At 32.1% G+C, this 69,756-nt stretch overlaps 10 protein-coding genes and 1 long non-coding RNA gene across 14 annotated transcripts; 4 read left to right on the forward strand and 7 right to left on the reverse strand.

The window, feature by feature from the left end:
- The first annotated feature begins 215 nt into the window (after window positions 1-215).
- LOC125601687 (inactive GDSL esterase/lipase-like protein 23) lies at window positions 216-4,510 on the forward strand. The gene is made up of 4 exons (XM_048773730.1): window positions 216-539; window positions 3,152-3,270; window positions 3,497-3,953; window positions 4,040-4,510. Exons 1-4 carry the CDS (start codon window positions 284-286, stop codon window positions 4,363-4,365), a joined length of 1,158 nt encoding a protein of 385 aa, XP_048629687.1. The 5' UTR covers window positions 216-283; the 3' UTR covers window positions 4,366-4,510.
- Window positions 4,511-5,339: 829 nt separating this feature from the next.
- On the reverse strand, window positions 5,340-15,529 carry LOC125601688 (GDSL esterase/lipase 3-like). Its single transcript, XM_048773732.1, has 5 exons — window positions 15,261-15,529; window positions 7,000-7,127; window positions 6,088-6,318; window positions 5,758-6,013; window positions 5,340-5,671 (listed from the first exon to the last, which is right to left on the reverse strand). The coding sequence occupies exons 1-5, from the start codon at window positions 15,523-15,525 to the stop codon at window positions 5,433-5,435; spliced, it is 1,119 nt and encodes a 372-aa protein (XP_048629689.1). The 5' UTR covers window positions 15,526-15,529; the 3' UTR covers window positions 5,340-5,432.
- An 8,674-nt stretch (window positions 15,530-24,203) lies between these two features.
- Window positions 24,204-27,453, forward strand: LOC125601684. The gene is made up of 2 exons (XM_048773727.1): window positions 24,204-26,921; window positions 27,021-27,453. The coding sequence occupies exons 1-2, from the start codon at window positions 24,941-24,943 to the stop codon at window positions 27,323-27,325; spliced, it is 2,286 nt and encodes a 761-aa protein (XP_048629684.1). The 5' UTR covers window positions 24,204-24,940; the 3' UTR covers window positions 27,326-27,453.
- Window positions 27,454-27,587: 134 nt separating this feature from the next.
- On the reverse strand, window positions 27,588-28,124 carry LOC125601686 (uncharacterized protein At4g04775-like). The gene is made up of 2 exons (XM_048773729.1): window positions 27,963-28,124; window positions 27,588-27,872 (listed from the first exon to the last, which is right to left on the reverse strand). Exons 1-2 carry the CDS (start codon window positions 28,122-28,124, stop codon window positions 27,588-27,590), a joined length of 447 nt encoding a protein of 148 aa, XP_048629686.1.
- A 758-nt stretch (window positions 28,125-28,882) lies between these two features.
- On the reverse strand, window positions 28,883-32,343 carry LOC125601685. Its single transcript, XM_048773728.1, has 4 exons — window positions 32,181-32,343; window positions 31,109-31,977; window positions 30,431-31,027; window positions 28,883-30,147 (listed from the first exon to the last, which is right to left on the reverse strand). The coding sequence occupies exons 2-4, from the start codon at window positions 31,973-31,975 to the stop codon at window positions 29,617-29,619; spliced, it is 1,995 nt and encodes a 664-aa protein (XP_048629685.1). The 5' UTR covers window positions 31,976-31,977; window positions 32,181-32,343; the 3' UTR covers window positions 28,883-29,616.
- A 5,655-nt stretch (window positions 32,344-37,998) lies between these two features.
- LOC125601689 lies at window positions 37,999-38,589 on the reverse strand. The gene is made up of 2 exons (XR_007334369.1): window positions 38,258-38,589; window positions 37,999-38,149 (listed from the first exon to the last, which is right to left on the reverse strand). It is a non-coding gene; the product is annotated as an uncharacterized LOC125601689 (long non-coding RNA).
- Window positions 38,590-43,257: 4,668 nt separating this feature from the next.
- Window positions 43,258-51,532, forward strand: LOC106357359. 4 transcript variants are annotated; one of them, XM_048773736.1, is made up of 8 exons: window positions 43,258-43,535; window positions 43,633-43,723; window positions 44,120-44,202; window positions 44,313-44,357; window positions 46,793-47,213; window positions 47,282-47,744; window positions 47,886-47,967; window positions 51,226-51,532. In XM_048773736.1, exons 3-8 carry the CDS (start codon window positions 44,164-44,166, stop codon window positions 51,448-51,450), a joined length of 1,275 nt encoding a protein of 424 aa, XP_048629693.1. In that variant the 5' UTR covers window positions 43,258-43,535; window positions 43,633-43,723; window positions 44,120-44,163; the 3' UTR covers window positions 51,451-51,532. The 4 variants fall into 4 exon arrangements, with proteins under 4 accessions (XP_048629693.1, XP_048629692.1, XP_048629691.1 ...); XM_048773735.1 differs by lacking the exons at window positions 43,258-43,535; window positions 43,633-43,723 and having other exon boundaries at window positions 43,961-44,202; window positions 46,793-47,198; XM_048773734.1 differs by lacking the exons at window positions 43,258-43,535; window positions 43,633-43,723 and having other exon boundaries at window positions 43,963-44,202.
- Window positions 51,533-59,919: 8,387 nt separating this feature from the next.
- Window positions 59,920-61,909, forward strand: LOC125601678 (proteasome subunit alpha type-5-A). The gene is made up of 9 exons (XM_048773718.1): window positions 59,920-60,181; window positions 60,291-60,372; window positions 60,526-60,606; window positions 60,714-60,827; window positions 60,919-61,020; window positions 61,138-61,196; window positions 61,283-61,385; window positions 61,473-61,538; window positions 61,624-61,909. The coding sequence occupies exons 1-9, from the start codon at window positions 60,168-60,170 to the stop codon at window positions 61,714-61,716; spliced, it is 714 nt and encodes a 237-aa protein (XP_048629675.1). The 5' UTR covers window positions 59,920-60,167; the 3' UTR covers window positions 61,717-61,909.
- A 182-nt stretch (window positions 61,910-62,091) lies between these two features.
- LOC125601677 (pectinesterase 1-like) lies at window positions 62,092-64,147 on the reverse strand. Its single transcript, XM_048773717.1, has 2 exons — window positions 63,024-64,147; window positions 62,092-62,936 (listed from the first exon to the last, which is right to left on the reverse strand). The coding sequence occupies exons 1-2, from the start codon at window positions 64,105-64,107 to the stop codon at window positions 62,260-62,262; spliced, it is 1,761 nt and encodes a 586-aa protein (XP_048629674.1). The 5' UTR covers window positions 64,108-64,147; the 3' UTR covers window positions 62,092-62,259.
- A 321-nt stretch (window positions 64,148-64,468) lies between these two features.
- On the reverse strand, window positions 64,469-65,728 carry LOC125601681 (protein ALP1-like). Its single transcript, XM_048773724.1, has one exon. It carries the CDS (start codon window positions 65,726-65,728, stop codon window positions 64,469-64,471), a length of 1,260 nt encoding a protein of 419 aa, XP_048629681.1.
- Window positions 65,729-66,168: 440 nt separating this feature from the next.
- Window positions 66,169-69,412, reverse strand: LOC111208291. Its single transcript, XM_048773719.1, has 2 exons — window positions 68,732-69,412; window positions 66,169-66,818 (listed from the first exon to the last, which is right to left on the reverse strand). Exons 1-2 carry the CDS (start codon window positions 68,927-68,929, stop codon window positions 66,570-66,572), a joined length of 447 nt encoding a protein of 148 aa, XP_048629676.1. The 5' UTR covers window positions 68,930-69,412; the 3' UTR covers window positions 66,169-66,569.
- Window positions 69,413-69,756: the final 344 nt, after the last annotated feature.

Here is a 69,756-nt window from a genome sequence, read left to right on the forward strand (position 1 = left end):
CGGGTGACAATAAATAGATTTTCTTACTAAAACAGTATTAAAGCCAAATACATCGTGAGAAGTTACTTTTGAATTATATGATTAATCAATAAACGGTTTACTCAATTCACTTTCATTAGTGCGTACGTAGTTGTATTAGAAAATTAACCTCGCGCGACACGCTAGGTTTAATAGTATATATATTGAAACTTGTTAAAAACTAAATTTGCAATATAAATACAGTGAACCGGTCCACGAACTTAAGCACAAAGCAATCTTCATCTCTCTCTATCTCTCTTCCTCCATGGCGAGCAACTGTAATTTAGTGAGTGTTCTAGGGCTACTTTTAGTACTGACACTGATGCACAACCCGGTCACTGTCGCCGGACAAAGAAACTCGGGTGCCGCCTTGTTCACGTTCGGTGACTCCAACTTTGACGCTGGGAACAAACAGACTCTCACCAAAACTAACGTTGCACAGAGTTTCTGGCCGTACGGAAAATCTCGAGATGATCCCAACGGCAAATTCTCCGACGGTTTCATCGCTCCAGACTTCTTAGGTACCATTTTTTTGAATGACTAAAAGTTTCTGGTACGAATACCCATACATCTTTCCATCTTTCTAGGTAACATTTTTTCGCCAGTTATCTTCGAAACTCGTACACAAAGAGTAGATGCACCATTTAATACGTTAACTAGATTTTGACCCGCGCTTCGAAAACGCGGGTTTTCTGTAGATTATAAACAAAGTTTGATATGAATTAATATTTTGAAAGTATTGTTAGTAAATTGTATTATAACAAAGTAGAGTATTTGTTTTAAATTATGCAATTTATGAATTAGATTATTTAATATTTTATAATTTATATGTATGTTTTTACGCAACTCTCTCTTAAATTTGGACATTTATCTGGATCCAAAAACCGACCAGGAAATACAGACTTGATTTGGATCCATAGATAAATACATGTTCGGTATTTATTGGATCCACGTTCTTGGTTCAAGTCCACATCCTACTCGAGACCCTATCAGATATTCTAAGTGCCCGAAATGTTATGTGCATATTAGGTATTTTTGGATATTTCAACTATGTTTTCGATATTACTATATCCTCTTAAGTTTCATGTTCTGGTTTTCGGTTATAATTTTAGTTTTTAGGTAAATTTTAAAATTTCTTAAAATATAATATTTTGGGTATCTGGATTAAACTTTGGGTATTTTCGGTTTTTCGGGTAAAATATTCGGGTCTTTTCGGCTATTTGAATATTATCGGGTATTTTTTATATTTTTCGAGTTTTGGATTTTTCTGGGATTTCGAGTACTTCGAGTCTTTTGGGTTCTAAACCAGAATCGACCCGGACCTGCTATGTACCCAAAATTTACATGTATTTTTGTAAGTATTTGAATTATGGACCCAAACCAACCCAACCTTGGAAGGAATTGACCCAAACTCAGATAGAAAATTTTCAGATATTTAGTTGAGTTATAATATTTAGGATTTAACGGACCCGACCAGAAAAAAACCCGACTCTTATCCGATCCGAAGACTCGAATGCCAATTCCTATTCTACTTATTTATTTTGTTCAATTAGTAAGACTTAAGACTTAATTGGCAGATTTTAAGCTAATTTAATAGTATATATTTTCAGGACTTTTTTTTAAAAAATTATATTGAATAACAATTTTTATTATAGATATTTTTTATAAAAAATAATTAAACGTAAATATAAATAATTTTATTTTAAAAAATAATTTGGTGAAGTGTTTTTATCAAATTTGATTTTGTAAATATTTAGAATTATATAATATTAGATGACATTTTATAATATGTTGTATGATATATGCTTTCGTTTTAATAATTGATATCTAAATATTATATATCCATCATTGAGCATAATATATTTATGTAAGGAGAAAAATTATTGGAAAAGAATGAGAAATAATAATAAGATTTATTTAAAATATTTAAATTATTTATAGTTATAGTAGTAAATGGTAGGATAAAAATATAAAGAGTTATATATAGTTGCAACAACTTTTTTATAATAGATTTTTAAAATGATTTTCTTTTCATAATATAAATTTTCAAAATCGCATCTATAATATTTTTTTAACAAAAATGTTCTAACAATATATTTAGAATATGATGTGTAAGCTTTGTAGATAAATATATTAGAAGTGTTAGTCAAGGAAAAGCTACGATGTATAAGGTTTGTAGATAAATATTTCAGAAAGGTCATCTTATTCAAAAAAAATGATAGAGTGAAGCCTTTGATAAAAAAAATGATTGAATGAAATGCTGTAAAGTTGGTGGCACCAAGGAACAATATAGTTTTGGTATTTAAATTCATCAGTCACTTTTTGCTTATAGATTCATGAGAATGATATTTTAGTTAAGTTGAGTAATAATTAAGAACATTGATTGTTTTATAGTTAAATAAATGTAAGATAATTGATTATTGTATAGTTAGAGAAATATAAGGTAAGACCAATAAAATAGTTAAGTTTAATAAAAGGGTCCAACAACTTTTCATAGGTAGATTTTTTTAGACTCCTTCCCTTTTAATAGTATAGATTAATACTTATTCCGTTCAAAATAATGTGTATTATAGCTAGAGTTTTCACGCTTATTAAAAAACACGTAAAATTTTGACAAATGCATTATTTTCCTTGTTTACCTATTTGCTACTCTCTCCGTTCTTTAATGATAGATTTTTTTAGAAAAAAGTTTGTTTCAGAAAGATGTATTTTTGTGTTTTCTATGAAAAATTGTAAACTTCAAGAAATTAATTGAGTTTATTGAATTACTATTGGTTAAAAGTTATTGAAAATTGATAATTACAAAAAACGATACATTTATTATGGTAGTTTAATGTATTTTTTTAATATGTGTGAAAATACTAAAAAGTCTATTTTTGTGAAACGGATGAAGTATAATTTTTAATCAATCAAAGATCAGTAAATACAATTAATGTCTTTGAAATTTATAATTTACCATTATTACATATAATGAAAAGGTAAAATATCAATCTGTTAGAATTTTTATCTTTTTCTAAAACATCAATCATTCTGGAACTGAGGAAGTAATTATTAATCAAATAGTGTTGCTATATTAGTTACTCAACCAAAAAATAATTAACCAGAAATATATGAAAAATCTTTAAAAACACAGCAAAATTCATGGGGATTCCGATCGAGATCCCACCAGCACTTGTACCGAACGTCAATGTCTCACGTGGAGCTAGTTTTGCCGTCGCTGATGCTACTCTTCTTGGAGCTCCGGTGGAATCTGTAAGTCCATATAATATCTTACATATTATATGTCTATTAACTCACATTGAATTGATATCTTTTACAAGATCATTCGAGATATATTCTTACATCAGTCTTCTTACCCCCATTATTAAAAGCCGTCTTGTTTTATTCATCATCACATATAAAGACTTGCTTAAAATCAATAATCTTTTTTGTTTTAACAGCAATAATAATATAGATTTTTTTTTTCTTTCTGATTTAGTTGACTTTGAGTCAACAAGTGAGGAAATTCAATCAAATGAAAGCAAACTGGAATGATGACTTCATCAAAAAGTCCGCGTTTTTGATATACATTGGTGCAAATGATTACTTGAATTTCTCCAAGAACAACCCTAACGCCGATGCATCTGCCCAACAAGCTTTTGTAACTTCCGTGACCAACAAGTTAAAGAACGATATCAGCTTGCTGTATTCATCAGGAGCTAGTAAGTTCGTGATCCAAACCCTAGCACCATTGGGTTGCTTACCAATCGTCAGACAAGAATACAACACCGGGATGGAAAAATGCCATGAACCTCTCAACGATTTGGCTAAACAACATAATGAGAAAATCGGACCGATGTTGAACGAAATGGCTAGAACCACTCCTGGTTTCCAGTTCACCGTCTTCGATTTCTATGATGCCATTATTCGTAGGACGCAGAAACCCTCAAGCTACCGTGAGTTGGTTAATTACAACTTAATTTCAAGCTTTGATATTATGTGAATACTCATATATAAAACCGTTACAATTGGTTATTACTAGGGTTTTTCATGACGAACTCATCGTGCTGCGGAATTGGGACACACGATGCTTATGGTTGCGGTCTACCTAACGTGCATGTGAGGCTATGCGAGTACCAACGATCTTACTTATTCTTTGATGGGCGTCACAATACCGAGAAGGCACAAGAGATGTTTGCTCATCTTCTTATTGGAGCCGACAAAAATGTGATCCAGCCAATGAACGTCCGTGAGCTCGTAGTTTACCCAGTCGATGAACCTATGACTGAGGTTTGGGTGCCTACAACGTCAGCCACTGTCCAGGCCAGGGAGTCTAGGTCATCTAGCCATGGTTACGAGTCCTACTGAGTCAGTGCAAATCAAAATCTTGTGGTCAATCTGGTTTTCACAAGGGCCACGAGTTAATTTATATCCGTATCACAATCATATAATGATGTTTTAGTTTGCGATGTTTTCATTTCATCTATAATAAAAGATTGATCTTTGCAATTCATATTCTGTATTGGATTGATTCGAAAGTCTATCACGGTTTCAGCTGTTCCTGCTCTCATTTTCAAATCCTTTTTCACTAGTAATTGACATCAATGTTACTAAACTAAAATGTTACTTCCACTTTATAGTTTTAGCTACGAGACCAATCTTTAGAAACGTTGTAAAGCTAACACTTAATTTTAATGGTAACCAAGTGGTAGTATAGTGATAATCTCTTGGGATTTGGTGTATAAATATATCAGTCCACCCCTTGTATTAGTGAGAAGACATTCCGAATTCGGATCAGACAGTATTGTAGCCCGTCCACTATGTATCACAATATCAACAAAAAAAAATTTAATGGTATATACAATTTAGAAAAAAAATAAAAGTTGTGTGCCAATAAATCCGGCTCATTTAGTATTTGCGTAATAATATATATTCTCTCCGTATGATAGTGCACAAAAAAAATATTCTCTCGGTATGATAAATAGTGTTACTTTGGTATTTTTTACATATATTAAGAAAACATGTATATGCTATGTTCTTTATAATTATAGGTGTCTGCCCATGAATTCATAGATATAATATTGCGTGAAAATATATAATATGCAATACCATAAATTTTGAATAGTAATAAAATTAAAAAAGATAATTTTTAACTCAAAATAGTTTGACAATCTAAAATTTAAGTATTGTATTTTTAGAAACATTTGATTTTTAATGATAATTTAACAATATTAATCGAAGTCACTAAAAAAAGTATTTTACATGATTTTGATGAAATGATTAACAAACTCGTGATCAGTGAACCAAAAAATAGCTTCAGCCTTCATGCATGCACTATCTTCTAGCATTTCAATAGAAACCTTTTTATTTAAAAATAAAAAGCTTAGACAAGATATATAGTATTATCATCTTTATTTTCATATACATTGGTGATTCTAATTAAGTTCAAATAAAGCTTTGAGATTATAAGGCCCAGTAACATTAGGCGGACCACTCCAAATCAGCTCTGCGAATTGACGATGAGCCTTCTCTGTCAAGTGAGCTGAATCGAAAAACAAATAATTGGTAACGTCTTCGCATAGCTCGTAACTTAGTCCCGTTTGGTTGATTCCACAAGTAGGCATTCCTCTCAATGGTCCGCTTCCACAACATGCTTTGTTCCCTTCCTTAAACCCTTCAAAACAAACAAACAGAACTTTTACAATTCTACTAAAGATTTAATCTCTTACATATATGTAATAACCAGGTTGTTCTAGTTACCGTATTTAGAAGGATTGTTGATTCTATCCAATAAGGAAGTGCGATAGTCGTGAAGGGCATATTTGAATCCGGATAGTTCACGTTGTAGCCGCCTTAAACCATCTGGAAACTTCTTGTTGTGCAAATCTATCAGCTCAGTGACTGGTTTGTTACAAGATCCTATGTTTGCTGTGTCTAAGATCGATGCGGCTGGTGCACAATCGTAGGCTCCCACATTCAAGAATCCAAACTTCCTCCCTCCCATTTTATACACTTCCTGAGAACAATATATATCTCATTTTCTAGACCAAAAATAATAAACTTGAGATCAGTTTTCGATTTTAGGTTTACCTCAACCACGGATGTTGTATTACCTATAATCAAATCAACTAGTTTCTGTTTGGCATTGAGGTTCACAAGTGAAGAGGTTTGAAATAAGGCATAAAATAAGTCGTTGCCTCCGATATTAAAAAGATAAACAGCTCTTGAGAAAATCCTTTTGGTCTCAGCTTCTCCTAATGCAGATCGCACCCTCCTTTTAACGGTTTTGAAGCTTTTTAACTGCGTTCCCAAATCAATCACCTTTAAAAGAGAGAGAGTACATTAGCCAAACAACTATATCATTAGTTATCAAGTTACAAAAAAAACTAAATCAATAGTTATGTAATATTTTTTTTTTAAATATGTAGTATAACTAACTATCGGTTAGGGTGCCGATTTAACAGAGCCAAAAAATGTTTTGTTTTTGGTTCTTGTTCGGTTATAAGTTTTGAACCGATCGACACATTACTAAAATTAATTTCGTTATCAGTTGGTATGATTATCTTGTTTCCTATTTTTCTTATTTTTTTTGTTTCAGACTAAACCAATTTATATGAAAATTTTAATTTGAATTAACCGAACTAATATCAACTTATAATAATTAATATTATTAACCAAAATATCAAAAACTTTAGTTCAGTTTGGTAAAAATTGAAAAGGCAAATTAACTAAGACTACTTATCAAAAAAAATTTAAACTAAAACCTAACGTACCGACTTGGATTAACCGATATAACAGACCGACATCAGTTATGTAATAATATTGTTTTTATTACAAAAAAATAATATTGTTTTTCTGAAGAAAAAAAAAATAATATTGTTTTTTTGAAGAAAAATAATTTTGTTTTTTTGAAGAAAAATAATTTTGTTTTTTTGAAGAAAAATAATTTTGTTATAGATTGAAGAGATGGAAGAGTAAAAAAGAAATGATGATGAAATTTACCTGTCCGGAAAAGGATTCCACCAAAGCTCCGGCACCTGCAGAAGCAAAACTAACTCCATAGGTAAACTGACTGTTACTGTTTCTTGGTTGTAGATTTGGTGGGATCAACGGTAACCACGCCTTCTCAGCTGTCACGTTAGAGAGGAAAGTATTCTAATTTGACCTAGTTGAAAAAAATTCATTCTCATTACCCTACCAAAATTCTATCAACCCTACTTTTTTTTCCTATATTTCCCTTCTCCTTATTACCCTCAACTATTATATTATTATCCTTTTTCAGTGGTCCCCACATGCTTTATGTTTTTTTTTTAAATCGATCTGGCTTCCCTCCTCATAAAGCCAACCTTAAATCCAACAACCTAACAGCCGACCCCACATCAACCCACCTCTCTCCTTCCAACAGCTGTCCCTCGTGTCTCCTTTCTCCCATCATGTTTTTCTTTCCCCAACCACCATCGAACTTCTTCTCCCCTTCCACTTGAGATTGACGATTTTGAAGCTTTTTTGAGGTAAAATCATGCATTTTTATTTTACGAAATTTTCATAATAATATACTACTTATGTTCTATGTATTATGTGTAACGAAAAATGAAAGTTTTGCTGTAAAATTCGTGAGAGTTTTAAAGAAAAATGAAAATATTAGATTTTAAAAAAATATGTATTTTTCTCTATTTTTAACACGGTTTTGAAAGAAAAAAACATGAAAATTGTGTTAGACGATAATCTGAGTTATGTAACACGTTATGAGTTGATTAAAAAGACTTAAAAAGATGAAAAACTAAAGTTTTAGGTAAAAATAAAAGTTTTAGGTATTTTGTTATGAAAAAGAATGCTTAAGAACGATTTTGTATATTTCTTCTTTTTTACCACTGTTTTAAAGCAAAATAATGCATTACAGTAGTAGTATACGGTACTGTGGGTTGTATAACACCCTTTTGGTCAGTTAAAAGTGTTAAATAGACAAAAGCAAAAATTTATAAGAACTACTGGAACTACTGGTACTACTAAAGTGAAACGTGTATTACTTGTATTACTGGAACGACTCTGTACCAAAGATCTTGGACAACTTAGATTCTTTAAATGGTTAACTAATCATAATTTTATTTCTTTTCAGGGAATTATATGGCTTCTCCTATTACAATCATATGTTTTGACTATGGAGGAAGTTACATCAAGGATGGGGCTGAGATAAAGTGGATCTCGGGAGAAGATCAAATTCACACTCTAGTGATGAAAACATCTGTGGAAGAGGTTACATATTCTGAATTGGTCGAGTGTATATGCAGAAAGATTAAGGCAAATGGAGATGGGATGGTGAAGATTAGTTACTTTCCATTGGTATTGTATTCCAACAAGCCATCATATATTTGGTGTGATGAAGACGTTTTGGGTTATCTCATGCAAGTAAATCATGATAAATGTAGAAGTGTTTTACATGTGGAGATCAGCAGTGACATGGATGATACATATGGTGGTATGCCGCTTTCAGAAGATGATTATGGAACTGATGATGAAACTGATGATAGCTATGTTGGTCTTTCTGATGGTGTTGGAAGTGATACATACATAACTGAAGAAGATGGAACCGAGGAAGATGGGACCGAGGAAGATGGGACCGAGGAAGATGAGACCGAGATAGATGGAGCTGAGCAAGATGGAACAAAGCAGGATCATGAGATTGGGGGCATGATCACGCCTTACACAGCTGAACAACATGAATACTTTGAGATGCATGAGGATTTAGAGCATGGGTATGAAGGTACAGAAGTCGGTATGGGAGATGAAGCTGTAAGAGCGGGAGTTGAAGCCACAACAGTAGTAGAAGAAGAATGGGATGATGGTCTCGATTTGGTTAAGGGTCAAGAATTCAGAACTAAGACAACCATGCAAGTTCTAGTTCAGAGGGGTGCGCATAAGAATGGTTTTGAGTATGACACAATGAAGTCGGATACTGGGAGATTTGTGGCAAGATGTCGAGCAGCGAAAGAAGGTTGCAAGTGGTATTTGCGTGTAGCAAAGCTTAAGAATTCAGATCTTTGGACGGTAAGAACTTACATCAAGTCTCATACATGCTCAGTGGTAACTACAAGTACCCTTAGAAATAGAAGGAGAGGCACACCACAGGTTGTTGCATCTGTTTTGGGTGAAGAATATCCCGGTAGATATGACACACCAACACCAGCTGATCTGATCAGTATGGTTATACACAAGGTTGGTGTTGATGTATCATATGCCACAGCATGGAGAGGAAAAAGGATGGCTGCTAATGAAGTGCGAGGTACTCCGGAAGAGAGTTATTCTTTGATACACTCCTATATGCACATGCTTAAGTTGAAGAATCCTGGCTCGGTAAGTTATGTTGAAGTGGATGCGGCGAAAAGATTTAAGTATCTATTTTTCGCATTTGGAGCTTCCATAGAAGGGTTTGTAGCGATGAGGAAAGTTATCATTGTGGATGGAACACATCTTAAGCATGTTTATGGTGGAGTTCTGCTTGTTGCGACGGCTCAAGATCCTGATCGTCACCATTACCCTATTGCATTTGGTGTAGTTGATGGTGAGAAAGATGAAAGCTGGACGTGGTTTATGAATAATTTGAGGTCAGTGATATCAGATGTAGACGGATTGGTGTTTCTTTCGGATAGAAATATGAGCTTGATCAAGTCAATCCGTGAGGTGTTCCCAACGGCTTCACATGGGTATTGTATCTGGCATTTGGCTCAAAATGTCAAAGGACATGTATTCAACAACAGAGACGTTTGTGCAAGCAAGTTTAGAGAATGCGCATATGCTTATACAGTGGCTGAGTTCGATGTTCTCTATGCTGCTTTTTCCAGAAAGTATCCTTCTGCTGCCGAGTATCTAGAGAAGAGTGTTGAAGTGGGAAAATGGGCAAGATGTTACTTTGAAGGAGACAGATACAATGTTGACACGACCAATGCAGCAGAATCTATCAATGGTGTTCTTCGGGAAGCGAGGAAATACTTCATGCTACCGATGATTGATGTTATCATTAAGAAAATGGCTGAATGGTTTAACAAACACAGGAAGAAGGCAGCTCAAATACCAGCCACAAAGAAGCTTGTGCCTAAAGTGGAAACCATGTTGTCAAAAAGATGTTTGGAAGCGAGGTGTTTAGATGTGGTTGAGATAAACAGCTTTCTCCATGAGTACAATGTCGATGGTAAAGACGGAAAGATTTATACGGTTGATTTGCAAAGAAAAATGTGCAGCTGCAGGTGCTTTGATATAGACAAAATCCCGTGTGTTCATGCATGTGCTGCTGCAAAGTTCTTGAGTGTTGGAACGGACCTCCATCTACAAGAGTTTTGTTCGAAATACTATACGGTGGAGCTTTGGGCGTTGGCATATTGGAGGACAATTTATCCTGTGCCACATCAGTCTGAATGGGTTATACCAGATGAAATTCGAGCACTCAAAGTTCTTCCTCCATTATATGATAAAAAGAAAGGACCCACTCAGAAGCAAAGGTTTCCATCAGCCGGAGAATTTCGTGGACGAAGAAGAGGACGAGGAAGGGGAAGAGGAAGGGGAAGGGGAAGGGGAAGGGGAAGGAGCAGAGAAATGAGAGGCGGACGTTTGTATGAGTATTTTGAGTGTGGAAGTACTTCTGCAGCCGCGGAGTAGCATGAGACTCTTGTACTTTGAACTAGCAGGTAACTCTGAACTACTAGGAACTAATGGAACTACTATGTGTAACGTGAACTGCTAGTACTGCTAGAACTACTATGTGTAATATGGACTACTAGGAACTACTTTGTACTACCCTCAACTACCAAAAACTACTTCGTATTACTATTTGTTATGCATGTTTCTAAGAACCTTAATTTTCTTCTTATTATTTATTTTTAAAAAATGTATCTCGTATATTACGTGATTATATGTCCACACATGTGTTTATTTGTCAAACTAGACATAAAATACTCTTAAAATCTCAAGTTGGTAGAAAACTTCTCATTTCAATAGAAAACATCCTTATACTTCCTAGTTAATGTCTTAATGGGAAGGCCATCATGAGATGAATTTCAGAAAATACATATTTTCTGAAAATTTATTCTGCCAATGTGTTATATACAGTATAAAACTGTCTAAATATATTGGTATTACTAATTAATTTAATTTAATGACGTTGTATTACTAAAAAATGTTATAATTTGCAAAAATATTACTATGAAGAGTGAAATATTACTACTACCTTGAGTACTACTAAGAGTAAGATAAATATCACTTTAATATTCAAACACGTTTTAGACATGTGCCATATGTATTTTTTTTTACAAAGTGTTGATAATGTGTTACACGTTTTAGACATGTGTCTTAGGTTTATTTTTTTTTTCATGAAGTGTTGACAATGTTTTTGTCTTAGTAATACATAATAAACCTAGTAGTACAAATTTGCTTTCTTAGAACATGGATTGCCTTGTCTTCAATTAGACCAACCCTGCTTCAAGACAATCACACAACACAAAGCATCCTACATAATAGCATCTAAGTTTTACAGACCAACAACCAAAAAAAAACATAGCATCCTACATAAGTTCACAACAAAGCCGAGATAAATATTAAACATAACATCCTACATAAGTTCACTAAGCCTCTGTTCTAGGCTTCTTCTTGCGCCCTTCAATCTCGTCGGTGTCGGCTTCAGTGAAAGGAGAGGAAACCCACCGTGACCGTGCACGTGTCCTTGTTGTCTGTTCTGGCGTTGTGAACTTCTTTGGGTCAGTAGACTTTCTCGGTCTATTTCTCACCGCAATTGCCTTAGGCCTATGCTTCACCCCAATACGAGCAGGAGCTCCCTCATTCATCTCATCAACAGCAGGAGCTCCCTCATCTACAACAGGAACTCTCTCATCCGTCTCATTAACAGCAGCCGCTTCCTCACTCTCTGAAACTCTCTCAACCGGCTCATCTACAGCAGGAGCTTCCTCATCTACAACAAGAGCTCCCTCAGTCGTCTCATCAACAGCAGAAACTATCTCAGCCGGCTCATCTACAGCAGGAGCTCCCTCATCTACAGCAGGAGCTCCATCATTGCTCTTGCAAAGTGAAAGAATCCAGTGTTGTTGTTTCTCTTCCTCTGTGTATTTATCAGCCTCTTCATCCCACGAAAGAACAAATCTCTTACGTGGTATCCAATTCTCTGATGATCTCCTCGCGGCTGCCTTAGTCCTACCACGTGGTGGTGTAGGAGTTTCCTTGGGTTCCTTCGCAGCCTCCTTCTCTAGTTTCTCAGGAGAATTCTCTGTTTCAACCTCTTCTTCAATCTCATTGTCGTGGTTCAGCTGAGATTCTGTCTGTTCCTCCATAGTTGTTTCCTCACTCTTTTTCTCATCTTTCTCAGGCTCTTTCTCTTGCTCAGAACCTTTATCTTCCTCCATAGCCGCTTCCTCACTCTCTTTCTCATCTTTCTCAGGTTCTTTCTCTTGCTCATAACCTTTATCTTCCTCCATAGCCGCTTCCTCACTCTCTTTCCCATCTTCTCCTTTATCACTCTGCATCTGTTCCTCTTCATTTCTATCATAAGACCTCTCATAACCCATGTTTTGGTACATGAAATCCTCACGGTTCTCATTCCTCTTCATTTCTTTCTCAATGCCATCAAGCTTCTCCTCCATCGTCTTCTGCTTACTGGCCTTCTTTTTTAAATATCTCTGGCAATATTCAACGCCATCAAGCCTCTTCTCCATTGCCTTCATCCTCTTAGCCCTCCTCTTCAAAACAACTTGGCTCTTTTCCATGACACCAAGCCTCTTGTCCATTGTCTCCACCTTCAAATTCACTTCACTCAAACTAGTCATCAACCTCTCTTCAAACCCTTTCAGAAGGTCCTCCAAACCATGACTAGAGGAGGATACTTCTTCATTCACTTTCTTTTTGTCTTTCTTCTTAGTAAACTCCCTTGCAGCCACATCTAACTCATATAACTCTTGCCAAAAGATAGGCTTCTCCTTAACAGTAAGCCATGTGCTCCACGCATTGCTTACTCCTTCCTCATTTTCATAATCTGGCTCCCCTTCCACTATGCGCGCTAAGAGGGATTCTTCATCAACAGTGGGAATCAAAACACTTGTAATAACCTGAAAATAAAACCAACACAATCACTTAACAAACGCAATAGTATTCAACTCACTTAATAAAATCAGTAGGAACCAGAAAACTAAAAACATACCTTGGTTTCTCCAATGGCGCCATACAAATCCTCAAGTGGATAACCCTTCATGCTGTTATTTTGGAAACGCCTCTTGCACATCCTCGGACAGTTACTCAGACAACCATCTACTCTTTCTCTGAATTGTGCACTCAGAGCTGGAATACACTCAAATGCCAAGATCTACAAATAGAACTCGTCAAAACAGAATATTCATAAAAACAACAATTTGTCTAAAGAAAGCAATAATTTACCTCTAAAGGAACTATGAATCCGGGAAAGTTGACAGTGCTTTTAGGTTTCCCTTTGAGTTGCTTCATCACGTGATTGATGGACCGGATCGCATCATCGAACGTCAAGCGACCCCAAGGAAAGGTTTTGCAAATTTCCACATTGTTGACGACTCTTAAAATGAAAGAGTCAAATGGGGCATTATACCTTGCCTTCGCTCTGATAACTGTGCCTAGGAAGTAAAGCACCGCCATCCTGAGTCGATCCCCACATGCACTCATACTCAACAACTTCTTCTTCACAGATTCCATTGTTATCTCCTTATGCGAGTCAAAATGCCTATCTACAAAAGCAAAGCTCCCCAACTTCTCATACTTATCCGGGTAGTCACGGCAGTCCAAGCCCGAGATGAGTGCATGCTCTCTCATTGAATACCGGATGGGCACGCCATTAACCGCAAACCAAGCTGTGTCCTCTCCCTCGTATAAGGGAATCGTGCGCAGTAGCAGCGTCCACATACCCAACAACCTCAAGTTTGGTTCATCGGGCATGTGGAAAATGTGGCAGAACTGAGGGTGGTTTTCGAACCACTCCAACTCAGGCTTAAGCTCCTTCAAGAACTCCACCGTGGAGCTCACAGAGCACTTGCTCTGTATCTTACACGACTTGGTGAATTCCGTGTTCTTGAAGTATAGCTCATCAGGTGGCAATGGTTGGCATTCCTGCAAACCACATCAAATTATATTAGCACTTTATTTATTAATTTGTCTTAGTAAAACCAGTAATACTAGTAATGCACCAACAATACTAAAACCAAAAAAATATTGCAGAATGATGATCAGTGAATCTGAGATGTTGAGAAGGCATACCTGAGATGTTGCAGAATGATGATCAGTCTGAGTCTCATTCCCGCCTGAGAACTCTTCAGCTATTGGAGCAGGGTTGTGTTCTTGAACCTTTTCTCTTGTGGAATTGTTTTTTTTCTTATTCTGCCTTTTCCCTCCCCGCTTACCACGGCCTGTCATGATCTTAATCCCCTGAATATACATAAACAACATATATTCAACAACAACAGAAGCTAACAAACCCATTCAATATCCACAAAAAAATCTCAGAACAAAACAATTTACTACTAGGCTTTCAATTAAGTTACACAAAGATAAAACAATTTCTCCCAATAACAAATCGATTCAACAAAAGAATAACTTTAAAAAAATTCAGATTCGAAACAAAAATTGTTTCATTTCTTTAAGCAGAACAAGCACACATCATATAGGGAAACACACATCAAAGCCATTTGAAGATATGAAAAAGGCATTACCTTTTACACGCCGATTTCGAAAACAGAACAAGAGGATGAAAGGAATCTGACGCCGGAAAATATGGTGGTTCTGATGATGAATAGGAGAATACAAGGTGGTTTTCGGTGGGTTTCGGTGGATTTCGGGGGATTTCGGGTCGATTTTGGGAATGCTTCGAGTTCGTCGGGTTCTAGGGTTTTGAGGATTGATTTCCTTTCGATTTGGGGGAAATGAGAAACATAGGAGAGAAAGAGAGGGTTTGGTCCGAATTTGGGAGAGAGATACGCGGGTCACGCCCATGGATCCGGGTCGTGTGAATTGGGTCAAATAGAGAGAGGTTGGATCTGTAAATATTAGATTTCATTAAGGGTAGTTTCGTTTTTTACCACGTTTTTTATTAAAATATGATTAAAAATATAACATTTTTTATTAGTGGGGTAAGATAGAATAACGATAGGAGTGAGTGGGGCATCTTAGAGTAAAGTCCCGTTAGAGACCAGTTAGTTGAATAAAAAAGTGAGGTTTAATTAGTTTTTTATTAAAGATATGATTCTTACCGATGAAGTCGGGAATCAAACGTCCATCGGAGACTCTTCCGGTGGGAAACTTGAAAAAGGTTTGACCGTATGGAAAAAAATTGGCTCGGTTGGTAATATTGATGTAGTTGTTGTTTCCTGGATCGAACAGAGAATCTCCGAACACGAACAAAGCAGCTTGGTTTGTGACGAGTTTGCCATTATTCTCTGTGCAGTTGATTGAGCTTATCGATAAAATTATTGTGTGGACGAACAAGATGATGGAGACTAACCGACACTTCTCCATCCCTTATATATTAATTGAGGAACATTTGAAAAGATGTAACCTTAATTTTGTATTAATTAAAAAAGGCCCCAATGCATAGGTGTCACTCAATTAGGTAGTCAATTACATTCAATTGAAAAATAAGTAGGTCCACATTCGATTTTTATATGTTGTTAGATATATAAGTTGGTCAAACTATATGATATAATGATATGATATGATATTTTCTTTCCTTAAATAAAACCTACGGAATTACCATAAATGACTAATATATATATGACAATTAATGAGTTTAATAATAAAGATTTGATAGCAATGTATATCTCCTCCATCATTTTTTGTTTAATTTTATATTATTAAAATAAATTAAACAATCAAATTAGCTATAAAAAGAAAATTTAGATTTTTTCGTATATGTTATATTTTGAATTTTTAAAAACGATAATAAATGACTAAAACTATTAAAATTATTATGTTAAAAATTAATGATCAATGGTTTAACATTTTTATTATAAGAAGATACACATGATTTTAAAACCATATGAGTAAAAAATATCATTTAATAATAAAATAAATATATATATATATTAAACACTATATACCATAAGATTACATAAATATTTTAATATTAAAACTTTCAATGAATTTTCAAGAACATTTATAAATTATAAACTTATTAAAGATTTCAGATTGAAAATTTTGTTATCGATGATTTAAATATTTTGTTATAAAACGATATGAACGATCATAGAACCGTATGATTATAAATTCTTATTTAATAAATAACTATACAAAATATACTATTCCTAGAAAAATAGGTTGGTCTATCTTAACTTATATTACACTTTTTATTAAACTAACTATCGAATTGATAAATAACGTACCAAAAAATGTTTTGCACTTTCCTTAAATAAAAGCTACGAAATTACCTAACAATTTGATAACAATTTTTGTATCTTAGTTCTTTTTTTTAATTTTATATTATTAAAATATATTTAAAAATCACATTAAATATATAATAAAAACATTTATAATTTTTCTTATATGTTATATTTTGAATTTTTCAAAACGTCTATAAATTATTAGAAATTTGAAGATCCCCACTCTGAAAATTTTTTGATCAATAGATTTCTTTTTTGTCATAATAAGTTACAAATGATCATAAAATTGTATTAATATGAACTTTTATTTAATATTATAAGAAGATACACATTATTTTAAAACCATATGAGTAAAAAATATCATTTAATAATAAAACATATATATTTATATATATATAGATTATACTATATACCATAAGATTACATAAATATTTTAATATTAAAACTTTCAATGAATTTTCAAAAACATTTATAAATTATAAACTTATTAAAGATTTCACATTGAAAATTTTGTTATCGATGATTTAAATATTCAGTTATAAAATGATATGAATGATCATAGAACTGTATGATTATAAATTCTCATTTAATAAATGACTATATAAAATATACTATTCTTAGAAAAATAGGTTGGTCCATCTTGACTTACATTATATTTTTTATTAAACTAACTATCGAATTGATAAATAATCTACCAAAATTTTTTTTTCACTTTCCTTAATTAGAATCTACGAAATTACCTAATATGATTAACGTATATATAAAAATTAATTATTATGAATAATAAATATTTGATAACAATTTTGGTATCTTAGTTCTTTTTTTTTAATTTTATATTATTGAAAGATATTAAAAAATCACATTAAATATATAATAAAAACATTTATATTTTTTCTTATATGTTATATTTGAATTTTTCAAAACGTCTATATATTATTAGAAATTTGAATATTCCCACTCTGAAAATTTTGTGATCAATAAATTATTTTTTTTGTTATAATAAGTTACAAATGATCATAAAATATAACGCATATGAATTTTTATTTAATAAATATTCAAACTAAATAATATATATATATATATATATATAAACACTAATGATTTAAAGCAACAAGATTGGCTGATCAATTTAGTCGTCCAGTTGAAATCTTTCAAAAGTATGTGAAAGACTAAAAATCAAAGTACATATGGATTTATAATAGTAGTTATATTTTACTAACCAAATACCAAAAAAACCAAACCGAACCGAAACCAATCCGTTATCCGGATTGAACACCCGTAATCCAAATGAAGCCAAACTATTGTTTCATTCTCCAAAATATAATAAAAATAATAACTTAATCCCGCGCAAGGCGCGGGTCTTATCCTAGTAATTTGTTATTACAAAAGTGTTTGCTATGTATTCTGTATGTGATATAGCTTGGATTATATATGTCTTTGAAACGTGTATATTCTATCATTCTTTTATCTTTATAAGCGAATTTAAAAAGCCTTTTAAAAGCACAAGATTATTTTTGATTGACACAAAATTATTATCAAAATTATAATTGTTATTATCTTCTCTATTAAAAGAGAAGTACCATTTTTATCTACTATTTAAAAGTCTACTAGGACCATTTCATTAATCACATAATATGATATAATAATTAATAGGAATATTAATAATAAATTAATTTTAACTATAGATTTAAATTTTATTTTCAGTTATAACAAAATCTGTTGAGAAAAATCTAACAAAATCCTACTAAATTTTTATAAATTTTTATTAGATATTGCATTAATTAATTTCGTAATTAAGTAATATAATGCTTTCATTTAAATAAATTATCATCTACCACTAAAACGGGTTCAAATTTGTTAATCATGTCAGATTTTTTTTATACAAATGAAGTTATTAACATATGTTAAAATTTTATTTCTACAGCTATATATTTTCAAAAATCATATGTTGAAAAATATTTTTTATTTGATTATTTAAAATTATGAAAACTCGAAAACGTAATAAAAAAGGTAAAATGTATAAAACAAACTCCTATATTAATAGAGTAATAAGAAACCTAAACAATAAAATTAAAGAGATAAAATACATAATACTAAGATATAAATTGTATATTTAAATTTTTATAATAATATCAAAATTAAATATTTATAAAATGAAAATATACCCGCACGATGTGCGGGATAAACTCTAGTTATGTTTTAAGTTTTGTATATAACTTATGTTTAAATGTACATTAACTAAAATATATAATTAATATTAAATATTAAAATATAAAATATTTATTTAGGAATAAAAATATTATTATCTTTAAAATAGTTAGTTTTAGTATTATATTTTATTAAAAATATATTCATATAATAAAGTTGATGAGTTCATGTTTTCATAATTGTGTTATATTTTAAAATAGTTAAATTATTTATTTTAAATATACATTTGTATATAATACAAATATAGAATTATTACCTAAATTTAATATCATAATTTATAAATAATTGGTATATTAAATTAGTTAAATATATTAATTATTTGATGTAATTATTTAATTCATTTTATGAAATGTGTATATAAAAGTACTATAGAATTTTTAATTTTACTCATTGTACAAATTCAAGTGAAATAATACTCAACTATAATCATATTTCAAAAGTAAATATAAAATAAATAAATAAACTAAATTTTGAATAAATTTGTTTTGATAAAAATATACATTAAAATTTAATTTTTTTATTAAATTAATTATTCCTCTTGTTTATAGAAAATAAATAAATATTTACATATTTTTGGTGTAAAAATAAATGACGAAAATATCTTAATGAAATTTTAGACTATTAGATTATTTTAAAATTTCAACAGAATATTCCTAATATGCCACATACAATTAAAATTTATTTACAAAATATTTTTTAATTAATAGTATAGATAAATTCTTGTTCTTATTGGAAATATGTTACAATTTTCAAATTGTTTTTATCAAGCGTAAATAATTTTCAAAAGGGATGATGTTACTAATTGAAAATTGTTGAGATGATGTTACTAATTGGATAAATAAACAGATACTAATAACAATTTCCAATAAACAATTATCAAATTGTTGAGATGATGTTACTAATTGGATCGAATATTTAGATTTTAAATTTGGTTAAGTCGGATTAGCTTCGGATAACCGTCATAATTTTTTAGAAAAATCTTAAAAGATACCTTCCTAGTAAAAATTGAAAATAAAAATGGAAAAACATTCAAACCAAACATAACCAAAATTACATATATATGATTTTATGATGAATAAAATTTGCGCAAACAGTAAGAATGTCAATTGGCATATGACTTATTTCAACAATATGTATTTGAAAGATAAAGATGATTCACATCTTAACTAATTTTAAATACAATGATTTCAATGTAAAAAGAACACATGGCCTATTAAATTCAAAGTTGAGGGTTACAATGGAGTAAGAGTTACTCCTAATTTGCTTTCCACTACATATTCATGGACAAAGGTATGACTTAATTGTTTTTTTTTTTAAGTATTCTATCATTGTTTTTAACTTAAACTAGATCTTGATTCGTGCCTCCGCACGGGTATTTGTTTTTAATTTTTATAAACGTTCAAAAATTAAATACATATATTATTGTACTAATTAAATTAGAAAATGCTAATTAATTAAATATAACTGAGTTAGTTTTATTATTTTGAAAATTTTAAACGATTTTGATTAATTTAATTTTTAATAAACCAATAAATTAATCTGATCATTTAATCTATTTTATATTTTTTTATGGATTGCAAAATTGACTTTTTGATTTTTATTTTTTAAATAAATGAATGATTGCATATCTTTTAAATTTGTTAGGTAGCTAAATATTAGACAATTTCATAACAATTTTTATGAAAATTGCTATTTATAAAGTCAATGGCATTGGATGGTAATTATTGAGGGAAACTTAGGGTTAAGATTTATTTGTACTTCAGTTTTAATAGTTTAGATGTATTAGATCATTGTATTTTTAAGTTGATATATTGGATCATTGTTTTTGTTTTTAGATTCCAAGCATTGTATACTTTCAAGGTTCCAAGCATTGTATACTTGGACCATCACGTTGGTATTGGTGTCTTCAATGCAATAAACCCTTCTTAATATACTAGTGGTTGTTCCACGCTTCGCGCGGAAGAGTTTGTTTTAGTTAAATATTTATTTAACATTTGTTTTTATTTTAGAAAATATTTTTATATACTATTTATGAATTATTATTATGCACTTACTCTTAATTATTTTTCATACCTCTTTTTATTAATTATGGTCTAAAACAAACAAATAATAGTTTGTTAAAATAATTGAAATGAGCTAATTATATGAGTTGTGGATTTATAATAATTTGTAACAATATCTGTTATTAATTATGAATTATCCCTCGAAGACCTATATTTAGCATAAAAATTATTAATATTCCATGTTAGTTATTATATATATATAGTGTACTTCTAATAATAAATCATTTGATAGTACTGAATTTAAATTGTAGTAATCTTTATAACATAACAAATTTCAAAATGCACAACAATATAAGTTTAGGTTGATTTGTTGAGATGGTGATGTCTACATTCTTACGTAGGTTTAAGGATCATAGGTGATGAGGATCATAAATTCAATATACTGAGAATATTCTCGAACACAAAATATGGAAATACAATCTTTCTTGTTAAATAAGTTTAAGTATTTCTAAAAACATGGTATAGAAAATATATTTTCGGATTATTTTCAAACTAATAAAAAGTTCGCTATTTTCTTGTTTGAGAATTTTAAGTTTTTTCTATATGTTAAAATTTTCCAAAAATTTATATTTTATGGAATCATTAAGGAAATGTTTATATATTATACGACCTATTCCATACAAAATAGTTTAGATATTTTCTTAAAAGTATCAGATATATATACGTCTATATGTGTACCGGGTTTTTATTTGGAAAACTAAAAAGATAAATAGTGATGATGATATAGTTTTACATTGCTATAGAATTTTGTGTCATGACTGAAAACAAAACGATCATTTGGGCTGATTAATAGTAAATGTTGATATAAACGTCTAAGGATTTAGCAGTCAGAGTATATGAATTAATATTCTTCAAAAATAATCTTCTTTTTCTCATAAAGCATAATAATATTTTCACCCGGCTTGTATCTTTTAAATAGAATCAAATCTTCTTTTTATCATAATTTTTTTTTTTGGTAAATTCTTTTTCTTTTTTTCTTTGTTTTTCTCATAAACTATTAACATAATATATGAATTCAACATAAGACTTATTCTCATAAAAAAATTCACAAAAGACTTATTCTCATAAAGTAAATTTTTAAAATTTATTATATAACATGCGGGTTAAACTATTTAAATTGTCACGTAAGTTTTTTTTTCAACATAAAGTTATCACGTATTATTCATTAATCTGGGGTATTAATATATTTTTTTAGTAAATTATAATGGCATACTTGTAATATCTAAAACAGATTGTTATAAAAAAAAATCTAAAGCAAATTAATGGGATATCAAAAATGGTATCAAAATGTTAGTGATATTATATGTTGCTTAAATGTTATTTGCTAAAAAAGTAAGTGACTTTTGATTGGATGAAAATATGGCTGGCGAATTATTATTTTTTAAAAATTAAAAAGGCAATAGCATACCATTGTAACTAATTCTAAAAAGTAAGGCAAAATTCTATGAGGAATTCTGATTTAATAGTATAGATGTTGTTTTTTTTTTTATTAATTAGATATCTATATATTTTTTATGTGAGGTCATCTATTTTTATTTATATTCTTATGTGTTTCTTGTCAAATTATTTTATATTAAATTTCTTTTGTTTAGACTATGCAAATATATACTATTTTATTTTTGTATAAATACTAAATTTAGGCTTGTTTTTTATGGGATCAGTACATTATTTTCTGTAAAAAATCACAATTATTTTGAGTATAATAAATATATATTTTCTTTGTGTTTTATACTTACTATTTTATTTATTACATCATATTTGTTTTTCGCAACTTTTTTTTGAAATCTTTGTTCCCTTAATTTTTTTATTGTGGTTTTTATTTATTTTATTGTTGATTTTTTAAAAACTTGATGAAACTAAAAAGAAAATATCATAAATATATTTCACCCCTTTTATTTTTTATAGACGTTTTCTATTTATTATTGGAATTTTTATATTACTGGACTATATTATGTATGTTGACTAAATTATTATTTGTTGGCTAATTTTTTTTTAAAACTCTGTTGACTAATTTTTCATTAACATTTTGTTTTTTAAAGAAAAATCAACTCAATATATATCAATCAACCCTTTTTAACTTATATATTAAATTATAATTATAGTGCTCTCAATTTAATATAATTATTGTTGTATATATCGAGGACTTATTCTTGGGTTCACCCCCTAGGGTGAACCTCTAGGTTCACCAACCAATAAGATTGTGTTATTTCATATTCGATATCTTTTAAAAAAAAGAAATAAAATATTGTCAAATTATATTATGCTTTTAAAATTAAAAGATAAAAATAAAAAAATAAAAAATAGTAGTAATTACAAAAAAAATATTGTTAACGTCGTCAATAAAACATTAAACCTTAAATCATAAATCCTAAACCCTTGGATAAACATTAAACTCTAGGATAAATCCTAAACTCTAAATCAAAATCACTAAACACTAAAACACTCAAGGGCTTAGAGTTTAGAATTTAGGGTTTTAATGTTTTTTATTTAGAGTTTAGGATTTATCCAAGAGTTTACAGTTTATCCACGAGTTTACGGTTTACCCAAGGGTTTACGGTTTGCCCAAAGGTTTAGGGTTTACCCAAGGGTTTAGAGTTTATCCAAGGGTTTAGGGTTTATGATTTAGGGTATAGGGATTAGGATTTAGGGTTTATTTTTTTTCTGACGACGTTAAAAAATAATTTTTATGTCTTTTCTCGATAACTACTATCTTTTTTTTTTACTTTTTTATTATTTTAAAAACATAATATAGCTTGACAATAGTTTGTTTCCTTTTTAAAAGATATCGAATTTGAAATTGTGGCAAACGTGAACCCAAAAATAACTCTATATCGAGTTACTGGTTTGTCTATCCTCATGTCACATTTAATGTGGAAGATAATACTTTAGTTTAGTATAATATTTCTGAATAGAATATATAACTTTACGAAGGAAACACATGTATAAATGTAATGGATCTAATAAAAAATATTTAGTTTTTTTTGGCTAAAGGTTTTTTTTTTTTGTTAAAAAAAAATTATTTATGTAACTAAAAGCCAGAGTGTAGAAAAATTATTTCGTCATTACATAGCCATTATCATAATTCATAAGGCACATGAACTAAAACAAAATCTAGCCTAAAAATCAATCTTAAGCTCGCCAATTTCTTATCTACTCCCTCCGTTTCAATATACTTGATGTTTTAGAGAAGTTTTGTTGTTTCATTATAGATGAAGTTTGCACAAATCTAAGTAACTTTAACTTTGTTAAAAACTGTGTAACCAATTGGATTTTTTAGTTTTTATTTATAATTAAATAAACTAATTTTATATTATAATTTAGTGATGATTTTGATAAAAAGTAGTTTTTCTTAATATTTGTGCATTTGAGTAAAAAATCAAGTAATAAGAAACAGAGGGAGTATTAACTAACCTACCTAAAATGTGATTTAGCTTATCTATCGATGTGCATGTCATAGCTTACCCATCGATGTTCATGCCTTGTAATATATCCACATATTTGTATTATGCAGTTATATTATATTCGATTCTTGTATGCAAATTGGAAAAATGGGACACTTTGAACTTTTATTTGTCACAATAGGATTTCTGATATTTTGGACAATTCTGGACATATTTTACCCTTTTTTAATAGAAAAAATAGTAAACTGAATTTTAAAAATGTTAAAAAATATCAAAACTATTGGAAACATAAGTATGACAATATATATGTTTAAATTGTTTTTTTTTTTAAAATGAATCATATTTTATTTCATCTTCTAGCTACAGTTATAATACTCATTCTGGTCATCTACTTAGTCTAGAATTCGGCTACTAATGTTTATACATAGATATATCTTTGGTATACAACGTAACCTATCTTTTCTTATATATTCTAACCAAAGCTAGGTTACGTTACGTTATAATCAAGAAAGATGTCTTTCTTATACCTTTAGCTTGGTTACGACATGTAGCCACAATGCGTTGATATACCCTATCTATATTTGGAGCCATGATGTGGTCTGCCTTTTACCTTATGTGGCGCCTAGGGAAGAATATGTTTCACATCTACTCTACTGTGTTCTGACTTACATAGGTTATACATTCTACAGGAAATCCGAAAAATATGGAAACTTCCATAATCGGTTAAAGATGTTTCCTAAATCTAAACTAAATCTTCCCTAAATATCTCCAAGAATATTTTCTCCCACGTTTTTCTCCTTCTCCCACGATCTTTTGTCGTCGTTCTTTGTGTTTCTCTCTTCTTCATCGACATAATCATCTCTCTTTTCTCTATCAATACAACATGGTTCTAATCTATGTCAAATCGGGTGAATGGATGTGTAGTCGCGGTGATGACTGGAGTTTCGTGGTAGACAAAGAAAGGCGTGGTCGAATGGTAACATTAGCAACTACTACTACGTTGAAGCAGCTCAAGATAATGGTGTGTGAGGATTATGGGGTGGACCATAATGCCATTAATGCCGAGTTCAGTTATTCGTTGTTGAATCAAAAAGGGAATCCTCCTATTATTATCACCAATGATCGGCAAGCATCTAATTTTGTGGGCTATGCAAAGAGGGAATCGTCTACTACCTTGTGTGTGATGTTCTCTGTTTCCGGTGTAAATCAAAAGGAACGAGTCAATATCGATTTGAATAAGGAGCCTTGCGATTCAAGTAATGTTGAGGATGAAGAAGTTCCTGAGATAAATCGAGCAGAGTTTGTCAAGCCGTCAAAGGAGTCTTTTGTTAAAAGAACGAATCATGTCGCTGCAGATGGTTGCGGTCCTTTAAGGAGTGAAAACATTGAACTTTTTCAAAACAATGGAGACAGTGATAAGGATGGTCGAGCTTGGAGAGGAGACTTCGTGAAGAAGGATCAAATTTTCACAAGTAAAGGGGTTCTGAAGGCAACAATGGAAATTTTAGCGATGAAGAATAATTTCGATTACACTGTTATCAAATCCACGAGAAAATGGTGGTATATTCGATGTAAAGATGCATTGTGCAACTGGACTGTGCGTGCAGAAGGAATAGATGGGTCTACATATTTCATGATCAACCAATGTGATGGAAGACATTCATGTGCTCCTTCAAAGAAAAGGAAATTCGGAAAAACAGCATCAGCAAGAACAATTGGGACTCTGATACAACATCGATTTGATGATGCAAACGATGGCCCAAAACCGAATGACATCATTCAATTTATGAGAATGGAGCATAGTTGTGAGATTACTTATTGGCACGCTTGGGAAGCTCGTGAGTTTGCTATTGCAGCTGCTAGAGGTATACCAGATCGCAGTTACTCTAAAATACCAGCATATCTGCATATGATTAAAGAAGCAAATCCTGGTACGCATACTCACTATGAAACTAATGAGAAGGGAAGATTCATGTATCTATTTATGTCATTTGGGCAATCAGTTAGAGGATTCTACAATGCAATGCGAAGGGTGATTGTTGTTGACGGAACTTTTCTGAAAAATAAATACAAAGGGACACTTCTTGTTGCTACTGCTGTAGATGGTAACTCTAATTTGTATCCGATTGCATTTGGGGTTGTTGATTCAGAGAATGACGATTCTTGGGGGTGGTTCTTCAGACAGTTGAAAGTGGTTATTGCTGATTGTCAAGACCTAGCTTTTGTCTCAGATAGAAATGCGTCTATTTCTAAAGCTATTGGGACTGTCTACCCTCGATCAGCACATGGAATTTGCATTCATCACTTATTGACCAATGTGGTCTCATTTTTCAAGACAAAAGGATTGACTGCGTTGGTAGAAAAGGCTTCACGGGCATATAGATACACTGAATTTCAAGAACGTATCACCGAAATTTTTGATATGAGTCCTGAGCTTGGAAGATATCTACGGGAGGCTGATGTGCGCAAATGGGCTCGTTCTCTCTTCCCTGGTTCCAGGTATGACATTAGGACCACGAACCCTGCAGAGTCTATAAATTCAGTTCTTAGAATACCTAGAGAATATCCGGTTATTCCTTTGCTTGATAGTATAAGAGAACTGTTGACTCGATGGTTCTATGAGCGTCGCTTGTTAAGCTCAAAGCATCTAGATCCTTTAACCGCTAAGGTGGAGAGAAAGATTGATAGGAGAATTGTGAAGGCAAAAGGATTCCAGGTTTACAAGGTTGACAACTTCAGATCGGTTGTAAAAGGAGACATATATGATTGTCATGTTGATTTGGAAAGAAGAACATGCACATGTGGTAAGTATGATATAGGAAAAATTCCTTGCCGACACGCCATTCCTGCAATTTATTCACGAGGTATGGAAGTATAAACACATGAATACTTGAGAATTATTTATTTTCGGGATTTTCATCATATAGACTTCATATTGATCAAGTTTTTTTTGAGATTGACAGGTATGGAAGTGCACAGATTCACTGACGCCTTATACAGCACTGCAGCGTGGAGAACCGCCTATGCAGATTCCATTAATCCAATAGCAGTTGTAGAGTCAGAATGGAATGTCCCTGCTGAGGTTAAACTTGCAAAGGTTTTACCACCAAAGACAAGAAAGAGTGCTGGTCGACCAGTAAAGAGAAGGTATGAATCAGTAGAAGACAAGATCGCATCTTCTCAAGGATCAAAGAAGAATAAAAAGCATAAGTGTAGCCGTTGTGGAACTGAAGGACACAAGAGAGGAACATGCGATTTACCCATCTAGTTTGTTATGTGTCTGCATCTGTCTCTGTTTTTTTCTTTATTGCTTTTGAAACAATTTGATCTTCTGTTTAAGAACCTATTTGACAATTTGGTATTTGCTAAACTATAGAGACAAATCGATTTATTCTAGTAACAATCAAAGTAATTGCAAAATAATTCGTTTCAGTAGATGATGATCACCTCGAAATAACAAGAAACATGGTCTTAACTTCTTTGAAAATAAGAAACAACAAGTTGAGGAAGCACATAAAAGTAGTTGAACATCATGCATAGATATGGTACAAGAAGACCATCACCAAACAACACACAAACAAAGCTTTTATGCCCCTAAGTTCCCTAATGCATTCCAAGGTCTTCTCTTCGCAATGGCACATTGCATCTTCCATCTCTTGAATTCTACTCTCATGGCGTGTCATCATGGCCTCACCAGCTCTCACTGATTTCTGAAACTCGGAATTGTCAACGAGTAACACGTCAAACAGGTCTTGGAAGTCTTCAATCTCCTCAACAACTGACTTGTCAGTCCATTTGAACAAGTGGGTTTTGTCCTTCATCAGTAACATCCAATACACAATTAGATTGACTAATTCTACTCTCATCGGACAACAACGAGACAGTTATATGATAACATGACTAACCTTTTGAGATCCCAAAGGACAACAATGAAATAATCTTCCCGGATTTTGAATTGTTTTTGAAGTGAAACGATTCACTGCCTCACCGCAATTGCATCTTGTGGGAATTCCCCGTTGTTTCGCGAGGCGATCTCTTGTAGTGGATGAAGAATTTACTGAAGACATGAGGGAGTCGATCTCCAAATTTTCGCCGCTGCAATCTCTCTGTCGAGGAAGAATGAGGAAGAAAAGAGATTAGGTCAAAAAAATAACCAAAACTACGTCGTTTCATACTCCCAGAACGCGTATTCTAGCTAAGGCAGAGCAGAAAAAAATCATTTTGAATTTATCGATAACACCACAAGAACTTTGTCTTTGAACCCTCTAAATTAGTGTTTAAACATCTATCAAACATAGTGGACGGACGTACTTAGATAGTGACCAATGTACAAAAATAATCAATAAATAGGTGTGTGTTTGAGGCGTTGGATTAATTTGTATTTGGTTTTAGTTAAGGGTTTGGTTAGAGTATGTCTACGGTTATGGTTTTAGAGTTTATTTAGGGTTAAGGGTTTGACTATGAATTACAGATTTAGGGTTTGTTTAGGGTATGATTAAGAATCATGATTGTATTATGGTTTTAGGGTTTGGTTAGGGTATGTCTATGGTTATGGTTTAAGTTAAGGGTTTGGTTAGGGTATGTCTATGGTTATGGTTTTAGTTAAGGGTTTGTTTAGGGTTTGGGTCCTCAGTTTTTATGATTTTGTTCTTTATAGGGTTGTTTCATAATTTATACAAAATCAAAGCTAGAGTTGTTTCTTAATTCAAATCAAATACCAAAGCCAAAGTTGTTTTCTAATTCTAACAAACCAAACTACTAAAATCACAGTTAATCAATCATCCTCCAGGTCAAAGACCTCAGACCTCTCCCATGGTGAAGGCACATATCGTGTCATAACCTCAGCAAAGATGGGGTCGTGTGCAGCCTCCCATAAGTCCACTCCAATCTTCTGTCTACAACCCATAATGATTTCATCATCCACTAAACTGACGTCAAGACCAAGCAGCGAGCATTCCAAGTGCTTCAAAGCGTATGCACCGCAATCACAACAACTTTTATTCAATCTCAACTTCATAGGCACATCCACGATAGAATATGATGAGAGGAGTAGCTGCTTCTGTCTTTCTTGTGGTGCAACGGACTTCACAATCCTAGGAATGATAGCAGCAAACTTCTCAACGTACTGTCTGTTCTTTCCCCGACCGCAATCAAAGACTTCTACTTTTCTTTCAATGATGTTTACACAGACACCAACCCAGTGATTACCTGCGTTCGTGTCCACAAAAATTTGTAAACGAAGAAATGTATACTAGGATGTAAAAAGAACTGAATGGTTACCATTTACAAACAGAGGAAAGTAGAGTCGATCAACATCAACACCCCAAACTAGATCAGTCCGCCCATGAGATGGAAGCTCTCCTCTGCCGTACCCAAGAAGGAAATCAGGCAATTGATAGGCTTTTTTGTTTGGTAAAAACTTCTTGTATGCAGCGTCTACTTGGAGGCAAAACATAGCACTCATGAAAGCAACACGCCGAGGGGCCCAACGATTCAATGTAGTGTTCACACGCCATATAAACATAACCGCATCCATCTCCTAAAAATTTACAATGAAAGTTAAGTAATATAGCATATAAGAAGTGTTAGGAAGATAAATTCACTAAAGGTTAGTACAAGATTCATTACCTCGTTTCCAAGCCATTTTCCAGCACTTACTACTCTTGTAGCTACAGACAAATTAAAGCATGTAGGACCAATTGTTAAAGGTATAGGCTTTAATGCCCATTCCGTGAATCCTTTCCATGACTCTTCGGAGATATAATAAAGTGACGCCTGCGGAGAAGCATCTTCTGGCAATGGTGAATCGCTAAGCTGAAGTCCATGACCTTTTCTTTTGCACCATTTCTCCCACTGTGACGGCGGTGGAGCTGTATTCATCTCTGTCTTTTCTTTCTTTACTGGATTATCCACTGAACCTCGGACCGAAGTCATTGGAGTCCACCAGTCTTCTTCTTTTTTGTCCTGAGATGGATCAAAGCCTGGCACATACGACGTCTGAGAAAGCCCTTCAACCCCTTGTGTACCTATCCCGCGACCCAAATCATCTGCTTCACTATAATTCACATCGAATGTAGTCTCGGAACCATCCTGTTATTTCATGACAAATAAGCAATAATTGAGATACCAAAATACATTATCATTAATAATTATTTTACATAAAAGTTCCAGACCATTACATAAGTTCAAACAAGACACTTACAAACCAAGAACACTTACACACCAAGCACACATACAAACCGAGACCTTATAAAGTACAACAAAATTCAGGCCGATAACTTAGATGCCAATAAAACAAACAGACACGCAAACCACGAACTTAAACAAGACAAAATAACATTGAAGAGGATGGTGAAGACTAGTGTTTGTTTACCCCGCGTGTGGACCTCCTCAACGGTGCCTGGCTCGTCGATGGCTTTGTCGGTGAAGGCTCTCCAAGCTCAACTTCAACGCTGGCTTCCTTACGTGATTGTTTAAGCTCTGTCCGCATCTGCTCAAATGTCTCGGCCATCTGTTTCTGTATCCTTTGTTCCATTCCAGAGAAGTTGTGCTCAAACAACTGTGTCATAAAAGCCTTCATGTCTTCATTAAAAGGAGCTTGCTTTGCGCCACTTGCGAGAACCTTATGCTTTCTCTTCTCCATACCACGATCGGGAAGCCTCTTTTTACCCCTCTTTGATCTAGAACCAACGTTTTTTGATCCTTTCGGAGTCTGAAAGTCGTCATCACTCTCGGCTGCTTCAACATTCACGCTTGCTTCATCATTCACAGCTGATTCGTCATCGAGAGATAAAGAAATCACTTCATTTTCTTCAGTTTCCCAAACATGCTCACTAAAATCATGCCCCTTCTTTATCATCTCCATCAGAACCTTGATTCTGTCATCCTCCACATCATCATCTCTGCGAAACGCCTGAGCTTTGACAACATCATAATTTCCTGTCCATGAGATGTATGGGTAGATGTCATCCTACACAAGACAGGGAAATACAGTTAGATACTAACTACTCATTTCAAACCGGAAAGAGTCGTCATAAATAGATAAAATTACCTTGGGTGTAATAATCTCCTCCAAGCGAATGATCTCCTCATATGACACCTTCGCAGCTCCCATCCAGTTTATGCATCTAGGACCGTCCTTGAAACCCTTATCCAGCTTTTTTCCACAAAGCTTCCCGATTTTTGGCACCGCTTCCATTGCCCAAATCTGCAAGGCGTATGAGAAGCCATCCAAGACATAGCTAGTGGTCTTTTCCTTCAGTTGGGAACGATTTTTGGCTATGGATTTGCAGAGAAGGTCATAAGCAGCAACTCCCCAAGGATACCTTCGAACTCTGTCAAGATCCATGACCACCGCGATGTACTTCAGGGGGATATTAGCCTTCTCATCTCTCGCCAATACCACACAAAGAATGATCGCCAAGTAGATAAGACGTATGCGATCTGCATTCTTCCATTTCTTTACAGCTTCCTTGTCCTTAGTCCACAGGTTGAAGAGTGTAATTGTTCCATCTTTTCTCCTCAAAACCTTGCTCCAGAAACCACCATCATATTTCCACTCTTCAAACTCCTCAATCGAAATGTGAGTATCGCATTCAAACCCGGTTACGGCGTGGAACTCTTGCAATGAGAATCGAAGCGGTCTCCTCGCAAAGACAAACCATAGCTCGTGCTGTAAGAAAGTCACCAGCTCCCTACACAAGAAGCTGTGTATCACCCTCGCAGAGTATCCAAGACCATTCTCATGGAGCTTAAAAATCTGATGAAAAACCGGGTCTTTCTTCACGACATCCAACTCCTTTGGCAGCCACGCTTGGAACTTTCGGATTATGTAGTCGATCCTGCAGTTGTTGTTGATCTGAGTAACTCGGGGCTCCTCGCCCTCCTTAAAAAGCCTCTTCGGTAGCTCCTCAGACATAGCTACAAACCGTGACAAAATTATTAGTTCAACATGTAAAGGTTTCAATATCATCACACATGTAAAGGTTTCAATAATATCAACCAATCCGTGAAACAAAATTATTTTAAGAAACACGGCAAATCATTTTAAAAAAAAATCAAGCTTTAATGGAAGAACACTTCGATTTCGTTTAATATGAGAATCTATAGATGAAATCCAATACCTTCTGTGAAGAATTGTGAGATTGAGAGGCGAAATTGATGGAAGAACACTTCGAAAATCGATTTGACCCGACGAAGAGGAAGAACGATTCGCAGCCGTTGTGTCTTCAGTGAGATCGAAAAGGATGGTGACGGAGACGAGAGTAGAGACCACGGGCTGATGAAACACCGACGAAGAACAGAACTTCTCACCGTTGAACCCTAAATCGCCGTGGGAGAGCGACGAGTCTACGACGGAGAAGACAAAGAGAAAGGGGAATTAGGTTTGCGGCATCCCGCGTCTCCTTTTTTCCCATTTAGTGTTTTTTTTATTTTTTAATTTTTATAGATTTTAATTTTAACATTAAAATCTATTACGAAAATTATTATAATTTATAATTTAAATTCAACATAATTGGTAAATTAAGGGTACTTTGGTATTTTACAAGATCTAAAATCCTATTTTCCTAAAATATCTTCTAGAAATCCTAATGTGACAAATCCAAGTTCAAAGTGTCCTATTTATCCAATTTTCCCTATATTAAAAGCATTTGAGTCATATTTGTTATTATAATTTTTTTTTGCTAAACTGTAAATTTCATATTGATGAAAAATAGATTGTACAAGAGTTCAATCTAAAATACTGTTCTACCATGGCAAAAAGAAAGGAAAAAAAAGGCAGAACAAAATTTGGTTGGCACCCTAGAGATCAAATAATCCAAAGCAACATCAGAGATTTGAATTTCTTCCTGCCTCTCCTAGCAGTTTAGAAAAAGATAATTACTATCAAATAATTAAGTTTTTAGGATTTTAGAAAAGAAAATTAGTAGTAAATAAATTATTTTACAAATACTTTTTAACTATATTTACAAAAAAAACTTAGAAATAATATTTAAAATATTTTGTTTCAAAAACGATTTTTGTCATCTTATTATATATTTTTTTATTAATCATGATATATTTTAACACATGTCAAAATTTTAAAAGGAAAAATTACAATCACATAATATGTTACAATTATCTTTTCTTTAGGATTTTAGAAAAGGAAATTAGTATTAATCAATTATTTTAAAAATCATTTTTTATTTAAGATTTTTAAAAAGGAAAATTTAAATAGAAAATATTTTTAAATAATTTTAAAATTTTTATACTATTAAATAATTTATTAAACACTTTTTTAATTTTTCTTATGTTTAAAATTTTAGAAAAGGACAATTACTATCAAATAAGTATAATTACTTTTTAAATAAAATTTGATTTTGTTATTTTCTTAGTATATATATATATATATATTTATATTTGTTATAAAATAGTTTAACACATATCACAATCTTAAATAGATAATTGCCATGTGTCACAATCATATTAATCAATTATCTTTTGTTTAGAATTTTAAAAATGGAAAATTACTATTGATATATATATATATATATATATATATATATATAAATTTGCATTTTAATAAAATTTGTTTTGTTATTTTCTTAGTATATATATATATATATATAGATATATTTAATTATAAAATAGTTTAACACATGTCAACATTTTAAATTCTTAAGTGTCATGTGTCATAATCATGTTAATTAGCAACTTTGAAGAACTAAGTTTGACTAAGAAAAATAATGTTGTTTATGATTCGTTATAAATATAGAAAGCGAATTAATTATTAAAAAAATTCAAAATAAGCAATGGCATTTGTTTTGTAAATAATTCTAAAAACTAAGGGCATAATCATATCTGGAATTCTAATTTAATAGTATAAATTATGAGAATATACGTCGGCAAGAGACAAGTAGGCCTGGGACGGATCGGGTATTCCGGCAATTTTAAGGTATCCGGATCCGGGGTTCTCGGATATCCGGGCGTCGAATATCCTTCTAAAAACTGTAATACCCGGTGGATATCCGGATTCGGATCTAGATCCTTAAAATAAATAAAAATAATAATATTAATATATAAAATATTAACAATAATTTAAAAATGAAAAATATAAGGTTTTTAATTATTTCTTTGTATAATATTACCAAATTTACATAAAATTTATATATACTATTATAAAAATGAAAATATATTAAATAAAATTAGTTTTTATATATAGATATTACTATTTTTGAAATAGTTATAATAAAACTTACGGATCCGGATATCCAGACTAAAAACTCAAGATATCCAGATCCGGCTTTGACGGATCCAACATTTTAATATCCAGATCCGGATTCGGCTCCGCCGGATATCCGGATTTTTGGATCGGATCCAGATCGGATCTCATACTTAAATTGACAAAATTAACTGTTTATTTAATTTTAACTTGATCAAATCATTAAAATTATATATATTATTTCAAAATGTATTTTCTTTCAACTTCAAAATATGTTTAAAAAAATTATTTACTTAACAATTATTTTATTAAAAAACGTTCCGTGCAAGGTATGACTTATTGAGTGAATTGGGTAGAAATCCTAAAAAATATGATAAATAAGCAAAATACCCACGACAATAATTTTTTGGCCTGAACAGTAAAAAAGGAGAAGTAAAATTACATTTCAGCCCTTCTCTTACTGAAGAAACAATCTAGGTTAGGGATGTGTATAGGTAGGACCATAGGAGGCTAATTAATAGGATTTTAAAAATATTTGGTTAAGATTTATCTTAGATTTATTTTTCTCCTCGCAATAACGTGAAACAATGGAGTCCCGTGGAATTAATAAATCAAAGGCTGAGGAAGATTGACAAATTCGGATAGAATTAATGGTGAATCATAGAAAAAGATCTTCATCTACATACAAAATTATTATGTATAAAAGGAGAGAAACTGGGAATTTAGTTCCTCCGTAGAGAGCAAGAGGGAGGGTAGGTGTTGAATCTTTGAGCAGATGAAAGGCTTAGTATTCCTAGTGCAATATATTTTTCTTTTCGAAAATGTATGTATGCGGTGTTGTAGCATTTTGAATCGGTTACTGAAAAATTTAACTTGTGTAGGGAGGTTTATGGCTAAACTTTCTTGTAACTGTATATGAACTCTTTCAAGAATGTAAGATGTTTTCTGAAAACAGTTACGTAAAAGTTTAGCGAGGTGTCAGATTATTTTGGTTTGTCAAAAACTTTTGCAACCGTTAAGGTAATATATAACCTTCAATGAATTATGTAACCATTTTTCAAATTTGTCGGTTACAGAAAAGTTTAGCTTGTTTTGGGGAGGTTTTGTGGCTAAACTTTCTTGTAACCATATATGAACAATTTCAAGGATGTAATATGTTTCATAAAACGGTTACAGGTGAGTTTAGTGAGGTGTTGGATTATTTTGGTTTGTCAAACTTTCCTCTAACCATTAATGTAATATATGACCTTCATTGAATTATGTAACCACTTTGTAATTGCTCTGCTCAAAGACCAGTTTCCATTATGTAAGTGCTCGAACAAGGAGTCTGGGTTTTCGAAATAAGAAAAGTCAACGCTGAACATTTATGTTCACTGGACAAGCGAACATAAAAAGGGAGAGGTGGATTTATATATGCGCCGGAACATATTACCACCTACAAAGAATCAGTGAATTAAGACACAAATTGTGAAAAAGTGAAAATAAAATTGAAAGCAGAATTCAGACGGGAGAGGAGGCATGTCCTCCGGTGTCGATGATGATTTGGAGTTTGAACTTAAAGAAGATTTTGTAAGAATAAAAAATTGATTGGATCAGATGGAAAAGGAAACGAAGATAGGAAGTGGCACAGAGGAATGTGAGATGACGATGAGATGAATCGATGGTAGAGATAGTGGAGATTTCAGATTTGCAGAAAAATAAAGATTTTTGTAAAAAAAATTAGGAGACGAGAGGAGAGAGATGACAAGCAAAGAAGAGTAAGTAATAGAGTATTTGGATTCTCAACCAAAATACTTTAGTGTATTTTAGCTATGTACATAATGTAGGTCATAAGGACAGAAAAGTCATTATACCTTAGAAAAACGTGGGGGAAGGATTCAAATGTGTATATAGCTAAATACAATATGATGCTTGTGTTGAGAATGCAAATACTCTGACTTATTACCTAGTGTGCTATATATTTGATGAACATAAAGTGTTCTATCTTGTAAAACCGTTGATGATAAAATCTAAACCAAAATACAGAAGAATTTAGTGAAAATGGTTTTTGGCCCACTAGTCCAAGTAATTGAGGTTTCATTTCTATGGTTTTGGAATATACAATGTTAATATTAAAGGGTTTTTCAAAGGGTTTTCATATTAATTTTTGGGAATTTATAAAATCTAGAAGATAAAAAAATAACAGTTGTAAAGAAAAATCAAAGCCCACTAAATTTGGATCCGATTGACCATAGAGATTGAGCAGAAAAGCCCAAAAGCGGTTCAATAGTTGAAATGAAAACTCGAATGCCGCAGTCTCTGCCAAACGAATCTGGAGGTGCCACACCGATGAAGATATTGAACCACTGCGAAGCCACTACTTAACTCTAAACTGAAGACACGCCACTGAAACAGAGCCATGGAAACCACCGAACAGGCCCGTTCCTCTTAAGGCAACAAAAGCACAAGCTTTAGGCCACATAATTTTTTAAAAAAAATTTAGGCCACATCTTAAATTTTGTATACAAGCCTTTTTCATTTATTATATTAATACCAAAAATGCATGATCTTCATTCTTTTTTACGAGTTTCCATTTTTTAATTTATTATATTCAACAATTATGCGATTACGGAAGAAAGGCTTACAAGAGTTTCTCAACATGGTGCAAGTAAATCCGGTCAGGCGTGATCTTCATAGGACGGCTCAAATGATGTAGTTAGACGTAGATCCTCATAAGGTAGGTAGTATTGTCGGTTGATCGTCTTTGTAATCTTTTTCATAATTGTAATATCTAAATAAATCCTCGACAAAAAAAAGAAGGAAATTTAACTTATTTGACAAACAAAAAAAGCTCTTTCAGCCGTGACTTTAAAAAAACTTTGACCATCTCGATGGACATACATAATTTTGTCTTTGAGACACACATAATTTCTATGAAGACCACATTTTTTTCAAATGCTTTAAGCCACCTAATTGTTTGGGACGGCACTGCCACCGAAGAAGCACTACCGCCACTGACGCAGCCACCACCAGTCCTCTGTTCAAGTACAAGTATCCCTGCCGTCTTTCAAAATGGGGTTCTACTAGACAGAATCAGTGGGTCTAACAGACTCCACCCAAACCCAATAGTACCATGCCTAATATATATATATATATATATATATATATATATATATATATATATATATATATATATATATATATATTTTTTTTTTCATTTATAAAATGGAAAAATTCTATAATAACATAAATGGTTTTTTCAAACACAATGATCTTTGTCTAAAAACAATTTTTTCGTATATCAATCACACATAATTTCAATGTTGAAGCGTTTATTTAACAGTAACATAAATTAAACATGCTGAAAATTTATTTTCGTAAACCAATTGTAGTTTTATAAGTACTTTTTATCTTATTTGGCTGAGTTTAACTTAACACGAATTTTATTTATTTAAATCCGTTCAGAGACTTGGGTTAAATGAATCTTTTGGATACTTTTATTAATATTGACAAAAAAGATCTCGAACTTTTAAGATGATCTCATATATATACTATATTGTAAAATTTATTATAGAAATTTGTTGAGCAACCAAATTTTGATAAAACATGGCACAGTTTTATATAAACTCATAATTTTAAAGTCGGTAAAACCAATTATCTTTTTTGTGTTAGTAGTTTTGTTTTGTAATATATTATTTTTCCTTCTTTTTTGTCATTCAGTAGTTTTCTTTACTTTCTGGGACTTATATAACCCGCATAAGAAATTAGAAATAATTATATTATCAATATTTTTATTCGATTTTAACAAGAAATTAAAACTATAGAAATTATCGCAAACTTTCTATATAACTTCTTTTAATTACTTTTTTCTTCCACGAACTTCCACGTGTCCCATTTCATGTAAAGTTCTGTCTGTGAAAATAAACCATATACAATTTATAGGTAAAATTTATTGTGTGAAGCACTAATAATACATTACAATAGAATAGTATTAGATAGAAGGAGTAGAAACATTAGTACCTAGGGGGAGGAGGGGGTCCTCCTCGACCATGATGATGTCCTCCTGGACCATGATGAGGGTTTGTCTCACCACATTTAGCTTTACAATGTTTAAAACAATTACCGTGGTGAGGCTTACAAGGTTTAGAACATTTGTGAAAACATTCTTTTTTTTTATTTGCTTCTACTGTAACCGCAACAGCAATCACCACCATCATTATTAAAACTATTGCACTCCATTTTGCCATTCTTATATCTTAACAAGCTTGTTCTACCCTTTTCTCTCTTATTTTTATCTTATAATTATGATTGTTATATAATTTTCAATAAATCAAACTCTATATATAATACTTTTGTTTGTATCTTTTTTAATTTGAGTAGATTTTCTTACTAAAGTTTTCTTATATTTTAATTGGTTTTCTCTTTTCATTTCTTTCTATATTTAAAATATGGTATGTTTTATAGCATTAAATTTTATTTTACAGAAATAAATAGATGTGATTACATATAGATATTTCAATAATTATGATCTATTTAATTTTGATAATAAATAAATTTTAATGTGATTATATATATATATATATATATATATATATAAGTAGTTGTGTGTAATATAATTTTTAGTTGCCTTTAATTTAATTCAACTTCTTTTTCAACATTTTCAAATTAAATATTTATAATCTTAGATTTTATCTTTAATAGTAAATAATAATCAATTTAAGATGCAAAAATAAAGTTAATTAAATAAATAATAATCAATTTTATATATAATTTAATTCAATTTTATTTTTCAACATTTTCCAAATTGCCTTTTTGTAATTTGAAATTTTATCTTAAATAATAAATAATAATCAATTTTAGATGAAAATATTAATGTTAATTAAATAATTCTTTTTAATTCTAAGTTTTCCACTTTTGTTTTTTTTTTTTGTTCAGAAAAAGATCAGATATTCAACTTTTGATTTTGATTCAGTCTAATAGTTACTTTTTTGGTAAAAAATATTTATTTTAATTTCTTTTACATTAATATAGTTAATTAATACGTTAATATATTTGGGAATAAATTTCTAAACAATAAAACATGATTAAAGTTTAATAATAATGCATTTTATTTGTTAGTTAAGGTGGTTAGTAATATTTTAAACCATGTTTTATTTTTTATATAAATTTATTTAAACAATAGATTGTTTGGAGGGAAAATAATTGTTAAACATTATATCATTTCATTATATAGGTTGAATTTATAGAAAAACTATAGATAGATGGCATATTTTTACCAATTATAAACTCCATCCGGAATGTAGTTGGAAAATATGGGGAGATGAATGTAGGGAGAATTCTAGTTTTACCACAAATTTGATATTACTTTTCAATTTTTACCGTTAAATAATAGTCATTTTCATAAATATTCTAAATTTATGATGTAAAAGACTAAAATAAATCTTTTAAATCATTTTTAAGTTTTTATAAACTCAGACACATCCTATAAACAGCAATCATAAGCAATAATCACTAAAATTTAAACCCAAAATATAAAGTTGATTGTCCAAAGATATATTTTGTGAGTGTTTTAAAAGTGGAAAGAATCGAGAAATGAATGTAAAGTTGATTGTCCAAAGATATATTTTGTCAGTATTTTAAAAACTAAGATATGATTAAGACTCAATTTAGTGATTAATGATTTAAAAATTTGTTATCAAAGATAAGAAAATATTATAAAGCCATAAGAGTAAGAATTTTTATTTAATAAATAATAAAATTGTATATGTGTTTTCAAACCGTGAGATTACTTTTATTTACAAAATTTTATCCACTATAAATTATAGTTGCCTCTTTTATTTTTTTTTATAAATTTATAAATCACTAATTTTAGTTTGGTAAGAGTCAAATTTGTTTTAATTTATTTTTAACAAAATAAAATGAAAAAGAGTAATACATCGTTTAATATGTCTTGCATTGAAAATTATTTGTTTTTATTTCTTATTAATGAAAATGATTTATTGGGTTCATTTAAATATGATTAATCTATTGGATGATCGAGGAAATAACCCGTAGAGTTATATAATTGTAAAAAATATCAAATTTATCAGTTCCACTATATTATCAAATTTCCTTTTTAAACGAACTATTTCTCAAACAAAATAAAAATAATAATTGGATAACTTTTATTAAATATTTAATAATATCTTTTTGAATATGTACATTTTATTTTTCCCAAATTAGGAAATTTCTTTATAAGTCGGAAGACTTCTTGAATGTGATTTGTATCAATATTTAGAAAGCTTCTCATAAATATATATGATATCTTCCTGAATTTGATTTATATGCATATTTAGAAAATTATTATTCAATATATAACATCTTTCAAAAATTTACGTCGATGCTTTTAAATATATATATATATATATTATTTTTATAAAATTTAGATATCAAACTGAAGAAGTTCTTCCAAAAACTTAAGGAAGATAATATACATATTTAAGAATATCTTACTAAATATACATGTAACTTAAATCTAATAGGGTATTCATCAATATATATTCATGAATGTCTCCCTAACATATATTTAAGAATGTATTTTTAAAATACACATTTATGATTTTTTTTTCTAAATTTTATGAATATATTATTATAAATTTTTATCAATATTTTTCCCTAAAAACATATTTATCAATATCTTCCTTAATTTCAGGATTGTATTTTGCCTAAACTCAAATTCGAGAAGATATCATGAAGAATTTTCATGTTTACCATTTTTTATACCATTATCCATTAAGCATTTATTTATATATTTATTAGATACTTGTTTTTTATATATTTAATAAATAATTATTTAAATGAATAAAATAATAAAATATAAAATAATTTTTTATGTTTTCGAATTATACTTTTTCAAATTCAATTTTTTTATAAATTTTCTTTTTTGAATTTTTTTTTGGAAATTGTTTTTTCAAAATTTCTTTTTGTTTATGTAAAGTTTTGGGGGTTTTGGGATTCACAATTCTAGGTCTCATAGGTCTCATTTGAAGTTTATATACGTTGGATCGAGTTCAGTTAATAATACTTCAGATTTGAATATATTTTATGTATGTCAACTTAATATGGAACTAAATTCATTTCTAGTTTGATTAATTTTTTTCGAATTCATGTAAGTTTAGATATTATAAGCCTTCTACTCACTTTAGATATCCTAAGATCATGTACAATGGTTTCAACACCCTCTCCCCTTTCAATTAAAAACAAAAACAAATTTTGACCCAAAAAACAAAAGAAAACACAAAAAATTATGTCAAGATCTAATTAAAAAAAAATCTAAATGGAAACAAATAAAAAGAAAATAAATCCCCAAATCAATTTAATATACGAATTCTGTTTATTTTGTATTTTTATCTTTATAATTTTTTTTTTAATTTTATACAATTTGATTTAATATATCTTAACCCAAAGAAATAAATGAAAATATATCTAAGATTGTAATTTTAAATATCTACATATATATTCTTAAATATAATTTAAAATAAATCAAACTGTTTATTTTTATTTTTATTTTTGAAAATCTATTTGTAGAAAATAAATCGAAAATTAATATGAAAATTTATTTGTATTTTTTTGACAAGAAAAGTTTCTGAAACATGTTATAGGAAACTAAAACTATTTTCAAATATTTTCAGAATATTTTGTAACTAAACTTGCCATATTTCGGAAATATTGTTATTCTTATCCGTAGAATGTAGCTTTTACACTATGTAGAGAAATGACAACTACGAAGTAAGCAGATTCTACTGTATGTAGCCTTTTGAGTTATTTCTGAATTTCGTATTCTTAGAACTTTAAAATTGCTCATAAAAATAGAAGTTGCATTCAGAAAAAAATGTAACTACATTTACAGTGCGTAAATTTCGCATTTTTCATATTTAGAATTTTATCTAAAAGTAGAATATTGGTTCTAGAGAAAGTAGATTAAATTTTTTAATATGAAATTCAATTTCTACCAAGCTGTTTTTTTGTAGAAGATGAAATCTACTTTTCTTAGAACATAATTAAAATTTTTAATTTAACAAATTTCTCAACCCAAAAGAAATATCAGTTTGTGTATATGGATATTTAATCAATTATTTCTATTTTCATAATTTTTTATTCATAAAACTATTTATTTCTTTAAGTTTGAAAAATGGAATGAGTAAAAGAGAAAAAAACAATGACCAAAAAGGAATTATATCAAAGAGACAAAAAAAATTGTTTTCATTCTATTTTGGAAAATTTCCGAAGTTTTTATTTGGCTAGATATGAAATTTTAGCAATTATTTCACTTTTATTATTTAGGTTTGAATTAAAATTAAAATTTATTAACTAGACTTTATGCCAATTAATTTAGTTTCAAATCTTATTCATAAAATATTATTATATTTGCTTAAATATAAAAATATATACCTAATAAAGTATATTGATGTATTTGATGATCTTTATGGCTTTGATATGAAAAATATACGTGTGTGCCATGGTAATTAAAACTTTCATTCTTACAATTGAATGCAAATTGGTACGTTTTTTTTTACTCCATTATTACACAAGGTGACTCATTTTCAAGTTAAATAGGAACACACTTGTGGTAGCTCATTTGAGACAGAGGAAAACATATTCAACAATTCCTTAGAATATTTTTTGAGCAAATTAGCTCAATATTTTTCTCTCTACTTTGTTTCCTTAAAAGTAAACAAATATTCTTGGTTCGCTAGATTCTATCTTTTAGTGTTGCACAATAAAAAACACTAGAATTGTATCTTGAGAATATGATATCTACAAAATTGTTGCCCTACGGGCATTTAAAGATCCATGGAAAGAATTTGTCATATGTACTCTGTAACTATTTTTTTTTTATATTTTGATATTGTAATTTTTATTTATGTTCTTTTTTTATATAAATAAAAGTTGTCCTATCGTAATAAATTAAGGCTTTTACAGTTTTACGGTGTTAGGCCATCATTAACGCATTTTCTTAAATATGTTTCTTAAGGTAATTAGAATTTAAAAAAATGAAAAAAAAATAAATCCAAGACACGTCTCTTAATTAAGAGAAGGAAACTAAGTGACATGTGTCACAAGATCAGGAGGCAGAGGAGAGGAGTCATTTTTTGCGCTATCTCTCTGTCTCTCTCTACGCAGTAATGGAAGTGACGATTGGCGAAGAGGAGACGGCGGAGAGAAGAGATCACGAAAGAAACCTCTCCGGAATCTTTCGAACTTCCTCCAGAGATCATCAGGGAGATTCTCAACCGATTACCAGACAAATCAATTGGAGGTTTGATTAAGGAACTGAAAGTCCCTGTTTTGCGGATTAAGAAGCAAAGGTCAAGGCTTTTGATGGTTAATATGTCTCAGTCTCCCTGTGTTTATAGTCTCTCGAGGATGAAGGAATCAGCTGTTACAAAGTTCAAGACTTTCCAGATTCCTGTTGATTGGATGCTCGAAAACGGCATTACTAGTGAGGTCAGTAACACTTGTTTTGTTTTTTTTTTTGCTTAATGGTCTGATTACAAATCGGTAATGGTTTGATTTAGCTAGTTACTTGTGGTCACTACTTACTATTCGATTGGAGTAGTGTGATGAATAAAGAAGATAATAGAAACAACAATTGTTATGGTCCCCATTCTTTGATTAAAGTGAATTGTTGCTGGCTGGCACAGGCAGGACAATGTAAGAAGATTGGTTTGTCTTCACTCTATTATTGTGTTTTCTGTTTTGAGTGTTTACATGGTGAAAGTTTGTGCAAATAAAAAATTTGGAATATGGAAGTTTGTATTCAAGTGTGTAGCAAATGTGATTTTTAGATAAAATTGGCGTATGTAAAACTAGCAATGAAGTAAATGAAGAGAGTATCTGCAGAGCTTGAAGCCATTGGAGGCGGTGGCCCTGAAGAGGAAGAGCTTATGGTTCAAGGCGTCAGATTTGCGTTCCATGTTCATCAGGTAAAAGCAAAAGGCCTTGATCATCTTCTTCTGTTTTGGTTTGGTTCTGTTACAACATTTGTTTGTCCAAACTCTAAATAAATCTGTTTATTTGTTGTATGTTTTTTTAGTTCGCAGGAGGATTTGATGCAGAGACAAACTTGTATATATTCAAGGTAATTCACAAACTTGTATATATAGCTTTTGTTCTCCATTCTCCTTCGCATGTTCTTCCTTCTTCTTCTATCTTGTAAACAATCAAAAACAATTTCTCTATTGTAAACAATCAAAAACAATTTCTTAACTCTTAATTAAAAAACTAGCAATGGAGGACAAAAAGTAGGTGTTTCTTAACTTAAGGTTCTTAACTAACATTTATTACTAAAAAAAAAATCATTAAGAGATCCTAATGGGGTTCTAGGGATAATCATGCTCTTAGTTAACCGGTCTTCTCTACGTCTTACGTGGCTGTTTCATGTTTCCTACTCATGTCTCCTAAGTGATATGAAGTGGATTGGAGAAAAATAAAGAGCCAGGGCTTGAACATCCTTAATAATGTTCGAACCTTGGTGGTTTCTCTTTCTATCCTTCTTATCACGTTTAATCTTTACTTTTATCAGTGTATTGTGATATTGGATCTTAAATTGTTATCTGGAAAATTGTAGCTTTTAGTTATGTTTGTCTAGTTTCTGGGGATGTGGTTGATGTCCACCAGCTTATGGCTCCAGTGGTTGTTCTGTAACTAGCTGGCTTTGTTTCCGAAAGATTGGTGTCTCGCCGGATTTGAACAAAATCTTGATTCATGACCCAACCAACTGAAAACCAATGTGTTTTTTTTTTTTTTTTTTTTTTGTCAACAACAAACAGACTCATATAGACTCTGCGAACCAATCCGGAAGCTCTGCATCCATATGAACGACGAAAGACGATTGTTTTCTGGCACATCGTGCTAGACTATCCAATGTGTTTATAATAGCTTGATAATATCTAAAAATGTTCAAAATACTGAAAATATTTATTCGTTCTCCATCCTATTTAAATTGAACTAATTGTTACGTAAATTTAAATATTTAGTCTTGCATTATTCAAATTTTTATGTTTTATATTATTTTATTTCTTGATTTTGAGGATTTAAGTATATTTAGATTTTGGTTAAAAAAATACATAATTAATATGGGTACATGAACTCGAATCCGAACCGAGTCCGCAATGAGTCGAACCAAATCCAAACCAAAATTTGTAAATATCTGAATACGATTTAAAATTTTAACTCTAAAAATCTGAAATCTGAATAGATCAACTGAATCCGAACGAATATATGAATGCACATCACTAAACAATCTATACAACGAATTTTTTAGTGCAACATACAATAAATAATCTAATAAACTATTTCACTTCGCGCACAGCGCGGGTTACTACCTAGTGTTTTATATTGTTTGGCCAAAAGATTAGTTATCGTGTTGTTTGGAAACACATTTAGTAGTTTATATGTTATTTTCCATAATTAGAAAAGTGAATTTAAGTATATAGTAGAAGGTTGTATATAATTTAAAAGCTTATGAAAGAAAGATTGGGTCTATGAAAATGATTTTTGTTTAATAATAGATATATTTTTGCGGGTTTAGATACTACAAAAATCATTTACTATAAAAATTAATTAAATTAATAGATTATTTTGTTTGTATTTTCATTCCTTTTAACTTAATAAATATTAGATTCTTATTCGTAAATTATTTTTATTCTTAAGAACATATAATTATATATGCGAGATTATGCTTGGTTTAAGTAGACATCAAATAGTTTTATACAAACTAACATTGCATAAGTTTAACAATTAAAAATTAATCAAATAAGTATATATTACAAATTTAGTCAAAGAAACTACAAATATTTTACTAAAACTTCATAATGAAATGGACTGAAATAATTAAAAACAAAATTAAGAAATATATTAGATAACTTTCCTATTTAATATAAATGTAAAATGATATAATTATATTGTTTTGAAATTCACAAAAATAAAAATGTTAAAACATTACTTATCAAAAAAAAATGTTTAAGTCTATTCATATTGTAAGTAGATTTAGTTAAAAAAAAATATTTCTGTAAGCGCGGATCTAGTTTATAATTATATCATTTTTTAGTGTTTCCTATTAGTTGTTCAAAAAAAAAAAAAGTGTTTCCTATTAGAATCCAAAGACTAGTATAGAATAATACAAGATAAGTAAGAAAACGAATGAAATATAGAATCCAATGGTCCGTCCACTCTTAAAAACTGGTCAAGCCTTTTTCCTATAGACATCTAAAAGCTAATGCCATTTTAAAATTACTTCACTTTTTAATTATAGGCTCTTCTACGACAATAGAACTGCTACATTAGATGCATACAACTAGTTAGCAAGATAAGAACACAAAACCACAAAAGAAGAAACAAAACAAAGAAAACTCCATGGACATCACAAGAAACAGCAACACCAAACTCCATCTTCAAACTCAGTCTTTGTTTCCTCCTAATATGGTAAAAGAAACAATGTATTTTCTTGTCTTTAATACTTCTCTTCTGTTTCTTGTTATTGAATCTCTCTTTCTTGTGTTTATTTGTTTTCAGGAGAAAACTGTAGATGTGGAGCCAAGAATGGACACAAACCCATTTGCAGAAGATTCGCTTACAAGCAGAATCAACCCAAATAAAAATGCAGACCTAAGCAGTAGCAGCAGCAGTAGTGATATGGTAAATGAAAGAAGACAGAGTTTCTCGTCCCAAAAGAGCATTGGAGAAGGAAGAAGCAGTGGGCAGAGAAGAGTTATGCTAATGGAGTCTCCTTGCACTCCAGGTAGAGGAGTCTTCAGTTTCAGTAGCAATGTCTCTGGGAGAAGAAGAAACTTTCCTTCTAAATGGGTCGATGCAGAGAAATGGGTCACCTCCGGTCATGAATCTCCGGCACATTCCCTCAAAGTTGTTTACTCGGAGAAGTCTAGGGTTACAGAGGAGAAAGTCTCATTATCTCCACCAGGTCTTATACTTAAAGGTACAAATATAGAAACCCTTTTAATAGATTCTTGAAAAGTTTTGATCTTTGACTCTGTGTTCTTGTAGATAAGTTAGCAAACGAAGTGCTCCCATCAACGGAAGGGTTTATATTCAGAGATTCCGACAAGTTTCTCCAGTTTCAGGAAGAAGAAGAAGCTCAAGTTCAACACAGAGACATGGGAACAGAGATGACACCAGCCGGAAGCGTAACCGCTTCAAGATGTCACACGCCGTTCAAAAGCATGTCTCCGGCGAGACACAACACGCCTTCGAAAATGTCTGGTCCGTTAACAGAAACCAAAAACGTTATAGACATCTCCGAGTTCGCCGACAAGCTACGACTCAGTGGGTCAGCAGCGACTCAGTACTATAACTCGGTCACTCATTGGAACTCGAGGGAAGAGGAAGAAGAAGAGATATCGAAGAGCTTAAGACAAATGGACATGGAAAGTGAGTTACGGAGAAGTGTTTCAGAATCTAAAGCTGTTTTATGGGATGGTCAAGACGACAAGATCAAGTTTTGCCAAAGGTAACATGAATCTTGAAAGAAAAAGAAAAAGTCTTGAAAGAAACTATTAAAACCTTTTTTTTCTGTTAAACTATTAAAACATTTTTACCTATTAAAAAAAACTTAATTTTGGTAAACTCAAAAAGTTGATTTCTTTTGAAGATATCAAAGAGAAGAAGCCAAGATCCAGGCATGGGTGAATCTCCAAAATGCTAAAGCCGAAGCTCAGTCCAGGAAACTCGAGGTATGTGCATGGTAATACGAGTATATTTTAGAGAGAGAACCGTATAAAAATACGGTTTTTGTTCTGTTCTAGTAATAGATTTGTGGAGCCATGCGCCAAATATTAGAGTAACTAGGTGATAACCCGCGCCTTGCGCGGAGTAAAATTATTAATTTTAATATTTATAAGATAAGAAGATATTAGATCTGTTTAGTGTGGACATCGATTTGGTTTTAGGTTGGATTTTTTTAGATTTAACTCTTTTAAAATATAACAACCATTCGGAAGCTGTATTTATTTTGGTTTGTTCAATTAAACTGATTTTTTCGTTTTTCTTTCTTTCAGTGATAGATATGTAGTTGGAATATATATCGATTATTGCAAACTTTATGTAAAAAACTTGATATCTTACCTGATACAATCAGTTAGATTTAATGCGACCATCTTCATTTTTTAAATAAATATATAATAAATATCTTAAGCAATCATTAATTGAAAGATACATTATTCTTCTATAGAATTCGGTGTAGAAAATCCTCCATCGAAAATTCATAGGCTTCAGTATATGAGTGTTTCAAACTTATTATATTATCAATAGCTAATAAATAAGGACCACATACTATAAGTTATAAAAAATAGAAAATTCAAAGTTTTTATTAAGTGATCAGAAAAATTCACCAGCATCATCGTAAATATTGTCAAAATTTTAAAATAATTTTGATTATTATTTAAGTCAACCTCAGAGTGGTATTGCCGGCTTTTGTATCTTTTAATGTGACAATGTTGACATTAACAACCATTATAAACGTTAGCATGTTCTTACTTCTTAAAGCTTATCCAAAAACCTTCTTTCTCATTATGTTAAAAGGACTTACCGGATCGATGGGTCAGTGGATCGACCGCGGGTGAATCTTGGGTTAATAAATGAATTAATTTTATTATATAATATTATATTAGCTATGAAAATAAAAATATAAAAACTATAGTTTGATATTTTCTAAATGTATTTAAAACATAAAATAATAGTTTGGATATGTATATATTTTATGTTTAAAAGGTATTTAGAAAATACTTAACTTTAGTTTTGATATTTTTATTTTCATTTTACCTACAAAATATCAAAAAATAGTTTAGACTACTTAAAATTTTCTGTAACAAAGTAAAAGTTATGACATCTAAAAAAATTTAAGATATAAAAATCATAAATATTTATATTTCTAATTTGAATAATAAATTAAACTTCAAATTTAAAATAAACTCAAAGTGAAAGATCATTGTAATAAATTGTCAATAACGGAAATAAACTAACACCAAATCACATCAACTAATTTTGGTTTTCTTTACCATCGTTCACTTCATTTTCTTCAGGTGACATAATGAAATCTTCATCAAAATTTAAAAATCACAAATATAAAACTGAAAAGGGAAAACCTTACTTTTTTTTTGTCAGCACCTAACTTCTTAATTTGAAACTTAGAATATATTTCGGGCAGCACACTACGATAACAGAAAGTTACATTTCGGCCATCACACTACGATATACGTATATTGCCATAAACAGATTATATTAGTTGATTATCATATATTTTTTGCCTTGGCCAGCAACCAACGAATTGGTTATATTCGCAGATTTCAATTGATTTTCCAACTCGGAACCAACCAGTTCGGTTCATTAATTCAATTAAAATCGCTATAGCTACAATATCTACGTTATGTTAAACTCTTTCTTATACAGAGTTCTCACGTAACAAACTAATGGGACGTTGAATATAGTACAACAAATCCCTTATAAGAGAAAAGGAAAAGACGTCATCATCTTCTCCGTTATGTCCTCTTGAGTAACAGATAAATGGATTTCTCTTCTTGGGACGTCGTCATCTTATCTTTCGATCACTCCTATTGGGATTCTCCATACTCCTCTATAGTCTTTATATCGCAAGCATGCACATAGATTGACACATTGAAGAACAAAGTTATGTGAGAAGAAGAAGTCACGTTGAAGAACAATATTAGAGAGAGTGATGATACTCTTTATAGTTCATTTAATCTCATAGTATGTGCATTCTTCTCACGAGTGTAAGTATCACTATGGCCAAGGTTTATGACCTTATATCATGATGCGTCATGTAATTGGTAGACAGAGTAATCGCCGTCGAGCACATTATATCATCAATAACCCCGCGGATATCATGATGCATCATGTCTTCAATGTGTTATGCAGTGGGGAGCTTCGCAATGTGTCATGCAGTGGGGAGCTTCAATGTATTATGCAGTGGGGAGCCGTCAAACACATTATATCATGGTGCTTCATGTCTTTGCGCAGCCCTCCGAAGAACGACACACTGTAACCGTCCAGCGATTTCGCAGAACGTCTCAAATCAGACGTTGGAGAAGTTATCCACCTAAACCCCATCGATGTGCACGGACGCGCCACGACCGACGATGGTCTTCAAAGTGTTACTCAAGAGGACAGAATGGAGTTCATGATGTCGTGTGTCGTTGGAACATGATACAGATTTTTCTCGTCTTCAAAGTGTTCCTGATGTGTTCTTCTTTCAGATGAATGGTCATGTCTCGTCTGAAGATGAGAGAGCGGCTCGTCTTCAACCCCGGCGTGTCTAAACGTTCCGAGCTTCGGGGTCACTTGGTCGTCGTTTCCTAAGTCGGTCTCCACGTAGAACTTCGAAGGTTTCTTTGAAAACCTTACGTTTGAAGTAATAGGTGCTTAAGAATGAAGAAGATAAAACTCCCCGCTTTGCGATTCCCGTTAGAAGTCTAAAACATTACTTGGTTACTTTTTTTTGTAGAATAAGGAAACTCTTTAAGAATTCGCTTATAGAGGAAGCAAATAAGGAAACTTATTTGTGAGAGTGTCTCTCCAATAGACACGTATCCAACTTGGTGTGAAAGCATTAACTCCAATGCTCCTCTTTTAATATATAAGGGATGTCCGAAGTCCCTTACACGAATTCATTGACTAGTCTTTGTTACTTTAGAAGCAAAAAAGTCTTCGAGTTTTTTTTTTTTTTTTTTTTCAAACAAACTTCGATTTTCTAATTTTTTAAAAAGAGATGATGATGTATCTTTGTAGCTGTCCTTGAAACTTGTGCAAGTCCCATGTGAAAATTTATTTATAGAGTTTATATCTGTATTAAACCGTTAATCATTTTATTATGTAACTTATTAAATCATACAAGTCCTAATTTTACAGCGTTGTGCTGATTTTTAACATTTAATAATTAATTTGTCTTTTCTTGTGTGGTGTTTTATTTGTTTTAGATGAAAATACAGAAGATGAGATCAAATTTTGAAGAGAAACTGATGAAGAGAATGGACACGGTGCACCGGAGAGCGGAGGACTGGAGAGCTACGACGAGGCAGCAACATGCTGAGCAGTTGCACAGAGCAGCTGAAACGGCGAGGAAGTTAACAAACCGTCGTGGCTACTTGGTTTCTGGGCGAAGCTCATGTGGTTGTATTCCTTGCACTAATACTTGTCACTAACTTATTTTAAAGAAGAGAAAGTATATTACAAATGGACAACAATGACAAGAATTTTTGTTTATTATGTGTGTTGGATTATCAATATTTATGTTATTAATAATAACAATGAAATACAACAAGGAATTAGTGGATAACTTATTTGCAAAAAAAAAAAATTAGTGGATAACTACATTTTTAGATGGATCAATTTGTGAAATGACCAAGTTTGGAAAAGAAACTAAGTGCAGAGCACTGATTTTGACATAATATAGTATCTATCAATTGTGCTTCATTTCCACCGGTTTTACCCTTGATTCATGCAAGTTGCCGGTGACTTCAAGATGTGGAGATGACGTTGACAAAATCCAAGTGTGGCCAATAATTAATGCAAACTGTCACCAACAAAAGGAAGATAACACAGCCACATCACATACACATAATCACAAATATTTCATTAATTTTACTTTATATCACCACAAACATTTCATTAACTCCAACTTTTAAATACTAAAGCCTAAATGGACCACTAAACTCAAACTCAAATGTAAACTATATTATATATTTATAATTTTAAATAAAATTAAAATCTAAAAATATATATAATATTTGTGATACTAAACTATAGTATATAAAGATGGAAAATATGATACTAAACTCTAAATCCAACCCCTAATTACTAAACTCTAAATCATGGCCACTAAATCCTAAACTAAAATCTAAGCTATAATATATATTTAAAAGAAAATCAAAATCTGAAATATATAATATTTTATAATATTTTCAAGTACTATACATACATAGTATGGAACATTGGATAAAATAGTATACAAATATTTGTTCTATTTATGTTAGTTGGGAATCATATGTAAAATAGTAGAAGAAGAAATAAAAGTACTTGTTGATGAAAAAGACGTTGTTAAACTAGACATGACCCTCACATTGTCAAACATTTGAATGAAACTAATTTTATATTACGAGCAATCATACAAAATGGCATAGAAGAGAAATATCAAATTTGAAGACATGACATATAAACTCTAAACCCTAAACTCTAGTTTGAAAACAAAATTACTAAACCCTAAACCCTAATCACTAAACCATAAACACAAATATAAACCCTAAACCATAATCACTAAACTCTAAACCCAGATATAGACCCTAAACACTAATCACTAAACTCTAAATCCTAATCACTAAACCCTAAACCCAAATATAAACCCTAAACCCTAATCACTAAACCCTAAACACATATATAAACCCTAAACCCTAATCACTAAACCTTAAACCCTAATCGCTAAACCCTAAACCCAAATATAAACCCTAAACCCTAATCACTAAACCCTAAACCCAAATATAAACCCTAAACCCAAATCACTAAACCCTAAACCCAAATATAAACCCTAAACCCAAATATAAACCCTAAACCCTAATCACTAAACTTTAAACCCAAATATAAACTCTAAAAACTAAACTCTACTCACCCACTTAAATACTAAAACCCTAGACAAATCCCTAGTTACTAAATCTAAACCCAAATAACTAAAGTATAAACCCAAACAATCTATATAATATGTTGTCAATTTTCTCATTGTAGACGACATAGTATGGAACCGCTATAAATAGTATAGATGTACTGGTCCACTCCATTTACATTTTCCAAATGACCAAGTTTAAGAACGAAATTACTAAACCCTAAGCACTAATTATTAAATCCTAAACCCAAATATAAACCCAAAACCCTAAACTGTAAACCCAAATCTCAAAATATAATGCAAACCTCAACTTCACCACCATTCATCTAAATAATAGAATTTAGATTTCTAAACTAGAATTGGTAATAATGAAGATTCCAAATAATCAAATTTGTGCAACATTTAAAAAATAAATTTCATATTACAATCAATCACAGAAAATGACAATGAAAATAACTATCGAATTTGAAAACATGGCATATTATTACATTTTAAGGAATAGTATAGCATTTCGTCTCAAATAGTATGGTATCTTTACACAAATAGCTACCCTAAAGAATATATACTATACTATTCATTTCACTGAATATATATACTATTCATTTCACTGAATATAGTATAGACGAAAAGTTCATCTTCTTCAATTCTTCATTCTTAGACATGCTGATACGCATTCATTTGGCTCACTCTCATTATTCTTTATTTCCATATAAAGATCGTCTTCATGTACTCTTTTTTCTGACACAACAACACTCTACAGATCCGCCGTCGTTACTCTTCATCAGTGGATATCTATCATAGATCTAACTTTGATGCGATAATCCCATCTCATTTACAAGATTTAAAAACGAAAACAATATGAAAACAAAAGCATGATTGTAAGAATCAGTGAGTTAAGAGATGGAGGAAAAAATTAAAGAGATGGTGTGTGTTCTCACCGTCTACACCTTCATCGTTGCCTCTTTTTTACCACAGTTGATTGATCTTCTCTTGAGAAGAAATCAATTCAAGAAAAAATCTGGGAAGAAGAATTTCATCTACTGTAAAGTTACCAAAACAAAGCACATGTGAGAGAGAATGTGTGATTTTCAAGGGCCACACGTTACTTTTGAGTATTATTATTATTATTATTAATTTTCTTTATTTTTTCTTGCAGGTTTCAACCGGTTGTATCTGAGGGCAATATGGCAATATTATGTATAAGAAGGAAAGTGTATAGGTGATCAAGGTTTTTTGGTTAGCCATTAAATTATAATTTGTTTGATGGTTATACAAACCAATTTCCCTTTTTAGATTACTAAAACTTTTTTTGTTGGACTCCACCTAAAACGTAAACATATAATAATAGTTTATTTATGATTTCTAGACGTCAAGTATGGCATTATTTTGATAACTACATACTAAACACTCTCAATTTTTTGAATTTAAGAGTGGATGATTTAACATTACGATTTTAAAAAAATTGGAAAAGAAAAGAAAATATTAACCAGTGAAGCTCCTATTGTTTTCCTGTATTATGGAGTTTTGTTGTTGTTGTTTTCTTGTTTAACTAAACTTGAATTGTTGTTATTATGCAAAAGCTTAAATACAGAGAGAAGACTGAACAAAGACAAAAACGTGAGAAGCCTTGCAACAAGTAACAGCATTTCTTCCTCTCCGTAATCTACAAGACAATATTCCTGCATTTCTTTTTGTTCTTTTCTGCCTGGTTGTATTCCTTGCACTAATTGTAACACTTAAATTCTGACACAGTACATTGTACAGGCAAAAACATAATTCAGCAGGCTATTTTGTCATTTGTTTTTATTGTAACACTTAAATTCTGATATTGAGTTAAGAAAAAGGAAAATCATTAAAAAAAATTTCAAAGTGTCACCTACTAATACTTTAAACTTTCAATTTTATTGACTAACATTTTTAATTTTTTTTCTTTTGTCATCAACTTATATAGACTCATACTGACTCTATGAACTAAACCGACAGATCTTGATCCATGTGAACGACGAAAGACGGTTGATTCCTAACGCTACATGCTAGGCTATCTACTTTTATATTTTGCGTTCTTGGTACATAGATAATCTCTGATTGGAAGAAACTTTCTTTAAAGACCTTACTATCTTCCAAATAATTTGCAAAAGCTGGTCATTTTTCTGTTTCCGAAACCATATTCACCAATTGAGAGCAATCTGTTGCAAACGTGACCTGAAATTGACGTATGTTTCTCATGAATTTCATTGCCCATAGTAATGATTTTCTCATGAATTTTATTGCCCATAATAGTGATTCCATCTCCGCATGAAGAGGTGAAAGACTAGCCCAAACATTCCTCGCCCCTAACAGCCCATAAAATCCTTCTGGAGAAAATATCATTCTCTTTCCAGGAACCATCTGTGAAACACCATCTTCCTGGAATTGACGGTAGAGTCGTAACCTCTATGTGTTGTAGATTCCTTTGTTCATTCAACATCTGTGCCTCATAGGGCCGTCTCAAATTTTGTTTGGACCCTGTTCAAAAAATATTAACGTTATATTTAAAATATAATAAAATTGTTTAATAAATTAATAATTTTATTTATATATGTTTAACATTTTTTATAAATTATAAATTAGTGAGTACTATATCTAATTTTTGAAAATTTAGACCATAATTTATGCATATATTGTTGAAAAATTCTAAAAAAAATTTTAAAAATATTCGGACCCTGTTCGACCGCTCCAGTTGCACGTGCTGTTAGACGGCCCTCAGCTCAAAGTATTGATTCTGTTTCTGCCAAATTAAGCTTGTCCCTAGGATCAATGTCCAGATTACTAAAAACTTTATTATTCATTCCTTTCCAAATATACCGTAGTATCCATGCAAACTGATGATCATCCATTTGCGGAAAAACTCTCCAGAAGAGATGATCCATGTTTGTGAAAGGCGAGTTTGTTGGAAAAATAGCTGGATTTGATGGTATCTTTGAAAAAGGCCAAACATGAAGTGCTGGAAGATATTCAAAAAACACATGGTTTATAGATTCCTCATCCACACCTTTCACAACGTATATCCTCATGTATCCCTCTCGCTTGCAGATTCTTCTTGACTGTTATACATCCCGTCACTAATTGCCATAGAAAATATTTTATCTTTGGTGGGCACCATATTTTCCAGCAGAACGCTTTCAATATATCAACTGTGGATCCAAACATTAATGGTGGTTTGTCCCTGTCTGAGTAAACCCGTTCTACATGATATCTTGATTTAACCGTATATTTTCCATTGTTTGTGAAATGTCATTCATCCCTATCTACCATTCGAGTTCTGCTCAGTGGTATTCTTTCTATAACTTTTACATCATGTGGGTCCACCAAAACCCGAAGTACCTGCGAATTCTAAGTTCACGAAGTATAATCAATAAAAAAATCCACTATAAGATCTGGGTAATAATCATGTTGGTTTTAACACTTTTAACCTTTAAAATTACATTTATAGCATAAAAACATTTAACCTAAGTTACTTGTTCATCAAATAAAAAGTTGGCATGTACAAAAGCGATAAGGTGTCAGTTTTCTTTCCAAAAAATAATTACATAATAAATAAAATAAAATAAAAAATAAAGAAAAATTCAGAAATTGCAGAAAAATCAGAAAACTAAACAAAAAAATCTCGATAAAAAAACAAAAACAAATCAGTAAATTAAATAAAAATTCAGAAAATTACTTAAAAATTAAGAAATAAAATTAAATTAAATTAAAACACATCAAATTAAACAAGAATTATTTAAAACTAAGAAATTCATAAAAAATAGAAAATTCAAAATTCAAAATTCAAAATTCAAAATGTCTTTTAAACAAAAATAAAAATATTTCTAAAAAATTACAAGATTTTTTTTAAACTAACATATCATCGATGACAATAAAAGTTTTAAACATATCACTGTTGATGATGATGGTTTCTCACATAACTATTAACAATAACAGTTTTTGACATATCTTCAATGATAATTTTGACATCACCGTTGAAAATGACGGTAGATATGTCAATAACGAAATATAATCATGTAACCTTGTAATTTTAAAAAATCGTGTGATTTTTTTTCAAAAAGAAAAGATATTTTGAATTTTTGAAATTTTGTGAAATTTCAGGATTTTAAATTTTCTTCAATTTTCTGTATTTAATTTTCTGAATTTTCATTTAACTTACTGAAATTTTTTATTTTTCTGATTTTTTCTTTAAATTCTGAATTTTGTTTATTTTATTAATTAAATAATTATTTTTTTGGAAGAAAACGACACTTCATCATTTTTACTTATACAACATGTCAAATTTTTACTTGATGAAATTAATTTAGGTTGAAGGTTTTTATGATACAAATGTCACTTCTAATCTATTAAAAGAGGAGTACAAAATTAAATTAACCCTTAAACTTGCACAATATTTACAATAGAATACCATTGCAATATTTAATAAACCTAAAAATAGATATTCTTTGTCTTTCCTGTTTTATTAATTTATTTTCTTAAATTTATTTTTTAACTAAAAACATGGCAACAATAATTTATGCAAATCTAAACAATAAGGAATATCAAAACATGAATCAATTGAGACAATTTTTTCACGAAAAAGATGATTAATTAGTTTGTACTTTCATAATCATATCATGAATCAGTTGTAATTTGCAATCCAATTTTTATATATATTTATACTATAGTGTAAAAACAAAAAATATGACGTAATAAGTGAAAAAATCATTTAAACCACACGAGATCAACATATGAACAATAAGAAAACATATACAAACATCATCCATTTGTTCAATGAATATTATATCTTTGTTAAGCTCTTCATTTACTCAATATAATCAAAATATCTATTTTAATATATCTATATTATTAAAAGTGAAGTAAGTATTAGAATTTTTTTTTCATTCTAATAACTACATGTGCTACCTAATTAAAAATTATTAATTAATTGACAACAAATCATTTATTTTGTTAGATTTTTTGCTATCCAAACTTTAAACTTAATTTATTAACTACAAATCATTTATTTTGTTAAGTTTTTTTCTAACCAAACGTACGAAACTTACGATTATTTTCTAACCAGATTATTCTGTAACCAAATTTTACAATAAAACTAAACAAATTTATTTAAAATGTATCTACAAACTTTAAATGTTATAGATATATTCATATATATCATTATTTTATTTCACATGCAAAATATAAACTATAGATTTTTATTAAAATATATAAAGTTATTTTTAAAATAGATATTAAATAATTTGATGATTAATACAATTCACACATATAAATTTGAATTATAAGAATACAACAAATAAATTTCAATTTAATATTTTGTCAAAAAGGAAAATAAAAGTGAAATTTATTTGGCATATAAAAAAAATTAGAGACATATATATATCTATGTTATTAAAACATGATACATTTAATTTTGAAAATATAGATTTATTAATATATATAAACATAATAATTGGTACTCTAATTTAGAAATAAATACATCAAAATGGTTACTATAGTCAAAAAATAAATCGACAAATATATTATATAATATATTTTTAATTTGTTTTGTATTCTATCATAATATGAGAAATCAACAAATTACACACAATAAAAATAGTCCATTTATCACAATTACATATCGAATAAATACCCATATGAATGTATGTTTGTACAACTATTATATTTTGTATTGTAAAAAAAATTATATATCTTTTTTATTAAATTAAATATCCGTGCGGATGCACGGGTCAAACTCTAGTTAAAGTTAAAAGTGCTAGCTACAAAAATTAAGAGTTTAAAGTGTTAGTGTGACAATTTCAAGATTTTTATGCGATTTTCCTTTTATAAAAATACATATTAATTAGTATTTGTACAATTATATTTGTTCTTTCCGATTGATTCTTTTTTAGCATATTTTGTTCTTTCAAGATCCACAAAATATACTGTAAAATTCATATGATTCAATAATACTATATGTTAAGTAATATTATAAATGGCAAATCTCCAAAATACCACCTTTCTAAGTTTATATCACAAAAATAGCACTCAAACACTAAAATGACCAAAATAGCATTTTATCTTTTGAAAAATTTAAATTTTTTTATTTTTCAAAATTTGAAATCTTATCCCCAAAACCTTACTTTTCAACTCTAAACCCTAAAACCTAAACTCTAAACCCTAAATTCTAAACCCTAAACTCCACCCCTTGAGTGCTATTTTTGTGACTTTTGGCCTTGAGTGCTAGTTTGTGAACAAAAACTTGATTTAGTGCTATTTTGGTCTTTTTCTCTATTATAAATCACTAAAAAGTTAATAATAGGTGGTTTTGAAAAATAAAAAAAGTTACCAATCCTCACAATTTTAAATGGGCAATTGTCAATAATAGCACCTTTTGAAGTTTATGTCTCAAAAATAGCACTAGAAAGAGAAAGTCACAAAAATGACATTCATTAAAGGGTAAAATATCCCTAATACCATTGGTTTAAAATTAAATAAACAAACAAAAATAAATAAAAATAAATAAAATAAAAGAAATAAAAATAAAATAAAAATAAAAATTTTTTTATAGTTTCAGATTATATGTTTTCAGATTCGAAATGTTTATAATTTTTTTTTTGAAATTTTTTTTTTAATTTTCTTTTTATAATTTAAAAATACTTTTTGAAACTATTTTTAAAATTTTTATTTTTTATTTTAGTATTTATTTTTAATAAAATTTTAAACCCTAATTCCAAAACCCCACCCCTTAACTCTAAACCCTAAGGTTAAGATTAATTAACCCAAGGGGTATAAGTGTATATTTACCTCTTTAATAAAACCTATTTTTGTGACTTTGAACCTTGAATGCTACTTTGGGAACAAAAACTTGGTTTGGTGCTATCATAGTCTTTTTCTCATTTTAAATCCTACCAATAACCCAACTAAAACTCCAGCTCATTATCAAAATTAAGAGCAAAAAGGTAGGGCCTACTTGTGGCCAATGAATAAGATAGTTAGGCCTATGAAAGCCCATTTTAAAACGACGGGTTTGGGATCCATCTAACTTGTTGTTCAAGTAGTGAACTTGTACAAAGCATCTCAGTTTCTTCGATTCGCCGATCAATCAATCAGCTGCTATGATTATCTAATCTCAACAAGTTCTTCCTTGATTACACTCCCTTTCTTTTGTTCCCGAGTTCTTACATTCATCCAGATCTTTTAATTTTTCTAAGGTTTTGATTCTGTTGGTGATAACTGATAAGGTTTTACAGATCGAAGAAGAAGATGTTTCTCACAAGGTCTGTCTTGTCTATCTTCTGGGTTTACTTAAAGTTTCTTCCTTTTTTATGTTTCAATTGTTGGGTTTTTGCTTATGGTGATTTGTGATGTTGTTGTTGTTGTCGGAAGGACCGAGTACGACAGAGGAGTCAACACTTTTTCTCCTGAAGGAAGGCTATTCCAAGTCGAGTATGCCATTGAAGCTATCAAGGTAGCTCATTGATAAATAGGAGAGCCTATAAAAGTTTGAAGAAATGTGTTTTCTTTGGCTGCTTTTAGACCATTGCTCGCTGTAGTTGGGGATTTTCAGTTGTGTTCGTATTATATTTCTTGAGTCTCTCTCATGAGTGTGGAACTCCTGCAGCTTGGTTCTACTGCAATTGGAGTAAAGACTAAGGAGGGAGTTGTGCTTGCTGTCGAGAAGCGTATCACCTCCCCTTTGCTGGTTTGCCTTCTTACATTCTCAATATTTTTATTTAACAAATTGAATCTGGAGAGTGGATGGCTAGTTTGTTACTTATGGTGTTAAACTACTAAATTTGAAATGTTCAGGAGCCGAGCAGTGTGGAGAAGATTATGGAAATTGATGACCATATTGGCTGTGCCATGAGCGGCTTAATTGCTGATGCGCGTACTCTTGTTGAGCATGCAAGAGTTGAAACTCAAGTGAGGTTTCTCTTTCTTTCTTTTTTTATTCTTCCTTTAAACGTTACAAGACCTTTTACGTTATTGACTGCTTGAGTTTTCTGATGTACAGAACCACAGATTCTCGTATGGTGAGCCAATGACTGTAGAGTCCACCACGCAAGCGCTGTGTGATCTGGCTTTACGGTTTGGTGAAGGAGATGAAGAATCAATGGTAATAACTTGATACTCAAACTGTAGTCTCTAGTTTCTTTCACACGTCTCTTGGGTTAGACCGATATATAATCCTTATTTCAACATTACATGAGTACTGACATCCATGTTATTACAGTCTCGGCCATTTGGAGTCTCTCTTCTCATTGCTGGTCATGATGAAAACGGACCGAGCTTGTAAGTATTTAATTCACTAATGCTTTCTCTTCACTTGTTGGTAAGTCAGTTGATCACATTTGTCAAACGACTTGGGCTTGATACAGGTACTACACGGACCCGTCTGGAACGTTCTGGCAGTGCAATGCAAAGGCGATTGGTTCAGGCTCAGAAGGAGCTGATAGTTCTCTTCAAGAGCAATTCAACAAAGTAACTTGAGAATTCTATACAGTAATTAATTCCCCAATCTAATTGTTACACAATAACTTTAGCTTTTTTTTTTAATCTTTGTTGCAGGATCTGTCGCTCAGTGAAGCTGAGACGATCGCTGTATCTATCCTCAAGCAAGTTATGGAAGAAAAGGTATAAACTTTTCAATCCAGAACTTTTTACACAGTTTACCAAAGTTTTTGATCCCATCTAATAAATGGGTCTGGTCTGTGTTTAGGTGACTCCAAATAATGTGGACATTGCCAAGGTAGCTCCAGCGTACCATCTCTACACTCCACAAGAAGTTGAAGCAGTCATCAGTCGTCTTTGAGGAAGATGCTTTGCGTCTACTTCGAATATTGACACCAAGTGGCTTTCTTTCATTTTGTCTGTTAGAGACTGATGTTTAATGAGACAAGTTTAGTCTCTTGTGTAAGAGAATCTTTTATCTCCCATGTCATTCTATAACCTCTCGGATGGATTTGTGGCTCAAATTTTTCCATCTTTAGCACTTGTTTTGGAAATTCGGATTCAGAAGGGGTTTTACACATCACTAAAACCGATCGCATATCAAAGTAAATTTAAAACTAAATTATATAAAACTCGGAAAAATATAAATGCATATATATAAAATGAATTCAAAAACCTTACCAGCATCCGAATAAATATCCAAACAACCAAACGTATAATTTAGTAAATTCTCGGATTATAAAACTTCAACTATTATCTCATATCACAAAGTACAACTCAGTTGGACAAAATACAGACCATACAACCGTGTCAAACAAATTTAAAAAGTAGATCGAAACCGGATGTTCTCACATATAAAACAAAATCTATAAAATCCAAGTAATCAATCATAATCTCACTAAAATCAAGATAGCTGATGGGTCACTCCCGTGGCCGGTATCCAATCACCGCCATGTAAAAGCGTTGCCACCGTAAACTTAGCTGCCTCATCCGCCGTCATAACCGCTTTATACCCAGCCCATTTAACTCTCATTGCCACATCCGAACCAGGACCCGTATTCTTGTACTCACCGTACACAATACTCGCCGGCGGATCAACGCCGTTAACCCACGACATCCACCCGGTAGCTTTAACCACCGGTCCAATCTCCGTCTCCATAATCACCGTCGTGGAAAAATCCTTCCACGGCCGGCCAAGATACGTCGGAGCGGTCACATTCCCGTTGGCGGAGATAGTGCATCGCTGGATCGACATGCCTGAGTTCTGGTTCGGGTCTTTCTTCCCCTGAGCCGTTATGGTGTTGAACTGGTTCCCGAGAGGCTGACGTGGCATGATCTTGCAGTCTTGGAAAACCACGGCGGCGCTTCCGAAGATGAAGTCGATGGTGCCGGTGACGTCGCAGTTGCGGTAGAACTGGCGGTTGGAGTGAGGGTAGAGCGTGTCTTGGAAACCGTCGAAGGAGCATTGGTAATAAACGGAGAAGTCGGAGCCTGATCGGAACGCCACCGCCTGGTGTTTCGCTGCTCCGGAGGTGTTTATGATCGCGATGTCCTTCATTATAAATCCTTTGCCTTGTATAGCTACAAGTAAAAAAAAAAACCAAAAATAAACCAAAACGCCACCGTTTCATAACGAATGTCTTAATAAAGAAGGATAACTTAACTTACCAAACGTCGCCGTTTCATAAGTCGGAGTCCCGTCGATGAAGTTCTTCCCGCCGGCGATAATAGTTTTATCTTTCCCGTCGCCGTAGATCATAACATTCCACTTACCCTTATCCATCACCACATTCTCAACGTACCTCCCAGCTTTCACATAGATCACAAACATCTTCAAGCTCTTCTTCGGCACCATCGCCACCGCTTCGTTCACCGTAGTCACATCTCCGCTTCCATCAGCCGCCACCGTCACATCAGGCTTCAGACCCTCCGTCTGTAACAGCCTCCGCCGCGCCCACTCCGGGGGCTGCTGACTCATCAAGAGCCGTCTCCTTCCGTGAATCGGAATCCCGAAGTCGCTTATCGCGGCGAGGATCTTCGACACGATGGCCAGGCTGTTGCTCGCGAACTCGGTGGAGCTGCTCATCGCGGATTTGAGCTGCTTCGTGATCGTCGAGTTCGCGTACTCCGTATTGTTCGTAGCTAACTCGTCTATCGCGTCGAAACACGTCTCGTGATCCGTCACGGTTGCGCTAAGCCAAGTCTTGAGATCGTTGATTCTCGATGAGTTTAGAGTCTTCTTGCTCCCGTCTTCAGACGCGTCCATTGACGAAACGGTGTCGTTGAGCCGATCTAACGCGTCTTCGATCAGATTCCCACATACCCTTAGCGCGGATTTGATCCTCTCGTCCTCCGTCTCCGTCGATAGCTTCTCCGGTAAATCGGAAATCCCATCGAGCTCGTCGATGATTACCTTCAAAGAGAGCTTAAACAGAACCTCTGGATCTGTTGTGTTGGAAGATGGAAGCTTTGAGATACTGTTGAAGCAAGATTCGGGGTAACGTGTCACGCTGCAAATGGTTTTAAGCGATGTGGATGGTGTTAACTCGGGAGGTGAGCTCGGTGTTGGCTCGGTTGAGTTCTTGTTTTTGTTGTGGACCACGGTGCCGACCACGGCGCCGATTATCACCGCGACGAGGATTACGCCGGAGACGGTTAGGAGAATCAGACGTTTTCTTGTCTTCTTCTTTAACGCTAGATCTTGAGCTTCGTCTACTTTTCCATATCCTTTGAAGGATGTCACTGAATCCATAATCTTGCCTAAAGCAAGCTCCTTTTTTTGGTTTCTGGGTTCTTAGAGCAACATTATAGGTGGGACTTGATTTTTTGGCCCTTAGAATATTTTAAGGTTATTTGTGAGTTAAGGTCATATTTAGGGATTTTCCCTTAGAAATTAGATTATTGGTGGGACTTATGAAAGTCCCTTAGTGAATTAATTTTTTTTTATTAATTGAAGACAAATTATCGAATAACTTATGACATTATAAAGAAAAGTTGAAAATTAAAATACGTAGAACATGAAAATTAAAATACAAAGGAGTGGAAAAAAATTACAAAATGCATAAATAAAATAAGAGAAACATTTTATTTAAATCATAGAAAACAAAAACACATTATATGTAATTTGGAAGATGTCCAAATTTATCCCATATATGTTCAATCAAATCTTCTTTTAATTGTTGATGGATATGTGGATCCCGAACTTCTTTACGACGAGCAATTATATTGCCGGGTTTTTTAGCCTTTTTGACGGTAAAAGTAAAATCGTCATCTTGAAATTCTTCAAGAGTATCTGAATTCCGTTCATCTTGGACAATCATATTATGGAGTATGAGACATGCTCGCATAATATTCGATATTTTGTTTTTATCCCATAGATTAGAAGGATTTCTAACAACGGCGAACCTAGCTTGGAGGACCCCAAAGGCCCGCTCGACATCTTTTCGAACGGATTCTTGACGCGTAGCAAATAAAGAATTTTTTGCACCCTGTGGCAGTCGTATAGACTGAATAAAAGTCGCCCATTTTGGATAGATACCATCTGTCAGATAATACGCCAAATTGTATTCCCTTCCGTTGACATAGTAGTTTACTTGGGGAGCTTTCCCGTTAATAATTTCATCAAAAACAGGTGATCTATCCAGAATATTAAGATCGTTCAAAGTACCTGGAGCGCCAAAGAAAGCGTGCCATATCCAGAGGTCATATGAAGCAACGGCCTCCAACACAATTGTTGGTTTTCCGGTTCCTCGTGAATACATTCCTTTCCAGGCAGTGGGGCAATTCTTCCACTCCCAATGCATACAGTCGATGCTTCCAATCATTCCGGGAAATCCCCGTTCTTCACCCTCATGGAGTAGTCTCCGAAGATCCTCCACTGTGGGACGTCTGAGGTATTCATCGGCAAACAAGTGGATTATTCCGGCGGTAAATTCGTGCAAACATTTACGAGATGTTGTTTCAGCAAGTCGTATATATTCGTCTACGGGATCAGCTCCACCACCATACGCCAATTGACGAATTGCTGCGGTACATTTCTGGAGAGGCGATAAACCAGACCGTCCGGTTGCATCTTCTTTGGGTTTAAAATACTCAACTTCAGTAGAGAGACGATGCACAATATATAAGAACAATGACTTGTTCATTCGAAATCGTCGGCGGAACAAATTGTGCGGATATGTTGGAGTGTCGCTAAAATAATCATTCCAAAGGTTGTTGTGGCCTTCTTCCCGATTTCTCTCGATAAAAATACGTTTTTTTCGCTCTTTTGGTTCGGGAATAGCTTCGAGATCTTCAAATATATCATCAAATACGCCTTCAAATGCATTATCATCACCTCCTCTATGGTAATGATAATGGGAAGAAGATGCCATTTTTAAAAAGAAATTTAAAGGAATGAAACAAGGAGAAGTGGAAGTGTTTATGAAAAACGAAGTTATGAAAGAAAGAAGAAGATATGAATGTAAAGAGAAGTACAAGTGTTTATGAAAGAAGAAGTGTCTTATTTATAATTGGTCTTTAGTTCATCTCGTGACTCTCATCTCATCTTGTGACTTAAAGCTTTCTTTCCCGTGATACAAACAAACAATGGAAAGTACATGTTCTGATATAATTGTATATTTGAAATCAACGCAACCTGTTTCTGTGGCCATGCAAATCTATGCGTTAAAATGCAAAAAAACTACATAACAAAACACTTACACTATAAAGTCTGATACATTACAAGACATAATACGATTGAGAGAAGTCATAGTCAATACATCATATTACATAAAGTTCGAAGTCCATACATCATATTACATATAGTTCAATACATCACCATCTTCATTTACTTAACCATCAGCACAATTCCAAGTAAAACTGTCACCACAATCATTGCACTTACAAAGTACTCAAATCCCAGCCTAAGCTTGGATTGTTCCTTTCCTATATCACCCACCATTTTCTCAACTCTAACCAGTCGCTGGTCAGTCTCGATGTCACTGCAAAGTGAAAGATTGTCCACCTTTTCCTCTAGCTGAATCACATGTCGATCTCGGGCTCGCATCTCTTCCATCATGGCTTCATCCCACCATTTCCAAACATGGCACTCTCCATCGTCCACGTTCTCACATGTGTAGATTCGTCTACCTGTGGTGAACACACACGCAAGACTATGAAGAAGACAGTATATCAGGAGGTGATTACCCTTTACAAGACTAGACGAGATTTTACTTAACCTGGATCAGTCCGAGATGTTGCAAGGAGAGGCTTAGCACCGCAGTAACAAGTTTGTGGGATGCCAAACTCAACCTCTGGTTGAGGAGGATACTGAACCTGTGAACTAGCGTGTAAGCTTAACTCAGCTTGGTCACGTCGAATGAGATCTTCCATCTCGCTGAAGCTACCGTCCTCTGAGTTGCAAAATATATCGTCAGACTGCGAAGGCTGGCTGTAGCTGTGGAGTCCCATGTTTATGTCTACCTGCATAAACACATATTGATTATTAAATACTCGACGACATATAAGCAAAACACGCAAGTAATTATTAGATACACATAGTAATTTTTGTGGTTGCATACGACATATAAACAAGACCCGCAAGAGAAGACCAGAAAGAACATAAAAAAGACATTGTTATTATTAATAAGAGCCGCATGAACTACATTATAACAGAGAACTAAAACATGGATTTTAAAACAGAGACTTATAAGATTAGATCCTAATCTTTCAGAAATACTTGGCTAGCAACTTATTCTTCACAACCTCCTCCGCCTCACTTAATGGTTCTTTCCTCGCAAGGAGAGTGTCAAGTATAGCTAGCTTGGACAGTCTCTCCTGCGTAGCCAAATCCTCTTTCTTCATTTCCCATATGGTTGTATACTCAGCAACAGACTTGCCTTGAACAGTCGACCTTTTTTGTTTAGCCGCCTTGCAACCTTCAGGCCGGATTTCGTGATCAGGGACAGCGGCGCTTGTATCTGTCTCACCATCCTTCCTCTTTGAAGTGTGAGTGGCTTTAGGAGTGTTGAGGCTAAGCCATTTTTGTTCAAAGCGCAACACGCACCAAGCATGCTCAAGTGTAAACTTGCTTTGCTGATCTGAGTAGAAGATGTCGTGAGCCTTCTTTAGAACATCAGTGTCACTCTCACCACTCCCAATTTGTCTCTCTGCCGCGGAGTAAGCCCCACAGAACTTTGTAACTTGATCGTTTATTCTGTGCCATCTCTTCTTACAAGTAAGATCCCCTCTCTTTTCACCCTCCTGTTGCCCATGAGGACTTGCAGCATAATAATCTCCAACCCGTTTCCAGAAGGCCCCCAACTTCTGCTCATTTCCAACAACGGCATCCTTCGAAGTGTTAAGCCAAGCAGAGATTAGAACCGCGTCATCAGCTGTGCCCCATTTGCGTCTAGCATTACGGTCCACTGATGTGTCTACTGCCGTCTGTTCAGCTTGTTGTGAACTAAAGGGAGGGATCTCCGATTCTCCAAAGTTGACAGTTGAATGAAAACTTTCATATGGAAAGTTTTCATTCACACGACTTCCTTGTTGACTGTTAAGCAGTCCTACGTAACTAGAGGACTGACTTTGAAAATTTCTTGAACCCATACGACTTTTACAAGATAAATATTTGAGAGAGAGTTGTAGATTAGGAGATGGATAGAAGAGAGAAGGCAGGTGTGTATATTTAAGGGGATTGAGATGGGAGTTTAATATTAGCTGGTGAAGAGTATTAAGTTTCTACATAAAGACTAACCATAAACCATATATGTCTAATCTGAACTTATTACTAACCTATCTACGGTTTCAAGTAACGACGACAGTAGAACTAGTTTGTCTAGTTCAGTAAAGACGTAAAGAAGTGTGAGTCTACTAGAGTAAAGAGTGAAATTAAGGAGGTGTCACTCTAGTTGAGTAAAGAGTGAAGAGATGTAAACCATAATTCTAAGTTGTTTAAAATACTTCAAATTTTAACTGATAACAGACCAAATAATTCTATCAACCTATCCGATTTTGAAAGGTACAGAAGCTATACGAATTTTCAATAAAGCTATACGAATATTAATTATGAAACAACCATTACATCAAATATATACAGAAGACCCGAGCTTAGAAGCTATACGAATTATCGATCAATCTATACGAGTTTTCATTCACAGCCATTCAATCTTAAAGTTTTTGCAAGCATCAAAGAACCAACGAATCAATACATTTTTATATATCTATTCCGTTCACAACCACTTCAATCACAAGAGCGGAGCATATCAAACAACGAACGAGAAGAGCGAATCAAATCAATCATTTAATCAACAAACAACCAAACAACAAACAACCATTGAATCTACACACCCCTACTCGGTTTCTCAAAATTACAATGGAGGTTAGACACATACCTTCCCAAGTTTGGGTCGACTCTGAATCGATGTCCAAAGGAAACTGTTCGGAGGTGGACTGAATCGATGTCGGAGAGGAAACAGAGCGAAGAGAAACGGATCGAGGAGAAGCGGATTGAGGCGAATCAGATCGACAGCGGTGAATCGATTTCGCTTCAGTTTCGACAAAAGAGGAGAAACACACGGAATAGGTTTCATCGACTTCGTTTACATCTCCCTCTCCTGTGCTGCCACGTTGCTCACGGGACGCGTCAAAAAAGACCTTAATTAAGGCCCGGACCAAACAAAATCTTTTCTTTTTGATTTTCTTTTTAGCCCAAATAGTGTTCGGGACGGGCCAAGGGCCGCCCGATAATGTTGCTCTTACTACAAAGTTTATTTTTGTGTTCTGTTGTTGTTCTGTCAGAGGAACATGTGTTGTTTGTTGTCTTTTATAAAGAAGAGTGGAACCAAGCAAAAGTGTGAATATATTGAATGTGACTTCGCTAGCTCCATGGTGCTTTCTTGGTGTGTGCGCGTGTGTGACAGTTGATCTATTTGCATGTGGGAGATTCATGATTAAGTTTTAACTATTTAATTACGTAACTTTATTATAAACTATACTAATCTCCATTTACGCAACCTTTTTTGTCTATCCAATCAAGTGCAACAATACCATGTCTCTTCTAAACCCCATTCATAACGCATAATTAAAGTTCATATTAAAGTGTAATAACCCAAAATAAGTCAGAAGTCAAATCCCTTTATTTCGTAGTAGGACCAAAGGGAGGAACACATTCAAGTGACTACTGGTAAAATTTTCAAGTATACACATTGGAAAGAAGAATAATACAACATGAAAATGAATACAAACAGGAAGAAAACTGTATACAAAAAAGAAGATTATCTTGCAACATTGAAATGGCCATGTGCATGTCTAACAAGTGGTCCATCTAAATCTATTGAGGCCTTAAATCCGACAAGTGACAGCACCAAGATTGGGCTCCGAACACATGAGTCCTGGTTATATTATTTGATGAATCCGA

The sequence above is a fragment of the Brassica napus genome, unplaced genomic scaffold, assembly GCF_020379485.1.
Source record: "Brassica napus cultivar Da-Ae unplaced genomic scaffold, Da-Ae ScsIHWf_262;HRSCAF=435, whole genome shotgun sequence".
In the NCBI taxonomy this organism is placed as follows: domain Eukaryota; kingdom Viridiplantae; phylum Streptophyta; class Magnoliopsida; order Brassicales; family Brassicaceae; genus Brassica; species Brassica napus.

What these genes read in the sequence shown, in the direction of transcription:
- LOC125601687 (XM_048773730.1), top strand. Translation starts at nt 284, where the DNA reads ATGGCGAGCAACTGTAATTTAGTGAGTGTTCTAGGGCTACTTTTAGTA. An exon ending in CATCGCTCCAGACTTCTTAG is followed by an intron (nt 540 to 3,151) that starts GTACCATTTTTT and finishes TTAAAAACACAG; the next exon opens with CAAAATTCATGGGGATTCCG. An exon ending in GCAGAAACCCTCAAGCTACC is followed by an intron (nt 3,954 to 4,039) that starts GTGAGTTGGTTA and finishes GGTTATTACTAG; the next exon opens with GGTTTTTCATGACGAACTCA.
- LOC125601688 (XM_048773732.1), bottom strand. Translation starts at nt 15,525, where the DNA reads ATGGAGAAGTGTCGGTTAGTCTCCATCATCTTGTTCGTCCACACAATA. An exon ending in TTTGATTCCCGACTTCATCG is followed by an intron (nt 7,128 to 15,260) that starts GTAAGAATCATA and finishes CTAACGTGACAG; the next exon opens with CTGAGAAGGCGTGGTTACCG. An exon ending in CAACAATCCTTCTAAATACG is followed by an intron (nt 5,672 to 5,757) that starts GTAACTAGAACA and finishes TTTGTTTTGAAG; the next exon opens with GGTTTAAGGAAGGGAACAAA.
- LOC125601684 (XM_048773727.1), top strand. Translation starts at nt 24,941, where the DNA reads ATGGTTCTAATCTATGTCAAATCGGGTGAATGGATGTGTAGTCGCGGT. An exon ending in TCCTGCAATTTATTCACGAG is followed by an intron (nt 26,922 to 27,020) that starts GTATGGAAGTAT and finishes TGAGATTGACAG; the next exon opens with GTATGGAAGTGCACAGATTC.
- LOC125601686 (XM_048773729.1), bottom strand. Translation starts at nt 28,124, where the DNA reads ATGTCTTCAGTAAATTCTTCATCCACTACAAGAGATCGCCTCGCGAAA. An exon ending in GTCCTTTGGGATCTCAAAAG is followed by an intron (nt 27,873 to 27,962) that starts GTTAGTCATGTT and finishes TTACTGATGAAG; the next exon opens with GACAAAACCCACTTGTTCAA.
- LOC125601685 (XM_048773728.1), bottom strand. Translation starts at nt 31,975, where the DNA reads ATGTCTGAGGAGCTACCGAAGAGGCTTTTTAAGGAGGGCGAGGAGCCC. An exon ending in AGGAGATTATTACACCCAAG is followed by an intron (nt 31,028 to 31,108) that starts GTAATTTTATCT and finishes TGTCTTGTGTAG; the next exon opens with GATGACATCTACCCATACAT. An exon ending in TGAGGAGGTCCACACGCGGG is followed by an intron (nt 30,148 to 30,430) that starts GTAAACAAACAC and finishes ATGAAATAACAG; the next exon opens with GATGGTTCCGAGACTACATT.
- LOC106357359 (XM_048773734.1), top strand. Translation starts at nt 44,101, where the DNA reads ATGAAGAGAGTATCTGCAGAGCTTGAAGCCATTGGAGGCGGTGGCCCT. An exon ending in TTGCGTTCCATGTTCATCAG is followed by an intron (nt 44,203 to 44,312) that starts GTAAAAGCAAAA and finishes ATGTTTTTTTAG; the next exon opens with TTCGCAGGAGGATTTGATGC. An exon ending in CAAACTTGTATATATTCAAG is followed by an intron (nt 44,358 to 46,792) that starts GTAATTCACAAA and finishes ATTTGTTTTCAG; the next exon opens with GAGAAAACTGTAGATGTGGA.
- LOC125601678 (XM_048773718.1), top strand. An exon ending in AAGGAGATGAAGAATCAATG is followed by an intron (nt 61,021 to 61,137) that starts GTAATAACTTGA and finishes ATGTTATTACAG; the next exon opens with TCTCGGCCATTTGGAGTCTC. An exon ending in GATGAAAACGGACCGAGCTT is followed by an intron (nt 61,197 to 61,282) that starts GTAAGTATTTAA and finishes GGCTTGATACAG; the next exon opens with GTACTACACGGACCCGTCTG.
- LOC125601677 (XM_048773717.1), bottom strand. Translation starts at nt 64,107, where the DNA reads ATGGATTCAGTGACATCCTTCAAAGGATATGGAAAAGTAGACGAAGCT. An exon ending in TTATGAAACGGCGACGTTTG is followed by an intron (nt 62,937 to 63,023) that starts GTAAGTTAAGTT and finishes TTTTACTTGTAG; the next exon opens with CTATACAAGGCAAAGGATTT.
- LOC125601681 (XM_048773724.1), bottom strand. Translation starts at nt 65,728, where the DNA reads ATGGCATCTTCTTCCCATTATCATTACCATAGAGGAGGTGATGATAAT.
- LOC111208291 (XM_048773719.1), bottom strand. Translation starts at nt 68,929, where the DNA reads ATGAAACCTATTCCGTGTGTTTCTCCTCTTTTGTCGAAACTGAAGCGA. An exon ending in GTCGACCCAAACTTGGGAAG is followed by an intron (nt 66,819 to 68,731) that starts GTATGTGTCTAA and finishes GTGTTTATGCAG; the next exon opens with GTAGACATAAACATGGGACT.